General features: G+C 44.0%; 1 protein-coding gene across 2 annotated transcripts; it reads right to left on the minus strand.

The window, feature by feature from the left end:
* Nucleotides 1-15,663: 15,663 nt before the first annotated feature.
* Nucleotides 15,664-52,040, minus strand: LOC119661090 (COP9 signalosome complex subunit 7). 2 transcript variants are annotated; one of them, XM_038070281.1, is made up of 5 exons: nt 51,756-52,039; nt 51,447-51,699; nt 16,467-16,687; nt 16,261-16,396; nt 15,664-15,974 (listed from the first exon to the last, which is right to left on the minus strand). In XM_038070281.1, exons 1-5 carry the CDS (start codon nt 51,945-51,947, stop codon nt 15,949-15,951), a joined length of 828 nt encoding a protein of 275 aa, XP_037926209.1. In that variant the 5' UTR covers nt 51,948-52,039; the 3' UTR covers nt 15,664-15,948. The 2 variants fall into 2 exon arrangements, with proteins under 2 accessions (XP_037926209.1, XP_037926207.1); XM_038070279.1 differs by lacking the exon at nt 15,664-15,974 and having other exon boundaries at nt 16,056-16,396; nt 51,756-52,040.
* Between the last annotated feature and the right edge of the window lie 3,833 nt (nt 52,041-55,873).

Consider the following 55,873-nt stretch of genomic DNA (forward strand, 5'->3'; position numbering starts at 1 on the left):
GACAGTATTATATTATAAGCCTCATCCTTTTGATCCTTGATATCGCTGTTCCCTTAAAACAGTAGGATTTCTGACGTCCAGTTGAATCCTTACTAAACTCCTAAAATGCCATCAGAAGAAGGAATATAGGTGCCGTTCGTAAGGTTTCATTCCCGGAATTAAGATATGCATACAATGCTCTATGTAAATGAGGTCCTTTTTCTAGCATTTCATAACAAACGCAATTTCAAGTAACTTGTCCAAATGTTGAATAATTGCCTGATGCGACCACGGTGTCCTGGTAAATTTGATGGCCGAACTGCTGATTGAGATGACTTCCATCCCTCCGACAGTTGCTGTCAAGTAGGTGATGGTAATTCGGTGAGGTGGTTTCTTCCCATGTACTTCTTTCTCTCTCAGAAAATTGATTTAATTTGAACCCATTTATCAATGCTTTTTCCAGGATGTAATCTAGTTCCTTATCACATTGTTGCTTTGTGGTAGAGGAAGTATTCTGCTTATTATAGAGTCGTAAGCTGCCACTTTGTGGGGGAAGCTGTGGTCCGGGTCCCTTGGGATGATTTTCCTAAAGTATGCGGGTTCTCTATACATATATGTATGTTGAACTACAAAAACCTATTGTTATTGATGAAGTTAGTGTCCAAGAAGGGGAGTTTTTCCATTCTGCCCCCATGGTGAACATTATCTTTTTATGCACTAAGTTTGATTTTGCCGCCATTTCCTCCTTCTCTAATCCTTCTCACTATTTCAGCAACGAGCTAGGCAAGGAATTCAGCAGCCCCTTTCATTTATTGTAATATAACCTTTTTTTTGGGAATATTGAAAATTGTGATCCGCTCTGAGCAAAATTGTGGACAGTAGAATATGAAACTCTCCATATTTCATCAGAATTGAAAGCGAGTCATCTTTCTCCTCTTGCATAAGCTTCTCACCCCCTACGAGACTGGGGTTGAATATTGAACCTTTACCAATTTTAATAGCGATCGGTTAAATGATTTCGGAGACCATCGATCACGAACGGATACCACTTTCATTTTCAAGGTTTTGCGTAAAACAAAACCTTATTAAAATCGATCCATTGCCTGTCTGTCTGTCCCACGTACTTTTGTCTGGTGGACAAATGGGAACTATGAAGTCCCACGCATACGGTGAGTGACATAAATTCATGTGTAAAGGGAAGATGTAAAATTTTTTTCTAAAAAATAGAGGGCAATGGAACTACTAACTATGTAACACGGAGCTGTCATACACTCGTCACTCCCCGCATCTTCTTCTTTTTCTTCAGCCTTTGTCCCGTTCACAAGCGGGGTAGGCTCGTAGTGATCGGTTTCGCCATTTTATTTTATCAAATGCCTGATCTGGATGTAATCGCGACGCCTTTAAATCTCCATCCGGCATATTAAGCATTGACCCGAGATATTGAAATTGTTCAGTTCTGGGCAGGTTACTACCACTGACAGAACTGGGCGATTTAAATATCTCGAATCAATTCTATCAGCCAATGGAGAACTGCGTTATGCTTCTCACATAGGGAAACACAAAACCTTTTATACCTGAAGCGTCAAGATTCCGGTTTCCCGACTTGTAGAAATTATTCATGGTACACGAACGAAGTGATCCTGGACGACAGCTGAAAGATGGGCAGTCAATAAGTTTGACGAGGATATTTTCAAGGAAGCTCTGCAGCAAAATACATCGCTTAAAGGAAACGCAGAAGATAAAGTTTTAGAGATCGACGAAAAGTTGCGCCATCATGTGACACCTCCATGCCAAGGTGTGTTGTATCTCGAAAGCGAGTTTCGAACTTTTGGTGGCACTCTGAAATCGGAGAATGCCGCAATGACTACCTCAAGGTCAGATATCACAACCGAACACTCGGAAGAGTTACATGTGACCATCATAAAAAGTAAGAGTGACTATTTTAAGCGATTACGTAAGGAAGCTGACACGGACCTCTAGGGTGGCGCCTATAAGACAATAACACACCCTCAATCTCCCCTCCCTACAGCAACGCCGTATCTTCCTTGATATGTGTACTCTTTTCAAACTCTGTAATTGTCTGATGGGCTGCACCGCCAACTCGGATATTTTTTATGTACCCTTCGCGGAGCTCGAGATTTACTTTCCCTCTCTGATCCCGAGGCGTTTTCGGTCCTACCATGCCCTACAGCTTGGGTCCTTTGACTCTATTTTCCTCTCAAGCTACTTTAAGCGTAAAATAAGCCATTCACTTGCTCCTCCCTCTGAAGACAATATGTAATAAGGAATTCGCTTTCTGTGTATTCATCATCATCATCATCATCAACGGCGCAACAACCGGTATCCGGTCTAGGCCTGTCTTAATAAGGAACTCCAGACGTCCCGGTTTTGCACGAAGTACACAAATTCGATGTCCCTAAAAGCTCTCTGGCGTCCTGACCTACGCCATCGCTCCATTTTAGGCAGGGTCTGCCTCGTCTTCTTTTTCTACCATAGATATTGCCCTTATAGACTTTCTGGGTGGGATCATCGTCATCCATACGGATTAAGTGAAACGCCCACCGTAACCTATTGAGCCGGATTTTATCCACAACCGGACGGTCATAGTATCGCTCATAGATTTCGTCGTTATGTAAGCTACAGAATCGTCCATTCTCATGTAGGGGGCCAAAAATTCTTCGGAGGATTCTTCTCTCGAACGCGGCCAAGAGTTCGCAATTCTTCTTGCTAAGAACCCAAGTCTCCGAGGAATACATGTGGACTGGCAAGATCATAGTCTTGTACAGTAAGAGCTTTGACCCTATGGTGAGACGTTTCGAGCGGAACAGTTTTTGTAAGCTGAAATAGGCTCTGTTGGCTGACAACAACCGTGCGCGGATTTCATCATCGTAGTTGTTATCGGTTGTGATTTTCGACCCTAGATAGGGGAAATTATCAACGGTCTCAAAGTTGTATTCTCCTATCCTTTCTTCTTCCCGTTTGACCAGTGCGGTTCGATGTTGTTGATTGGTTGCTTTTCGTTGCTGACGTTGCCACCATATACCTCATTAAATAAATAAATAAATGAATATCGAAAGTCAAAGACAAAGGCTCCCTGCCAATTTTTTGCCCTACTCTGCTTAATGAAATAGAAACGGATCTTTTCTCACAGAATGTGCCTTAAAGAAAGAGCATTTCCTACACAATGGAAGAAGCAGAAACTGACACTAGTCCCCAAGCCAAACAAACCTTTAGATAACGTTTCATCCCACAGGCCGATACGCCTTCCAAATAATACTGGCAAACTATTCGAACGAATAATCTATAATAGATTACTTCCCATTGCCGAAAACAATGGCAGTTTCTCTGAGAATCAGTTCGATTTTCGAAAGGGAAGGTCTACAATCGATGCAGTTGTTCTGGTGGCTAACACTACTAAAACCGCAGTGATCACATTCAATGTGAAGAACGCTTTCAATTCCGCTAGAAGATCAAGACACTTGTGTCCCTAATCAACTTAGGCGTGCCGAAGTACTTGGTGCGTATGGTTGCCGACTTCCTAATCGATAGGGTTCTGCGCTGCGAATCAGATGAAGGAATGAAATTTTACGAAACGACATGCGGAGTTCCAGAAGGGCCCGTCATAGGGCCACCCTTGTGGGTATAACGGAGAACTGACGCTAGATCTTTCTACTGGTGTGGCCTCCATTGGTTTCGCGGACGGCATTGGTCCGACAATTTTTGTGCGCCTCCTCGCAGAAGTCGAGCTTTATGCGAACGAAGCTTAGAGAGGTTAGAGAATGCTGGTCTATAACTCGCAGAACATAAATCGGAAGTAGTGCTTATTACTAAGCACAGAAGCGCACGTCCATGAAGATCAAAGTTGAAACACAAACAATTCATTCCAAGTTTGCGCTCAAGCACTTAGGCGTAATGATTGACTAGAGGCTAAACTTGAGAAGCAACCAAGGCATATAACATCGGAGCGCTGATTGCAAGAATGTTACTAAATATAGGTGGCCTAATGCCGAGCCGTCGACTCCTTATTTCAAGGGTGGTCAGTTCGATCCTACTGTATGCAGCCCCAGCATGGGCAGATGCACTGAAAAATACAACAAATAAGAGAAAGATTGGAGCTGCGTGTCGCATAAGTGTACTGAAACAGCTTGCGTGGTAGCAGGAATGATCCCGATTGAGATTCTGACGAAAGACAACGACTTTACGATCGAGCGTATCTCACCGGAGAATCTCCTGCCCGTCGGCGACAGTTCGCGAGAGCTGAAACTATCGCGGAATGGCAAGAGAAGTAGGATGAATTAGGAAAAGTCCGCTGGACTCATAGAATCATATGGGATATCCGGAAATGGATCGAGCGACCCCACGGCGAAGTTCCCCAACTCAATTCTAGAGCGAACACGGAGGTTACCGAGCATATCTGTATCGATTTGGGCATGATGATTCGCCATATTGCCCAAAGTCCCCGAATATTGCAGAGGACACAGAACACGTTTTTCAGGTTTTGTGTAATGTAGTGAGGGGGTCCCCATATATGCAAAAGGGGGGTATACATTTTTTTCATCAAATATAGTCATACGGGGTAGCACATTAAAGGTCTCGGTTAGTGCTTTTCGATGCCGGGCTTAGTTTTGACATTTGTTGGAAAGGTGGGGAGTACGGCGGGTTGAAAGTGATCATTTCTTTAGCGGACCCATTCTTAGAAACTACTTTACCGAAAAATCTGAAAAAAATCAAGAGGCTGCCACTACCGATACCTGTTCAAATAAAGTTAATAATAGTGCATTACTATAATGTTTAGTAATTGGCAGGAAAACCCCCCTTAGGATATATAGGCTACATCATTGAGCATGTTCTTACCAAATTTGGTGAAAATCGCACTATTACTAACAAAGTTATACTAGATCGAATCTGTCGCTCCTCTGCAAATTCAAGACTATGAATGTCAATATCACTTGAAAGTGGCTATTTTCCAATAATATATGCATATTTTACGTGCTACATGTTAATGGGATAAATGCACACCCAAATCTCTTTATAAAAGAAATACACAGAACCTATCATACCTGAAGCGTCCAGCTTCCGGTTTCCCGACTTGCTTTCATTGCCCGAGATTCGCAGCCCAGAGGGTTTTATTGGAAGATACAATCGAGGAGCACTTTACACCCGAAAATATAATGGAACATATGGTGAAAGCAAAAGAGATATTAACCGAAGCCGAAAAGGCGATTGTAGCCATCGCTAAGAAGCTTAGACAGAAAGAAGTTAGCCGGAAGAAGGAACGTTAATGCCAGCGCAGGATAAATTCTGATCCAGTCCCGACGTAACACCATATGGGAGTCCCGCGGGGAGAGAACGAGGAGATGGTTTTCGTGTATAATGGTCCCACATAACCGAATAGTTTCGAATAATCAGCGCGTTATCAGAATCGGAAGAGACGAAAGCTATTTCGCGACGTAACTTTACTTCTTTCTCAATTATGTGTTGGAGAAGCGCCAGACGAAGTTGTGTTTTTTTCGAGCGCCTATCTGACACGGTGCGTAATATTCTCTCCATTTCTGAGACGCCCAATCTAAGAAAACTTTGCCTCTCAGGCCAACAAGATAATTGAATATCGCGTATGTTTGTCCAATAGCTACTGAAAAATTCCCGATTGCGTGACACAAGTTTCGAATAAAGTGAATTATGCGAAGCGAAAGGTTGCATCGCGAATCTTCAAATAGAAATTAACCGCTTAACAAATGGTCATGTCATAACACATCGTTCAATAAGTCCCGGGACTAGCGTAGAAATGGCGCTAATAATGCCATTTATATACCAAGGTTCAGAAGTACCAACCTTCAGATAAGATATGTCAAAATTTGATGTAATTCGAAACATAACCAAGAAAGCTATAGTGGTTAAACTGACGCTACCTTTGCAATCGTGAAAAAATGGACCAAAACGAGTTTCGTGTGTTGATATAACATTGTTTTCTAATGGGGAAGAAATACTGTTCAAGCTCAGCAATGGCTTGAAAAACGTTATCCGGACTCTACTCCGTCGAAAACAACCACTTGTCGGTGGTTTTCGACGTGAAGCGCGGTCGTGCTGATACAAATGATGCGGAACGTTCGGATCGGCCAAATGAGGAGTAACTCCCGAAAACACCAAGCAAGTATTGAAAATCGTGATGGGTGACCGCAAAATGAAAGTGCGCGAGATAGCTACGATGGTGAACATATCAAGTGATAGTGCATTTACTATTTTGCACCAAAAATTGGCTATGAAAAAGGTTTTTTCCAAATGCCTGCCGCGTTTGCTCACAATGAAACAAAAGCAACAACGTATCAATGATTCGGAGAGCTGTTTGGCACTGTTTACTCGCAATAAACAGGATTTTTTGTGTCGATATGTGACAGTGGACGAAACATGGATTCACCATTTCACTCCGAAGTCAAGTCGGCAGTCAGCTGAATGGCGTACGATCGGTAAAAGCCGCCCGAAGCGTCCAAAAACACAACAGTCGGCCGGCAAATTTATGGCGTCCGTATTCTGGGATGCGAATGGTATAATTTTCATTGACTACCTCGAAAAAGGAAAAACCATCAATAGCGACTACTACATGGTGTTATTGGATCGTTTGAAGGCCGAAATATAGAAAAAACGCCCACACATGAAGAAGAAGAAAGTCATCTTTCATCAAGACAACGCACCGTGCCACAAGTCAATCAAAACGATGACCAAATTCAACGAATTAGGCTTCCAACTGCTTCCTCATCCTCCGTACTCGCCGGATCTGGCCCCCAGCGACTGCTGGCTCTTTGCGGATCTCAAAAAGATGCTCCAGGGAAAAAGATTTGGCTCAAATGAGGAGGTGATCGCTGCTACTGAGGCTCATTTTGAGTCAAAAGACAAATCGTTCTACAAACATGGCATTGAAAAGTTAGAGAAGCGTTGGAATGATTGTATAACCCTTGAAGGAGATTATGTTGATGAAGAATGAAGAATTTGGCCGATAAAATGTTGTTTTCATAGTTAGACCCGGGACTTATTGAACGATGTGTTACTTGGGTCAGGCTTCGGGGGTCCCCTCTACTGCCTTGTAGAAGTTATCCTCTGCAATCTCTTCTGTAGGGGCGTCAACGTTAATGAGGTTTATATTTCCAAATTTGCTTCGCAAGCGCAGAGTGCATAGCGTTCGCTTATGTTTTTAAAGCCGATAACAGCAGGTTTCATGTTTTGGCTAACCTGCTCTGAGCACATGGTTTACTGTATGGCCGCTATAACATATGGTGTAGTGGCTCTTCTACAGGAGACCGGTTCCTGTCCAGTACATCTCTTGCAAAGCTGTTACATCAGCCTTATATTGGGACAGGGCGACTAGCTGCTGGTCGGCGTCCCATCTGAACAGGGAGCCCACGTTTCATGAGAAAATGCGTAAATCGTTATTCCGTTTTCGTTGTTTGGAAAACAAAACCTTATTAAAATCGGTTCAATGTATGTCTGTCTGTCTGTCACAGGCACTTTTCTCAGAAACGGCTGCACCGATTGACATGAAGTTTGGTGGGAAGGTGGGACCTGTCTGGATATCCTCCTACGTTGAGATTTAGGAGGGGTCCCCATACATGTAAAGGGCGGGTGTACAATTTTTTTTTCACCGAATATAGTCATGTGGGGTATCAAATGAAAGGTCTGAATTAGTACCGCAGCCGGTTTTAGTTTTGAGATTTGTTAAAAAGGCGGGAAGTGGGAGGGGTGGAAAGTGATATTTTCTTTAACGGACCCATTCTCAGAAACTACCCAACCGAAAAATCTGAAAAAAATCATGAAGCTGCCTCTATATGGTGCCCAGGTTTCAAAATACTCTCCATATCGATATCTGTTTAAATTAAGTTAATAATAGTAGATTGCCATATTTTTGGGAAAATTGAGTAAAACCCCCCTTAATAATATTGCAAGCTAGGTTTTTTTTTTTTTTTTAAATTTTCCTAGGGAATTTTGAGAATTGAAACGATTGCACTTATTAAGATTGTTTATACTGCACAACTTACCATAGTTGAAAAGACTTAGTCTGTATCACTTAAATATTGATTGTATCTGAACATGAATTGATTTACACTAATAAAGCTATCTATCTATCTATCAATCCCCCTTAATAATAATAATAATAATCGTTGGCGCAACAATCCATGTTGGATTAGGGCCTTGAAGTGTGTTAGAACACTTCATTCAAGACCGTAACGGTACACTAGGAGGCAATGTGGTCAGCATTGCGCTCGCCCGAGATTATTACCCTGATTTGACTCAGGTACTCATTCACAGCTGAGTCGACTGGTATCCGACGTCAAATCACGATACAAATTCCACTGCCACCAGTGAGATTTGAACCGCGAGCTTCCGTACGACAGCCTTGCGCTCTAACCACTCAGCTATCCGGACACAATGTTGATGATAACCAAAATTACCATCCGGGTTGATATGAGTCAAACTTGAGGGCAGGGGATAAGCCAAAGCAACAGTCCGGAGATCGTCCTCCCTGCACTGCAGAAGGTGTTAATAGGACCCCAGGCCAAGGTGCACCAGTATACACCAAGGGCTGCGTGGCCAACGGGAGCTTGGTCTTTAGTATGCGAACTCTGAATACCTTGCGCACCTTCAGTTTCAAATAAGACTCTTTCCCTAGTGGCCGAGCTGTCCAGGTTGGACATTCTTCTCGGCCAAGACATGAACTCAATTATTAAAAAAAAATAAACAAACGACGATAGAAGAAGAGGTGATGATGCCAGGCATATCATTGGCCCTCGTGAGCAACGCACTCGGTGCTAACCGTAGCACCGTCGTGCTGAAACTAATCGAAGAGACCTCCCGGAGCGAGGAGACAGGCGGACTAGTAGTTTCCAGCCTGGAATCCTTAGATGGCGAAGGCACCTGTGCCAAGTTAAGGCGTATTTGGCCGGCTTACAGCAAAGCCCGATCACGAGAGCTCCTGTGCCAAACGCGTGCAACGCGTACAAGATTACGGCAGTTTGCCCGGAGCACTGGCCCATAGGGGACCATACCACCAGGCTCGGCATACAGTACAATCCGGATTGCCGAAGCTGCGAAAAAGAGGGGGAAACCCTCAGTCACTTCCTCTGCGATTGCCCAGCTCCATTCAGTACTTTCAATTTTTCCTCCCAACCGTCTCGCTCTCTATTCACTTTCATGAACACCTGTGCTGCTCTTCAGTTCAACGGTATCACAAATTACCTAAATCACACTCTCAATCTAGTCCTCTCCAACATGCCAGAACGACTCCATTCTCAAACTTCTCTTGCTCTTCCCTATGTTGCTCCTGATGCCTATCATCCTTGTCTTGAGTTTGAGGTACAGGGGAAAAGTTTTTATCCACCTGAAGCCGTGCAGACTTTGACCATTTCAGCGCTCTGCGAAAGTTGGTAGTAGTATAAAATATAATAAGAAGCATATTATCTTCAAGTTTGATAAAAATTATACTATTAGTAGCAAAGTTACAGTAGCTCAAATTTGTCTTTACCGTGTAAATTTACAACCCGAAGTACTAAATCTGACATGCTAAATGCATATACATAACGGACTACGTACAAATGGGATAGTTCTACACTCAAATATACTCACACAAGAAGCAAACAAAACCTTTCATACCTGAAATGCCCAGCTTCCGGTTTCCCGACTTGTTGATCTTCGTACTGCGCGTAGTTATTATTTTTCATACTAGGTTTCATAAATCGTTTTTAAGGTTTTCTTTGCAAAACATCGAATATAGTCATGTGGGATATCATATGAAAAGTATCGATTAGCACTTTTCCAAGCCCGTCTTAGTTTTAACATTTGTTAGAAAGGCGTGGGGTGGGAGGGGTGGAAATAATAATTTCTTTAACGGACCCATTCTCAGAAACTACCCAACCGAAAAATCTGGAAAAAATTCATGAAGCTGCCTCTAGATGGTACCCAGGCCTCAAAATACTCTCCATATAGATATCTACTCAAATTAAGTTAATAATAGTATATTACCATATTTTTGGGACAATTAAGTAAAACCCCCCTTAAGTTTCTCCCAGAGTTATAAAAAATATAATATGAAACATATTATCCCGAAGTTTGATCAAAATCATACTATCACTAACAAAGTTACAGTAGCTCAAAATTGACTCTCCCCTCCAAATTTACTGCAAATAAATATCAACATCACATTGAAGTGGGTAGTCAGACATCATCATCATCAACGGCGCAACAACCGGTATCCGGTCTAGGCCTGCCTTAATAAGGAACTCCAGACATCTCGGTTTTGCGCCGAGGTCCACCAATTCGATATCCCTAACAGCTGTCTGGCGTCCTGACCTACGCCATCGCTCCATCTTAGGCAGGGTCTGCCTCGTCTTCTTTTTCTACCATAGATATTGCCCTTATAGACTTTCCGGGTGGGATCATCCTCATCCATACGGATTAAGTGACCCGCCCACCGTAACCTATTGAGCCGGATTTTATCTACAACCGGACGGTCATGGTATCGCTCATAGATTTCGTCAGTGTGTAGGCTACGGAATCTTCCATCCTCATGTAGGGGGCAAAAAATTCTTCGGAGGATTCTTCTCTCGAACGCGGCCAAGAGTTTGCAATTTTTCTTGCTAAGAACCCAAGTTTCTGAGGAATACATGAGGACTGGGAAGATCATAGTCTTGTACAGTAAGAGCTTTGACCCTATGGTGAGACGTTTCGAGCGGAAGTCTTTGAAAGCTGAAATAGGCTCTGTTGGTTGACAACAACCTTGCGCGGATTTTATCATCGTAGTTGTTATCAGTTGTGATTTTCGACCCTAGATAGGAGAAATTGTCAACGGTCTCAAAGTTCTATTCGCCTATCCTTATTCTTCTTCGTGTTTGACCATACATTTTGTCTTGCCTTCATTGATGTGCAGCCCAAGATCTCGCGCCGCCTGCTCGATCTGGATGAAGGCAGTTTGTACGTCTCGGGTGATTCTTCCCATGATGTCAATATCGTCAGCATAGGCCGGTAGTTGGGCGGACTTGAAGAGGATTGTACCTCTTGCATTTACCTCGGCATCACGGATCACTTTCTCGAGGGTCAGGTTAAAGAGGACGCATGATAGCGCATCCCCTTGTCGTAGACCGTTGTTGATGTCGAATGGTCTTGAGAGTGATCCTGGTGCTTTTATCTGGCCTCGCACATTGGTCAGGATCAGCCTAGTCAGTCTGATCAATTTCCTCGGGATACCAAATTCTCTCATGGCCGTGTACAGTTTTACTCTGGCTATGCTATCATAGGCGGTTTTAAAGTCGATGAACGATGCACCATGTTGTCCATATTCCAACCGTTTTTCCATCGCTTGCCGCACCGAGAAAATCTGATCTGTTGCTGATTTGCCTGGAGTGAAGCCTCTTTGCTATGGGCCAATGATGTTCTGGGCGTATGAGGCTATCCCGCCCAGTAAGATAGCGGAGAATATCTTATAGATGGTACTCAGCAACGTGATACCTCTATAATTGCTGCACTGTGTGATATCTCCCTTTTTATGTATGATACAGATAATGCCTCGTGCCAATCGTCAGGCATTGATTCGCTGTCCCATACCTTGAGCACAAGTTGATGAACCACTTGGTGTAACTGGTCGCCTCCATATTTAACCAATTCGGCTGTAATTCCATCGGCTCCTGGCGACTTGTGATTTTTTAGCCGATGAATTGCACGGACTGTTTCTCCTAAACTTGGTGGTGGCAGTATTTATCCGTCGTCTTCAGTTGGCGGGACCTCCAACTCGCCGATGTTCTGGTTGTTCAGTAGCTCATCAAAGTACTCAACCCATCGCTCTAATATGCCCATTCTGTCGGAAATCAGATTTCCCTCTTTGTCTCGGCAGGATGAGCATCGAGGTGTATAAGGCTTCATCCTGCTGACTTGTTGGTAAAACTTGCGCGGCTGGTGCGGTTGCTCCCTGTACTTTTCTAGTTCACGGACTTGTTGGTTCTCCCAGGCTTCCTTTTTCCGTCTGTGAAGTCGCTTCTCCACTCGTCGGAGTTCGTGATAAGTCTCTGCACGTGCCCGCGTTCTTTGAGAATGCAACATTACTCGGTATGCGGCATCCTTCCGTTCCGTTGCTAGCTTACATTCATCGTCAAACCAGCCGTTCCGACTCCTTTTGCGGCTGGGGCCAAGTATGTTTGTGGCCGTATCCATGATAACGTTCTTCAGGTGATTGTGAAGATCATTTGTTGATGCTTCATCTCCAGGTCCTCTGTTGACTGCGGTTATTGCGGCATCCATTTCACTCTTATAGGGCCTACAAATAAGTTCTGTCGGTTTTTTTGTTAAATTTGAAGCTTTATTGTGAAAAATTGCTTATACATTCATTGTCCAAAGTATTGCCCATCGCTAGCCATAACTTTCTTCCATCTTTCAGGCAATTCATAGATGCCATCGCGCCAAAAATTGGCCGGCTTGGCCGCTATCCACTCATCGAACCATTTTTTGAGTTCGTCGTAATTGGAGAAGTACTGGTCAGCCAGGCCATGCTGCATCGACCGGAACAAATAGTAATCAGAAAGAGCAATGTCTGGAGAGTACAGCGGGTGGGATAGGACTTCCCATTTCAACGTTTCTAGATATGTTTTAACAGGCTGTGCAACATGTGGACGAGCATTGTCATGTTGCAAAATAACTTTATCATGCCTTTGCTGGTATTGCGGCCGTTTTCTCTTGAGTTCGCGGCTCAAACGCATCATTTGACGTCGGTAGAGTTTGCCCGTTACCGTTTCGTTGGGTTTTAGCAGCTCATAGTATACCGCACCCAGCTGGTCCCACCATATACACAGCATGATCTTCTCACCATCAATATTCGCTTTGGCCGTCGATGATGAGGCATGGGCGGGGTATCCCCACGTCGCCCGACGCTTGGGATTATCGTAATGGATCCACTTTTCATCGCCAGTAACTATTGGATGCGGAAAACCCTTCCTTTCTTGTCGTTGGAGCAGTTGTTCGCACGTGAAAAAATGGCGTTCGACGTCTCTTGGCTTCAGTTCATACGGAACCCAATTTCCGACCTTTCGGATCATTCCCTTTGCTTTTAAACGATGGGAAATGGCTTGCTGAGTGACTCCAAGTGTTTTTCCAAGTTCTTGCGTTTGCGATGGATCTTGGGCGAGCAATGCCTCTAATTCTTCATCTTCAAAAATGGTTGGCCGTCCGGCGCGTTCTTCGTCTTCCAAGTCAAAATTGCCACTTTTAAACCGTCCAAACCACCTCTGACACGTTCGCTCAGATAGAGCATGGTCACCATAAACTTCCATCAAAATGCGATGACTTTCAGTTGTTTTTTTCTTCATATTGAAATAATGAAGTAGAACTCCCCGCAAAAACACATTATTTGGTACAGAACTGGCCATTTTCGTTGATGAAAAAAGTATTGTTGTTTACACTTCAATCAGATAATTTATACTGACGTTTGTGCCTATTAACTGTAGCTTTCCGATGAATTTTTGGAAATGTGGATCAATGGAATAAAAAACAAGCTACGCCATCTATTGTGAAAACCGACAGAACTTATTTGTAGAGCCTATATATTTCTAAACTTGCCTCGCAAGCGCTGAGTGCATAGCTGTTCGCTTATGTTTTCAAAGCCGATAACAGCAGGTTTCATTTTTGGGCTGACTAAGAAACCTACTCCGAGCACAGTGTTTACTGGATGACCGCTATAATATATGGTGTAGTGGCTCTTTTCCAGGAAACCGGTCCCTGTTCATCGCATCTCTTGTAACGCTGTTATATCGCATCTCTTGTAACGCTGTTATATCAACCCTATATTGGGACAGGGTATCGGCTAGCTGGTCATCAGCTTCATCTCTATACAGGGAGCGCACGTTCCATGAGAAAATGCGCAAATCGTTGATCCGTTGTCGTTGCCGGGTTCGTCGTTGTATAATCCGTCCAGTCCGAGGCTCCTGTTGTGGCTTCGTAACAAGTTGTTTTCCGTGTAGGGTTGTCAGCCCTACCCAACCCCCAACCTGGAGGACCAGTTGGTACAATTTGTCCCGTTTTTAGGCGCGAGAGACTCGCCTCATCCTTCCCCGTCTGCAGCTTTTCGTTAAGAAAGAGCTCCCAGCGGTCACCACGTGGAGGTGGAGATAGGGTTTGGTAGTAGAGGTGTTGGTGTTGGTTCAGCAGGTATTTCCCAGGTTTTATGCTCCATCGTGGGTACCAATCCACGTTTGGCCCTGGGACCTATACTACCCTTTGACCACCAGTCAGACATGCTAAGTGCAAATACATAACGGGCTACGTACAAATGGAATAGTTCTACACTTAAATATACTCACAGAAGAAGCAAACAAAACCTTTCATACCTGAGGCGCCCAGCTTCCGGTTTCCCGACTTGTTTTCTCTATTGCGAATCTCGATCTTATCAAGTACCACCCGCCCCAGGTTCCCATCCGTCGAGCCATGATCTCACCCCCAAAATAAATATAACAGTTCTTGTTTTTACAGCCCATATTCATCGACATAATGCAAATTTAATGGATAAGCATGTAGTTGAATTGCGGAGTCCTGTAGTGTAAATTAAACAATCAATATAAATATTAAATAGGCCCAGAAAAAGTTGTAAACTTAAAGAAACTGACACATCTGCCCACTAAGTGAAGACCTCGCAGGATGCTGACGAGAAAACTGATACTTACCCATTGAATGAATTTATTTTATTCTTTTACTGGTAATTAAATATGTTCCAAAATTAAACAGGGATTTTCTACCGGAAATTGTCTCTATTCATTGCTTCTTTTCATTATCGTTTATGTTAATCAAAAACTTTATTCTCCTTTTAAATGAATTGGAAGTGAATACAATAAGTGGCTAATGGAAGTAGTATCATTCATCATTAAATTCGCCTTCATTTGCTACTGTAGATTACGGCTGGAATTATACCACTCCCAAAAAATCTGGTCCTATTGTTATTATCTACAAAGTTCCCACCGAAACGAGAGCCGACCTTCCATTCTCCTAATGCTATCAAATGCGAATAATCCAAAGCTATCTAAATCTCTTCAAGTGCTAATAATTTCTTATCCCGAAGCAATCTACTGATCTCCTTTGTCTGCTCATCGTCCTAAGAATATCGATTCAATCTTATCGAAATTTTCTTTTCTGCTTCTTTTTTTTCTTCTTGGCAATAACTAGATTAGCCTGAAACACAATTGACTTTCGTACAAACTTAATGTAGTAATATAATAACGTCCAGCCGTTATTATAATGGAATGGGGTAAAATATACTATTGTTGTCCCCATTGTCAACTTCTGATGATTGCTCGCCGCACGTATCTTTCATCTAATTGAAGAGTTTATAAGGTCGCATTACATAAGAAAATCTTATAGAAATCTTTCCATAAGCAGGTTTTCCGCTACAGCCTTAATCTTTTGTGTAGTCCTGGAATTAGTCTTGAGGGGGAATAGCGTAGCAGGAAAGTGAATGTTTTTCAGTTGGTCTGAATCTAACAAGGAAATTGAGTTAATATGTTTGCATGAGACTGTGTCCTTCGGCCCACGAGGGATCTGACTTTCTTAATTAGAAAGTTGTTAACTTTTCACGAAGTGTATCTTGGAAAAGCAAATGCTGTTTGGAGCCAGATGACCATTGTGTGTGTTGAGAATGAAAAACAAAAATAAAATCAAACTCAAAGGTAAAAAGATAAATGTTTTATTGTGTTTGATATTCAATAAGCTGATTACATGCGAAACAACCGCCACATCTTTTGCATTGATGAAATGCTTATAATTAACGAAACGAAAACTTCAAAACCAAATTACAAAATTAGAATGGCAAATTCATCGAAAAAAATAAACTTGAGGCCAAAATTACATTGAATTTAATGAAAAATGTAAGTTCGGAGATGAAAGAAATAAAGCTCTTCGGTATGATTTGTTTCTATGTTTGTAAGCGAGTTCAGTTAGGGAGGAAGTATGAAATTAGCGTTGGAACTTTACGCTGGATCCTAAAATCATAAAGAAAGAAATAATGAATATGTAAAGAAGTACTTATCTGCACGCATTTGCACAGAAAACAAAAATACACATTTCTTCAAGGACTTTACAATTATCATTTATTGTTGACTGCATTTTGCGTCCAACTTATTCCCGCAACAATTTTTAATACAATAAATACTTTCATAAGCAATGGCTGCCAAAATTTATGATCATTTTCGTTTTCATATTTTCATCTCCTCTTTGAAGTTGTGCCACAAGAGCGTCCTTAAGTAAATGACTTGAACCATGACTTACCGGACGGTCGTGCAGTTTTCGACTTGCTTGCTTTTTTTCGGACATCTTGACCCGATGTGGATTCACGAGGTTCTGATGTCATAGCTTCATCTGTGTCAGTGAGTTGAGTTTTAAGGGTTTTCTTCAAATTGATGATCTGAAAGTTAAAGTTTTCAAAATTTGGTTACGAATTCGACTGAAAACTGAATCAAACGACCCCCACTTACCTCTTGTTCTATCTGTTCTTTGTGTTTGATTCGACGCGCCTTTTCCGTATTTGCCCTATTAATCTGCTCCTCGATGCAAGCCAGAACTGTTTCACAGGACTGACACCATTCCTGAAGGGTGGCTGCTATTTTATGGACGTCGTCTGGTCGAATATCCCGTCCGAGAGCAAAATCAATTTCCAATTGACTATTCTTTTGATCTAATTTACCATGAATAATATCTGTAAGATGAAAATTGTGCTACGTGAAGCTGACTTAAGGGAAGGGATGAAATTGGAAATTGCTTGTTTCACTTTTCCTTGCTTGCGATATCTTGGGATGGTTCGTTTGATAAATTTCGGTTATTCGAGCGTTTTCTCTCCTTTTTCAGTTCATCCAATTTGTTACATAATCTTATTTTGTTTGTTTTCAAGCACCCTTTTTCAACTTCAATTTTTTCTAGCTTTTTTCCCTCAAAATTTGCAAAAATTTTTCGAATTTTTGCCGGCATTCCATCTTTTTAATAATGCAAGGAATCTGGCAACGCTAATTTTTCTCCCAAGTGCGACTTGAGAAATTTCACTCATCTGAATGCAGTCATGCAAAATGCTGTTGTGAGGAGGAAAACTTGGGATTTTTGCCTTGGCACGTAGTATTTTGTCGCTGGAAGCGATGGAAAAAGGAAATTCTATCATCGAGGTGTCATGGCCAGAGATAATAACAAATGATGAATTTCGACAGCATACTGCAAGACACACGTAGACGTGTTGATCAGAAAACGAAAGTAGCAGTGAATAGGTCATACTTTAAGAAATGGCGATAACTTCATTGCGGGTTATGCCATGCAATAGAATCCACTATTTCAAAAGGGCCGTCAAGTGTGTCGCTCTAGAATTACGTAGCGTAAAGGAGTGTCAAGAACTGACAGTAAAAGCTCGTAGGTTTAGCCCTATATGCCATGTATACCGATTTATAGTAACCAAAAATACAAAATTTGCAAACTGAAATTAGATTGTGCATAACCTAGAAATGCTTCGAAGGATCATAATCAGGGCTTGCAATGCAACGGTGTCGACACATTTTATTCAAATCAATGAAAACATCGGTAACATATTGGCGAAATCATATCCCTACTTGTGGATTTTCCGGTAATTCAAGTCATTCAATAAATGTTCTACTTCCACCTAGTGATCGCTGGGAGCTCTTTGTTAACAAAAACTGCAGACGCAGAAGAATGAAGGGGTCTCCCGCGCTTAAACACGATACAAATTGTACTAACTGACTCTGCAGGTTCGGGGTTCAGTGGGGCTGACGAATTTACCCGGAAAACTATTTGTTACGAAGACACAAAAGGAGCCTTGAACTTTATGAATCTCACTACGATGAACCTGGTAATAAAAACGGACGAACGATTTCCACACTTTCTCATGCAACGTGCGCTGCCTATACAAAAAATTCCTCCAATGATGTTACCGGGCAAACCTGATGCGGACGCTTTTTTGAAGCTTGCCCAAAAAAGATTTCAGTCTCGACAAAGAGACCCAAGTAAGCGTGCCCCGGACGCCGAACTAGAAAGAATGCAGCAGGAGACTCCGAGGAGCGTCCATCCTGACGAGGACCCGCGAGAATGTTTCGAGGTCCCTGGGGGTGCCGGCCTCCGGCGTCGTATGTCGGCAAGATGGAGTCGGCCGCAATTTCGAAACCGCGTCCCTGGACAGATCCAACACAGGGTCGGCGGGGCGGCGCAGATTCTCCCTGTACACCATCTTCTTGGTGGGTTGTGCTAAGGCCGAGGAGGACGAAAGGCAAGGACTATGACCATCATGGATCGTCAGCGTCCGATGCCAGGGTTGCAGCATCTCATTGGACTGCAGACGGTATGCATTGGTCCTGTGGCATTTGAAACCCAGGTGCTTGCCTAACTCCGAGTTGTTAATGATGCACTGTCTTGCCCAAGAGTTTATGTCCTTGTTCATATACGGCCAGAAATATTTTCCGGTAACTAACTGGTTCATCGTTCGGATGCCTGGGTGTGCAAGATCGTGTATTGCGTGGAATATTTCAGTGTGAAAATCGGCCGGAATAAATGGCTTAGGTCCCTTGTCTGAGGTCTTGCAGAGTAAGTAGGTGTTTGAACCGAAGATAGGAAACTCATGAAACTTATATTTGAAGTTTGTCGTCAGGCTATGAATCTCTGCGTCATCCTTCTGCGCGCCAGCGCTGTAACCTTCGAAATTCGTTATAAAGCGTCCGCAGCAACGTTTTTCAGACGTGTTGTGTTGGATGTCGGAAGTAAACGTGATGATGAAGCTCAACTGCCGAAGTTGGCGAGGAGACGCTTTATCGGGCTTCTGTTTAAGCGCGAACGTAAGGGGCTTGTGGTCCGTGAACAGCCTGCCCCTAAGGGATAAACGGAAATATATAATGGAAAGGAACGCGGCGAGTAGCTCATGATGGCAGGCGCTGTAGTTACGTTGAGCTGGATTGAAGTGTTTAGAAGAGTGGCGCCTACCGCATCAACGAGAAGCATCTGACCGAGGAAATGCCAGAAGTGTAGTATCAACCAGCTGTTGTTTGACAGTTTTAAACGCCTGGACGGCCCCACTAGACCACGCAACCTCGCGTGAGTCTTTTGTTTTGGGCCCAGACAAGTAAGCATTGAGGATCGCTTGGTGATACGCGGCCTTGGTTGTGAAACGACGATCGAAATTTAACATGCCCAAGAACCTTCGCGGATTCTTCACCGTGGTTGGCAGAGGAAAGTTTTAGATTGCTTCAAGCTTGTCTGAGTCTGATTGAATTCTGCCAGGGATGATCACGTGTCCGAGAAATTTCACCTGCTTTTGTAAGAATTTGCACTTTTCAACGTTCAGAGGCCCAGGCTCAAGAAGACGTTGAAAAATGCAATCGAGATGGGCCAAATGCTCAGATTCGAAAGAAGAGGCGACTAATACATTATCGATGTAGACGAAACAGAAGTATAAGTTCCGTAGGACAGAGTGAATGAATCTTTGAAATGTCTGCTCAGCGTTGTACAAGCCAAATGTCATCCTGGTGAACTCGAAGAGTCCAAAAGGTGTGCAAATAGCTGTTTTCGGCTTTTTTTCGGGAACTACAGGGATTTGATGATACGTCTTAGCCAGATCCAAGGTCGTGAAAACACGGCGATTTATCAATTAATGCGCGAAGTCATGAATGAGTAGATTAGGTGTGGCCCAAACATTGTCTGAGCATTCAGACGCCTGTAATCTCGGCAAGGCTTTCATTCGCCGTTTGACTTAGGGACTTAGAAGATCTACATATACCCTGTTTCATAAAATCATCGAACTCTTTCTTTAGAGCAGCTAGCTTCTGGAGTGATAGAGGACGCACCTTTGAGAAAAATCGAGGAGCCGATATTGTTAATGTGGTGCTACACCCGACTGGGAGAAATAAGTTTCAGTAGTGATTTTGCATGCAGTGTCCTCGAAAATCATCTAAAGAATGTGGTTTGCACAGATAGAAATTTTTCCTGATGACTTTAAAGAGGTTGCGGCGTCTATCAAGGCTCTATTCTGCAGGTCCACCAGCAGTCAATAGCGAAACAGGAAATCTGCGTCTAAAATGAGGGTGCTAATATCCGCCAAAACGAATTGACACGAAAGCTTCCGACGCAATCCGAGACTCATATCCACCTACCTGCAGCCATAAGTGTGGATAGAGGAGGAGTTCACGGCAACAAGTCGCAAGTTTTGCAATATTAAAGTGTTCGAACAGGATACAGGGATAACCGACATTTCCGCGCCCGTGTCGATCAGAAAACAACGTCCGTTCGGAAGGTCGAAAATTGTAAGAAGACGTAGTACTGCGCTTCCGGTAGCCACTACTGGAGCACCCAGCGAACTTAGTTTTTTTACATTGAAATTGCATCCAGTGGTACATTTAGTCGCTTGAGTTCCGAATTTACGGTGGTACCGGCAAATTGTCGAGGCCACTGAGGGACCCTGGTTGCGACTACCGAAGGCCCATTTTGAGAAACAGATCTGGACCATGACTGCGATCGAAATCTCCCGAACGCAAAATACCTACAGTCGTTGTCGGCTTGGAAACTGCATCCGCAAGTGAAGCCACCGTTTGTCTTAGGTCCTTAACTTCTTAACGCGTGTCTCTTGACACACACGCGGAACGCGCACACCTCGTGAACTTTATCGACAGTGACGAACAACACCTTTAGCAACCCCAAGTCCGCGATGGCCAGAATAGCGCGCGTGCTCCCTTGGAGTTGTTGCCACCACAGCTCAGGGCCGACTTTATCACCACCTAGCTACCTCATTTCTCGAAGCGACTTGCTGGAGGTACGGTGCTTCTTCCACTACGGGTTTTCCTTTCAAGATGAAGAACCTGCACACTTAGTAAGATTGCAACGATCCTATAAGCACTGCACGCGACTTTCCGGTGTGGTCTCACGCGCATACCATATATATATCGAAACAATATTGATAAGGCTTGTGAAATTCCCTCTATTTTTTATCTCACTTTATAACACATCGTTCAATAAGTCCCGGGACTAGTGTAGAGATGGCGCTAATAATGCCATTTATATACCAAGATTCCGAAGTGCCAACCTTCAGATAAGATGTGTCAAAATTTGATGTAATTCGAAACATAACCAAGAAAGCTATAGTGGTTAAAGTGCCGCGTTTGCTCACAATGGAACAAAAGCAACAACGTATCAATGATTCGAAGAGCTGTTTGGCACTGTTTACTCGCAATAAACAGGATTTTTTGTGTCGATATGTGACAGTGGACGAAACATGGATTCACCATTTCACTCCGGAGTCAAGTTAGCTGAATGGGGTACGACCGGTGAAAGCCGCCCGAAGCGTGCAAAAACACAACAGTCGGCCACCAAAGTGATGGCGTCCGTAGTCTGGGATGCGAATGGTATAATTTTCATTCACTACCTCGAAAAAGGAAAAACCATCAATAGCGATTACTACATAGTGTTATTGGATCGTTTGAAGGCCGAAATATAGAAAAAACGCCCACACATGAAGAAGAAGAAAGTCATCTTTCATCAAGACAACGCACAGTGCCACAAGTCAATCAAAACGATGACCAAATTTAACGAATTAGGCTTCCAACTGCTTCCTCATCCTCCGTACTCGCCCGATCTGGCCCCCAGTGACTACTGGATCTTTGCGGATCCCAAAAAGACGCTCCAGGGAAAAAGATTTGGCTCAAATGAGGAGGTGATCGCTGCTACTGAGGCTCATTTTGAGTCAAAAGACAAATCGTTCTACAAACATGGCATTGAAAAGTTAGAGAAGCGTTGGAATGATTGTATTACCCTTGTTGGAGATTATGTTGATGAATAATAAAGAATTTTTCCGATAAAATGTTGTTTTCATAGTTAGTCCCGGGACTTATTGAACGATGTGTTATAAATTCTGTTTTCTGTACCATTTATTCATTCAGTTACCTAAGGGGAGCTATTTTCCATATGTAAACGATGACAACCTTTGTAAATATTTATTAGTAGTTAATTCAGCGTGGGATCAGTATATTCTCTAGCCCATATATTTCTACTCTGTTCTCTTTAACCAACCTGAGCCTGCTAAGTAACCTTGGCCGTAAATGGCACAGACATTGGCAAATAAAACCTATTTTTTGCGTTTCATACAAGTAACGAACTCACCTTTGGAACCCCCTGCAGATATTTCCCTTGAAATCTCTTTAGTCAGTAAATTAAAACTCATGCACCAACGTTATTAATTAATATTAAAGTAACGTGTTAATGAAAGGCTTAATTGTATATGCTTTGTAGATGCAAAGGACGGATTGTTGGAAAGGAGCAGCGTGGCGGACTCAAAGAAAAATCTGCGGCTGAAGAGTGGAGAGAGTAAAACACAAAATTGATTTCTCAACTCGATTTCTCATTAATGTCCGATAATTATGTGAACGCTTTGACAAAATGGGCTATAGCTGACGGAGTCTCAGATCGAATAGTCTTTAATTCCGTTGCTTTAAATAACCTATATAATTCCCAGAGCTATTCAAATATTTTATTTGGGAAAAAAACCAACCCCCCTCCCCCATTCATTGGCTCATTACAATTCACTGAAATAGAGAAGGTACATATAAGCATGGTATCATTCTGCCTCACTGATACCTGGTCTCCCTGGCGAGTAAGCTTGACCTTACCATACTACGGGAGGCTATGACACGGTGGACCTCCTAACTCCATACCGAGTATATGTACAAACTAAAAAAAATAAAAATGACAAGAAATAAGTGGGTGGTGGGGGCACATCTCCACAAAATTGAGAACCAGGTAACGATACCTAAGAAGTGAAGCCAAGCTCAAAATTGACTTACTCCGAAAACGGCAACCAACTAAGGTCGAAGGAAGGCGTAGAACCGAAAGATGTATTTGGAAGGCTCAGAGTAAGTGGAAAGTAGCGAAAATTAAAATACAAGCGAGGAACTCTTCCACGAAATCCTTCCAGATGTGCGAGGGATGAGCGCAGAGCTCGTGTTCACGCTTCAACCAGTTCTTATGCTGATAAACTGCCGCACGGAGGACACCACGGAATAGCTTAGGACCACGGCCCCTAAATTACCAGACTGGAAGGGGGCAGAACCGGACACATACGCTGCAGCGATGAAAACAGAAGATCTTCTCTTCATTAAAAACAAGATGGGCAAAGGCAAACTATACGATCGACGATCACTAGAACCAATTAAACGTCCTAAATGACTCTTCGACTCACAACATCTAGCAGAAGAAACCGAGGAAAAATATTACAAAGAATACATCGGTCGGAAAGTTTACCGAGATACCCGAAGAAATCGCGGAGGTCATAAAGACCGAAAGGGCAGGATCGAGCAAGGAAGTTGACTTGCTGTTCACTAAGGGGGAGAAGCTGAACGACCTGAATCTACCCGGATTCGAGGCGGCCAGCAAGAGGAGGAAGATGATCCTCTGACATTGGAGAACTCCAAACGTTACTGAAGCCAATAACTACCACGAGGATAGCTTTGGTAAACCTCCGCCATGCAAAACCTGCATCTGATGTGATTCCAAGGACAAACTACAAGGACAACATTGGAATAGTGCTGACTCAAGAGCCCTGGGCGAATCGAGGTCGGATTTGTGACCAATACCATTTGAAATATACTATATATATCTTTCATAGTTCCTCACTGGGGACCTCGTGGCTGGCCAATTTTCAATCCGAATCCGGGTGGAAAAATTGAGAGGCAGTCGTGGTATCGGGCTATTTCCCAGGAATTGACAAACGGACGTCACTGTTAGTTAGTTGCTAGATTGGTGAAGGAACTTTTTCTCGGTTGTGGAAATACCAATTATGATATCTGAGAAAGCATAATCTAAGCTTTTCATTTGGTACTCCACGTGCCTGTATTCGGTGTATGTTACTCAATGTCCTGTCAATAGGTATAACCGATTCTGAAAAAAAATTCGTGTGAAAGACAAACAGACAGCCTTGTGAGAAGCTACTAGATTTCTCATCAGGAGCGAGGCCAGATAGCGGATAATGTGTAAATATCTTCGTATGCCATGTGTTCGTTCATCTCTGATGCGTAGAACAAAATGGTTATGGGAAGGATAGCCTGAATATAAAACCAAAATCGAAGAAGTAATGAGTAAACTTGCGGTGTAAGCGTTGGAAATGAGCATGCGGGCTCCCGGCCATCGAAATCCCCCCACGGCAGTGCCACCGTGGCATCTAATGGTGCAAGTGATTTAGATTTGAAAGTGTACAAGGGAAACAAGAATTTACCAAAAACACTAATAACGAAGGCGAAAAATGTTGAACTGAAAAAAGATCACTGGCCGACAAAGGCGATTTTGACATACACCGTATTTATCCAAGGAGGGCGAAAACATGGGATACTCCAAGACCAAAAAATTGCACAATTCAGGAGAAGTTCCTCAATTCTCCACTCTCCACTTATGCCAATAACGAAAAAAATAAAACCTAGGAAACCACATTAAATGATAAAGGTGAAAGGGTGTTTAAAAGGAATCCGGGCAAGACTCATAGAGAACAGAGACCTGACATGGAAGGACTACCTTTCATGCAGCTTGGAGCAAAAATATTTTACCTGTCCGAGTTTATCAAGGAGCAGCACAACGTAAACCAAGCTATCAAGAACATGATGAGATTCATTAGGGTCCTGTCTAATAGGCTGCAAGATGAAAAGAGAAGTTCCAAAGAATATCCGAAACCTGTCGTTCCACTAAGCGGCCCAAGTGACACCCAACCGCAGTGACCTTCCGCCAAACGAAAGAGTGCGAGGGAAAGACGGGGTTTTTATAGGGAATTAACATGCGCTTAGGAGGAAGAAAGGCACACTAGTAGTTCCAAGGAGTAGATTTAAAAGCACGGGAGGGAGAAAGGGGTTGTTATCAAAAAAGCGAGGGAGACACGAAAATGCGAATTCGCCCAGAGGAATTTGTTATTTCCAGCAAGAACTATCTGTCTTATCTGAAGATAAGAGACTAAAAACGGTCAAAGCCGACCCCGACCATAAAGATCTACCCGGAAATGTCAGCAAGGCTTCCTTTTCCAACTTGAGAATCACTTGAGAAGAATGTCGCAGGACGAGCCCAATCTATGTATATACAGTGCAAAGACCTCGACGAAATGACATCCAAACGATAAATCTACACTGAGTTCAAAGAACTGAGAAAAACATTTATTGTGAGTTTGACAAACAGTTAGGGTAGTAGACCGTTTGACCAAAATGCGACTCCCAGTGGAAACGTGGAATGGGTAGTCTGCCTCATATTAAATTATTATCGCACCTAGTCTCAGATTTTCCAAGTTTGAAAGTTACGACCCAAGGGAACGAAGTCCAAAGATAACTGCCGACGATGGGGAGGCACAGAGAATAACGTAATAAGCCGAAGTCTATTTGGGGTTTCTGCTCATTTGGATATAGTTCTGGTCAACGAAAGCAATGTAAAAACTTTGGAAAAGGGGGATCTGGCTTAATTGTAAACCCTACCTTTGTCCGTCCTGCACTGCTGCGGACTCTGTCCTCAGCAATCCCCAGGCAATTATCTTCGTATTTTTGAGAGCCCACACTACAGAGAAATAGCATACCCAAACCCGAGAACGACATCAGACAGATCTATAAAGATATTGGATGAGCAAATTTTCATGGAAATCACGTCCATGCCTAGGAGGTACATACTTCTTAGTAGAAGACCCAACTAGCCAACCTTCGATCAGCCTGCCAACAAGCCAGACGAACGGCTTAGAGGGCGCTAGTTAGCACCGATCAGGTACAAGAAAAGCATGAATATAAAGAAAAACCGCAAGCTGGTCATGTAACGCGAGGACGGACCTATAAAATTGTGCTGGGACGTCTTAGAAGGCAGTTATCTCTACGAATCACGAGTCCCATCGACTTATTGAAAACCATAGAGTGGTTATTTCCACAGAAAGAGAGGGGCGCTTACACCTTTCAGAGATCTCTAAATGTTACGGAATTCCGCCAGCCACTATAGACGAACTTTTGAAGATCTGCAGCACAATAGGCGACAACAAAGCTCCGGGCCTGGATGGAATACCGAATAGGGCAATTAAGCTCGCCGTGAAATCTAAACCGAACATAGTTTCTAAGTTGTTTGAAGCGTGTATGTCCAAAGGGATATTTCATGCAGCATGAAAGCAACAGAAGTTGGTACTGCTGCCTAAGGCTGGCAGTTCCATGTAAGCCATCCTCCTATAGACCCATATGGTTCCTCGGCGCCATGGGCAAAATGTTAGAGCGAGTAATCTACAATAAGTGGCCCCGAGTGTTAAGCGACAATTAGGCCTTTCAGATCGGTAGTATGGGTTCCGTAAAGCCAGATTAATCGTTGATATCATCAAATTGGTTACTGGCTTGACCAAGAATCCAATTCATGGAAACGATAGTACGAGCAAATATTACGTGGTGATGATCCTAGACGTGGAAAATACACTCAATTTGGCTAATTGGAGGCTTATACAGAAGTCCCTGGCGACGACTGGCGTTTCTACCTATCTAGTTGCTATTGTCGATAGCAGCTTACAAGAACGGAAGCTCTGGTATGCCATCGATGATGGATCCCAGGAGTACATTGTCTCCCCGAGCACCACAATGATGTACTTGATTGTCCACGGTAATACAGACGACGTAGCCTTCATTGGGCTAGTACTTGCGAAAAAAAAGAGGAAAGCGGTCCTTATCACCAAGGGCCCTTAAATATTTGGAATTGATGATAGATGCAAAGCTCAATTTCAAGCAGCACGTAGAGTAGAGCAGGCTGCTTATTCGCAGGGTGGTGAGTCCTACCTTGCTAAAAACAATCCCAGTTTTGAGGAACAGCACTGCACATTTTATGGAATGCACATAAACTGAGCTCATGGAGCATACCGTCAATACCTTTACCGATTTTAATTGGACACCTTGCGTAATCACACAAAATGGCGATTCTTCCAATGTTCGAGGTTCGAGAAAAGGAGAAACTTATAGGAAACTCTAGGTGGAATTGAGGGTGGTTTTAGTGGGTAAAAATCGTACACAGCTGGCGTATCCAGGCCAGTTCCTTTTGAAAATCTGCACTTTCTTTAAAAGAAAGGATAGCATAACAATGAGATTTCAATTCAACAACAAATTGGAGTAATATTGGGAGAACGTGGTAGTGATATGGCCTAAACCAGCAACTGATTGCCTGGTACACTGACGGGTCCCTTACAACAGAAGATGCCGGTGCTGAAGTTATCAGTCCAAGAAAAATATATTAGGTTGGGGAAAAAGTAATGTCGTATTTTGTCAATAGATGGCGACACTTAAACATATCTTGTGTTGTACTTATCACATCGGGTCATACTATACGGCGATTTGAAGACGACAATCTGGGCTACAGGGGTCTCTTTGACAGTTTAATGATCGTACGTTTCAGTCTCAAGTTATAGCGCGTCAAAGATGGAATCCACCAAGCAAGAAGAAATTCATATTCATATTCAGATCATATTTTACATTTTTACTACCTGAGAGGTAAAAATGTAACGAAGGCGACCAAAAAAATTTATGTGAAATTTATGGGTCCGATACTGTAACGATTCGCATAGTACAGCATTGGTTCGATCAATTTCGTTCTGGTGTAGTGGATGTCGAAGATACACCCCGTACTGGTAGGCCAATCGTCGTAAAACCGATAAACTCGTCGAAATCATCCAAGTAGACCGGCATGTGAGCATTCGCTGGATTGGCCAGAAACTGGATGAGGACCATAAAACCGTTTGGGACCATTTGCAGAAGATTCGATTCCAAAAAAAGCTATATGTTTGGGTGCCACACTAGTTGACGGAAAAAAATCTCTTGGACCGAATCAACGCCTGCGATGCACTGCTGAAACGGAACGAATTCGATCCATTTTTGAAGGGGATGGTGACTGGTGATGAAAAGTGGATCACGTACGAAAATCTCAAGCGAAAAAGATCGTGGTCGAAGTGCGACGAGCCGGCCCAAACCATCGCCAAGCCCGAGTTGACGCCAGGAAGATTTTGCTGTGTGTTTGGTGGGATTGGAAGGGAGTCATCCACTATGAGCTGCTCAACTATGGCCAGACTCTCAACTCAGTCCTCTACTGTGAGCAACTCGATCGTTTGAAGTAGACGATTAACCAGAAGCGGCCAGGATTGGTCAATAGGAATGGTGTTCTGTTCCACCAGAACAACGATCGGCCTCACACATCTTTGATGACCCGCCAGAAGCTACGGGAGCTCTGATGGGATATCCTATCGCACCTACCATATAGTCCGGACTTAGTACCAAGTGATTACCATCTCTTCCGATTTATGCAAAACGCTCTTGGTACTACTAAGTACGCCTCAAAAGAGGTTTGCAAAAACTGGCTGTCTGATCTTTTTGCAAATAAGGAGGGGGATAATGGAGTTGCCTTCTAAATGGCAACAAGTTTGGCACATTTGACTTCTTCTTCTTTTTCTTCAGCCTTTGTCCCGTTCACAAGCGGGGTCGGCTCGTCGTGATCGGCTTCGCCATTTGGCTCTATCGAATGCCTGATCTGGGTGCAGTCTCGAGGCTTTCAAATCCCCATCCAGCGTATCAAGCCACCGTTGCTTAGGTCTGCCTTTTGGTCGTTTTCCATCGAATTCGATGTTCAGACCAAGCTTGGCAAGTGAATTCTCGTTTGCACAAATTGAGTGACCATACCATCGAAGACGCCTCTCTCGCAACTTTTCCACGATCGGTGCAACCCCGTAACGATCGCGGATATCCTCATTTCGGATGTGATCTAAACGTGTGACGCCACTAGTCCAACGTAGCATCTTCGTCTCCATTACCGCAAGACGCCGTTCATTGTCTTTTATGGTCGGCCAACACTCAGAACCATAGAGAGCGACTGGACGGACGACATTGCGGTAAATTTTAGATTTGAGACGTTCGTTGATACGTCGATCACAAAGGACACCAGTTGTGGAACGCCACTTCATCCAGATTGCGTTAATGCGTGAAGCAATTTCATAACGCAGTTCTCCATTGGCTGATAGCGTTGATCCGAGGTATTTAAATCGCTCAGTTCTGGGCAGATCACTGCCGCTGACAGTGATTGTGCCTGTTTCATGGGGATCGGTCGTCAAAAATTCAGTTTTATTCAGATTCAATCTGAGACCGTGTTGCATGAGGCGATCATTCCATATTTGGACAAGTTGCTCGAGATCATTTTTGCCATCAGATGCTAGGAAAACATCATCTGCATAAAGCAGTGTGTAGGGCGCTGGACATTAGATATCCCGTATGACGATTTCCATAACAAGGACAAAGAGGAGTGGTGGGAGGGCACTTCCTTGATGAACACCAACACAGACACGAAGCGGTTTTGATACACCCGCCATACTTCGAACTTTACTTTTCGAATCGTGGTAGAGCAATTGAACCCAGCGCTCGAGTTCTTCTGGCACGAAGTGTTGTCGTAAAGCATTAAGGAAACTATGCTAAGTGAACTTACCAGAAATGGAACAGTCTAGGGTCCTCATGGAGAATATGACCCAAGCACTCGCAGAATTATTTAAGCCCCACCAACAAGAGTCTTGGAATTTGGGACTTCATTAATTTTTGTCCTGTTTTTGAAATTCCTTATTGTCGTAATGGCAATTATACTGACAACTTCTTGGTCGAGAAAGCAAGGCCAAAAAATAAAATGCAGTTTTTTCCCGTCTCACAAACCATTTTGCAATATTCAATTTGCTCCAAACTAGAATATTATTCGCTGCATTTATGAAAATCCTTAGAGAATAGATTTATTCTGCTGCCTGCCATATTATTTTCATAAAACTGCTGCAAGTTCTCCTTAAGTCACTGCATAAATTATGCAAACTTGAAAAAGAAACTGCTCAATACTTGTCTATCTATAGATATTATATCTTCCAGATAATATCTGAATTTCAATTACTGCGGAATACAAGAATTTTTCTTGAAATTGGAAAAAAAAACTTTTGTCGTTTCCTTTTTACAATAATAGATCTTTAGAGTATGAGATGTCTGCTAACAAAGTCGCCATTTATCATGGCCATTCCATGCGCTGAAAGCTGTCTCTAGGCAACCTTAATATCTCCACAGGGATATTCCTCCAATATTTTGCGGAATAAAAGTTGGCAAATGGTAAATTTTTTTACAGACGTAAATTTTAATTTTGGAAAATTTTCTGGATGCATTTCAAATATTATTTAAATAAGCAATTATGCATGAGTCGGAAAATGATTCTTTAGGAACGCAAGCAGAAGGTTAAGATAGCAGATGCATCTTTTATTTTTTTTCATGACAACGAGCTACCCATCGTCCTTTATTTCATTCAACGGAAGCTCGAAAGAGTCAACCTTTCATGCTCGAAATAAACGATATGTCACAAGCCAGGGATTTGGGAAGGTAATACCTTAAATTTTAAACTAAGCCAGAGTTTTCAGCACTCTCATTTCATTCATAAACGACCCAATTAGATTTTATAATAACCTAAAAATAACTCATTTCCACAAGAATGTGCCACTTCAAGTTACTTTAAATTTATTTCAGATCTTTTCGTTTAATTTACGCACAATAAATGAGCAAACGAGAATCACAACGGAAAGTTGTGAAATTTCCTTTTCACATTACAAACATACAAAACTCTGTTTAAAACTGCTGAAAGAAGTCCTTAAGAAAGCCTATTGTTGTAACAAGATGCTTCTCTGTATATTTTCCTCGTTTTCAACTTTATTTTTCTTCAATAGAAATCTTAAATCCTAGATTGTCATTTCTTGCCTTCAGGGAATACGATGGTGGCGAGGAACAAATTCACATAAAAAGACTCAATCATTTTTCAGACACCACGTGAAAATGTTATTTGCATTTCACAACGGAAAATAAAACTTTGTCAAGCAATTACAGGGAAGCCTTCTTGTTGTCAAAATGCTATGAAACCTATGTAGTTTCCTTACGTTTTTATGTTGGCAATTAAATTGTATTTTTAATTAAAATACAACCAAGGCCGACTTTAAACAGAAAGCACCAATTCATCGCCAGGATTTAATGATTTCAGGATATATTAAAATAAAAAAATACGCCGATAAACCACGAACACATCCTCCCCACATAACCAAAAAATCTGAAAGAAAAATCATATCTAAAAATAGATAAGGCAATATTAGGGTGAGAGATAGGAAGACATAAAGGAGGCACGTCAGGTAATCTTTGGGGCTTCGGTAGCAGAACTAACTTTTCCATCTTTCCACTCTGCATGATTCAAATATGTTTGTGAATAACTGGGTCCTGACCGTAATAGCCAACCCGAAAGTTGTGTTCCGAATCTCGTCTAATCCTAGACCTTTTATCTTCGATACGTCGGCAAATGCCAAACAGTCTCTCCCCAGTAGCCTCAGGGTTGGGAAAAATATCCAGTTGGACCACTGAGTGATTTCCACTCTCCTCCTGCTGGGGAAAAAAAGAGTTCCCTTGCCTTGATTTTTGCCGACATATCTTGTTCAAAACAATTCTGTAACCAGAGTTCCACGGGCTCGTATCAATACCAAGGCAGAGCTGCTTGTAGCAACCCCGTTCGATTTTCCATATAGCATTTTTAAGGTTACTTTGGAGATCCCGTTATACGCTGGCAGATTCGACCCACTATTTTCACAGCTGCTTCTTCCAGGCAAGGACCTCCCTCTAACGCCAGAAGAAATGGCTCGGGAAGTACTGGTAGATCGGCCAAAAATCTTCGCTTTACTTCCAGTGTGTCTTCAGTTGTCGCTTTCACTATTGTGAATGTCACCCCCCCCCCTCAGAGGTCGTCAAGGATCCTTAACGGGTCGCTTACGATACGGAGAGTGGCGTCTCCGAGGTGCCCGAGCAAGTAGTTCTGACCCCCTAGCTGGCATAATACCTGCGTCCTAGGTAGTAGCATCGAGAAAGTTTCTCGGTGAAGAGCGAACTGCTAATGACACACTGGGAGTCCCCGGAGGCGTCAACAACCCCTTGTCGACATCGATAGGGTGATGTGAATCTAGCTATACCAAGGTGGCAGTTGTAGCGTGTAGCAGGAGCCAGTCACTTCGAGGCCCTGGTCCGGTAACAAATCAAACGAGGAGATAGTGGAAATGGAGAGTGAGCTGGCTCCGTCTATACGCAGCACAAACATGCGCCGCTCGCCAGAGCGCCCAGCGAAGGACGCAACAAGGACTAAAATACCCAACGAGACATCGGGACGTGCAGACGGAGAGGAGGACTCGCAAAGTGATGAGGCACCTGTAACGGAAACAGGAACCCAGATCTTACCACTCACATTAGTGCTAGAATTGAGGAATAAGACACAGTGGAAACTGCCGGAACTAATCAAATGGTTTCGAATATAAGCCGAGTAGGAGGGCTGTCGACTACTCTGGCGCAAGCTGAAGAGGAAAGGCGCATGCGATCTGCGACGTTCCGCCAGAAAAACTTCAACAAAGGGGTGAAAAACGGGGTAATGGAACTGAAGGAGCTCCTGGACAGGATTTCACATTATAGGCGGACATGGAAAGTAGGAGAAAATCGCCTCCCGACGAGAACACTACGAATACCAAACGGATCGCAGACAGCCCATCGCAGAGCGAACTGAAGAAAAAACGAAAGGAGGGCATCTGAAGGAGACTTCACTCAGATACTCTTCAAGGCTCAAAAGAAAAAGGCGAAGAGGAACAGGAGACGACAACACGTCGCGTCATCAGAAAAATCTTTGAATTAGACTTCACGCAAGTACTCTCTGGGGCTAAAAACAAAAAGACGAAGAGAGACAAGGGACAACAACATGTTGGCAGAAAAACCTCCTCCTAAAATTAAGGCGGACATGAAGGACGGAGCACCAAAAGAAAAGGTGGGGAGACGAGGAAGGACTAGACCGCCAGCTCTGCTTATTAAGCCGACGGAAGGCAAGACTTTTGCGGAAGTCCTCAGTGCAGTGAAGGGTGGTGGAGTCCTAGTCGAACTAGGCCCGAAGACAATAAATAAAGTTACGTTCCGTAACGCAGTCAATGGGCTTCTGGGAGAAAAAGCCTTGGTTTCCAAGTCTGGAACCCACGTGTTCTCTGGAAATCCGAGACCTTGACTGCCTCACAGGAAAGGACGAGATAGAAGAAGCCATCAAACGCGAATGTCCGAATGTAACCAATGTCCGGATTGGTATCACTTCTGCGAACTCCCGAGGCCAAAAACTCGCTGTGGTGGAAGTTGCCGAGCAATAAGCAAGGAAGCTTCTAAACAGCGGGAAAATAAGAATCGGTTGGTTAGTGTGTAGGATACGAATCCGGGCCGCCCCAACCAAATGTTACAGATGTTTGGATTGTGTGCACACATCTGCAACCTGTCGGGGACCTGACAGAAGGATAACATGCCGTAAATGCGATTAGGCAGACCATAAAGCGAACACCTGCAATGAAAAGGAAAGCTGCGTCCTATGCATTGACCGTGGCGTGACTGATGAGAAGGTTGCGCACACTGCGGGCTCGGTGCGGTGTCTAGTTTTCAGAGGAGAATTGGAAAGAGCTAGGACGCGGCCAACATGATTGGCATCCTGCAAATCAATATACACCGGAGTACAACCGCTCACGAGTTGCTAGCGCGATTCGCTGCGGAGACCAAAGCTGATTTAGTACTCATCAGTGAGCAGTAGCAAAACAAGGACCCAGTTTCATGGCACCTTGACATATCAGGTACCGCTGCCATCTAGGTTCGGGACGGCACCCTCCTTAGGGTTCTTACTCTTCTTCTTGTTGAGATATTTCGGCATCTCTTAAATTGAAAGCTCAAACTTGTAGGTTATTAAATCATGCATCTCACTTTTCACATGTTCCAGCAGCTCTTGAAGTAGAGGCTCTGGTTCGTTCTGTTTCCAGGCACGAGTCTTGTACCCGAGTCTAGATTTTTCAGCAGCTCTACTGGCTTACAGTTGGTATAGAAGTTTGGTTGTTATTCCAGTGTTCGATATTTTCGATGACATTTTCAATAATGTTTTCGTTCAGCTTCGTTCAGGGGGAGGGGTGGGTCAAAACCTTATGGTGAGGGAGAGGAGGTCCCTACTTTTCAAATCGCACCGGTCACCCCGCCTTACAAAATTTAAACGCTGTAAATGGGGAATATTTTGATATAAATATGGTATAGTTTGATTTACCAACTCCGCCACTTGAAAAGGTAAAGAAACCACCGCTAAAAGCCAATAGCTATCACTTCCCCTTAACATATAGTGCCTGAAGAGGGGATATTTTCGTAACATTATTAGGCTTATTGGAAGGGCAATCCTCGCTACGATGTGCAAGGGGATTACAAGGAGGGCCGACCCTTACCTCTCGACCCTCTTTCACATCCACGTAAGTGCAGGGGATGGAGAGGCACGGATCGGCTCCCCTCTGTAGCCTTGTTTACACATCGCAACGATGATTGACCAACCCCAAGCTTATTAATATGATGAAAATACTTCCTTTTCGGGGTGCCATGACCTTTCAACGGGGATAACCGCCACAATTCTTCGACGATGTTATAATAGAAAGGAGAGATCTGCCCTCTTTATCCCCTCGCGATACTTACAAATCAAACTTTACCATCCAAATACCCCCATTTGAAGCGCCATTCCCTTTTAAAGGGAAGAAACCGTTGCAATTTATCAACGGGCCTTGAGAGAGATCTCCCGCTTCTTTATTTGAACTATCCTTTCTACTTGGGGGGATGGGGTTCAAAGTTAAACCTTATCGTTTTGGCATGAAAATAGCGCCATAGCTTTTAAGCGGAATTGACCGTCGCATTTTTTATAGGTGGTGGTCAAAGGGTAGTATAGGTCCCAGGGCGAAACGTGGATTGGTACCCACGATGGAACATAAAACCTGGGAAATGCCTGCTGAACCAACACCAACAGCTCTACTACCAAACCCTATCTCCACCTCCACGTGGTGACCGCTGGTAGTTCTTTCTTAACGAAAAGCTGCAGACGGAGAAGAATGAAGGCGAGTCTCCCGTGCCTAAAAACGGGACAAATTGTACCAACTGGTCCTTCAGGTTGGGGGTTGGGTAGGGCTGACAACCCTACACCGAAAACAACTTGTTACGAAGCCACAACAGGAGCCTCGGACAGGACGGGTTTTAAAACGACGGACCCGGCAACGACAACAGAATAACGATTTGCGCATTTTCTCATGGAACGTGCGCTCCCTGTACAGAGATGAAGCTGATGAGCAGCTAGCCGATACCCTGTCCCAATATAGGGCTGATATAACAGCGTTACAGGAGATTCGATGGACAGGGACCGGTTTCCTGGAGAAGAGCCACTACACCATATATTATAGCGGTCATCCAGTAAACCATGTGCTCGGAGTAGGTTTCTTACTCAGCCAAAAAATGAAACCTGCTGTTATCGGTTTTGAAAACATAAGCGAACAGCTATGCACTCAGCGCTTGCGAGGCAAGTTTAGAAATATAAGCCTCATAAACGTTCACGCCGCTACAGAGGAGACTGCAGAGTCGGAGAAGAATACCTTCTACGAGGCAGTAGAACGAACCCTCCAAGCCTGTCCCAGATATATCAAAATCATACTTGGGGATTTTAACAGCCAAGTAGGGAAGGAGCCCGTATTCAGGCGATACGTTGGCTCCCATAGCTTACACGAAAAAAACAAATGATAACGGACTGCAGACTATTCAATTAGCAGGGTCACACGAAATGGTTGTTGGAAGTACCTGGTTTGCGCGGAAAGCGGTCCACAAACATACGTGGGCCTCTCCAGACGGGACCACTTTCAACCAAATTGACCACGTGTTGATCGAACGCCGCCACCTCTCAGCCTTGATGAATGTCAGAACATATAGGGGGGCCAATATAGACTCGGATCACTATCTCGTTGGCATGGTGCTCCGAGCCCGAATAACAATACCACCTCGAATCCCCTCTGACAATCAGGTGAGAGTGAACACTGAAGCCATCCACAACACAACCCTCCGCGACACCTATAAGAGGGAAATGGATGCCGCAATAACCGCAGTCAACAGAGGACCTGGAGATGAAGCATCAACAAATGATCTTCACAATCACCTGAAGAAAGTTATCATGGATACGGCCACAAACATACTTGGCCCCAGCCACAAAAGGAGTCGGAACGGCTGGTTTGACGATGAATGTAAGTTAGCAACGGAACGGAAGAATGCCGCATACCGAGTAATGTTGCATTCTCAAAGGACGCGGACACGGGCAGAGACTTATCACGAGCTCCGCCGAGCGGAAAAGCGACTTCACAGACGGAAAAAGGGAGCCTGGGAGAACCAACAAGTCTGTGAACTAGAAAAATACAGGGAGCAACCGCACCAGGCGCGGAAATTTTACCAACAAGTCAGCAGGAGGAAGCCTTATACACCTCGATGCTCATCCTGCCGAGACAAAGAGGGAAATCTGGAGGTCCCGCCAACTGAAGACGACGGACAAATACTGCCACCACCAAGTCTAGGAGAAACAGTCCGTGCAATTCATCGGCTAAAAAATCATAAGTCGCCAGGAGCCGATGGAATTACAGCCGAATTGGTTAAATATGGAGGCGACCAGTTACACCAAGTGGTTCATCAACTTGTGCTCAAGGTATGGGACAGCGAATCAATGCCTGACGATTGGCAACGAGGCATTATCTGTCTCATACATAAAAAGGGAGATATCACACAGTGCAGCAATTATAGAGGTATCACGTTGCTGAGTACCATCTATAAGATATTCTCCACTATCTTGCTAGGCCGGATAGCCCCATACGCCCAAAACATCATTGGCCCATACCAAAGAGGCTTCACTCCAGGCAAATCAGCAACAGATCAGATTTTCTCTCTACGACAAGCGATGGAAAAACTGTTGGAATATGGACAACAGTTGCACCATCTGTTCATCGACTTTAAAGCCGCCTATGATAGCATAGCCAGGGTAAAACTGTACACGGCCATGAGAATTCGGTATCCCGACGAAATTAATAAGACTGACTAGGCTGACCCTGACCAATGTGCGAGCCCAGATAAAAGCAGCAGGATCACTATCAAGACCATTCAACATCAACAACGGTCTACGACAAGGGGATGCGCTATCATGCGTCCTCTTTAACTTGGCCCTCGAGAAAGTGATCCGTGATGCTGAGGTAAATGCAAGAAGTACGATCCTCTTCAAGTCCACCCAACTACTGGCCTATGCTGACGATATCGATATCATGGGAAGAACCACCCGAGACGTACAAACTGCCTTCATCCAGATCGAGTAGGCGGCGCGAGATCTTGGACTGCACATCAATGAAGGTAAGACAAAATATATGGTGGCAACGTCAGCACCGAAGACGAATCAACCAACAACATCAAACCGCACTGGCCAAACACAAATACGAAGAAGAATAAGGATAGGAGAATACAACTTTGAGACCGTTGACAATTTCTCCTGTCTAGAGCCGAAAATCACAACCGATAACAGCTACGATGATGAAATCCGCGCATGGTTGTTGTCAGCCAACAGAGCCTATTTCAGCTTACAAAGACTGTTCCGCTCGAAACGTCTCACCATAGGGTCAAAGCTCTTACTGTACAAGACTATGATCTTGCCAGTCCTCATGTATTCCTCGGAAACTTGGGTTCTTAGCAAGAAGAATTGCGAACTCTTGGCCGCGTTCGAGAGAAGAATCCTCCGAAGAATTTTTGGCCCCCTACATGAGGATGGACGATTCCGTAGCCTACACAATGACGAAATCTATGAGCGATACCATGACCGTCCGGTTGTGGATAAAATCCGGCTCAATAGGTTACGGTGGGCGGGTCACTTAATCCGTATGGATGAGGATGATCCCACCCGGAAAGTCTATAAGGGCAATATCTATGGTAGAAAAAGAAGACGAGGCAGACCCTGCCTAAGATGGAGCGATGGTGTGGGTCAGGACGCCAGACAGCTTTTAGGGATATCGAATTGGTGGACCTCGGCGCAAAACCGGGATGTTTGGAGTTCCTTATTAAGGCAGGCCTAGACCGGATACCGGTTGTTGCGCCGTTGATGATGATTTTTTATAGAGGTTCGAGAGGGGAATCTTCCCATTTCTTTTGCATACCCCTTTCCATACCCATCCTTTCTCCTTAACGTGGTATAGTTAAAAATTAAAACATTACTATAACGTCCCCCCTTGAAGGACAATAGTTTTTTAGGGGGTGAATGCTACGAGCTTTCATCAGGAGGGGGGCGCCCTCTCCCGCAATTTTTACGATAGTGCGGTGAATGATGAAGAATTTCATCTATTGCAGCGTACGCCTTATATAATAGATTGTTGTTGCGCTAGCGAGAGCATAGCGACTCTATATGTGAATTTTCACCCTGACAAAACCTGCCTAAAAACAGGACAAATTGTACCAATTGGTCCTCCAGGTTGGGGGTTGAATAGGGCTGATCTACACGGAATAACTTGTTATGAAGCCACAAAGGAGCCTCGGACTGGATTGACTACACAACGACGAACCCGGCAACGAAAACGGAATAACGATTTGCGCATTTTCTTATAGAGCGTGCGTTCCCTATACCACCTATGCCACGCAGCTAGCCTATACCCTGTCCCAATATACCCAATAACCTGAACAAGAGAACGTCATTGCTACTGCGGCATTTGTATCAATGCGAACATGTAAGCTAGAGTAGTGATATTAATGCTGCTGCATACTACGCTCGTATGGGCAGAGACGCTGACATACACATGGCGAAATGTATCTGTTGCATTACAGGTAAAGAGGAACTCATCGGCAACGAGCATAGAATAAAGGCGTGTGACTAAAATCGGATATTATACAGTTCCTTGCAGAAAACAGAGGTTATTAATTTACATCGCTTTGGATTAAGTGATTCTCTGAATTGTCTTAAATATGGAAGTAAGTTGAAAAATTCAGAAGACGTCTATTCTATGGCCTCAGAGGCTGAGAGAAAGAGACTAAAGGGTGCAAGGTAAAGGTTTTCCCTGAGAAATTAGCTGGAAAAGTGAGGGGATGTCAAGGGACAAACTGACTTGTAGTTATCCCAGTAATAATTATAAAATATAGGACGAGCTACTGGGGACAAAGGGGGAAAGAGCCCGGATCATTAACCATGAATGGCAAACCAACAGTAAGGCAGGTGTCCGGAAGTGAAGGTCGCTGTTCAAATCTCACTGGTGACAGAGGGGTTTGTCATAGTGACTGGATGTCGGATGCCGGTCTACTCATTATTATTATTCTGTTAAGGGAAAGTCGCACCGCGTCCTTGAAGAACTATTGTGCCCCTTTTACTGGTTATAGTGTACCTGTTGATCATAGTATCTCAAGCAGGCCAGTAACCGTTAGGAACTTTAGTATGTTCCCCACTTCCAGAAGTTTCAGCTTTGCATCTGATATTAAGTGTTCTCCCAGATGTATCGACCTACTTTGCACAAGTGCTGGACACTGTCCCAGGACGTGCATAGAGGTTTCGTCCTCCTCCTCACAGAACCTGCAGGCAGTGTCCGTAGACATCCCTAGCTTCCCTAGGTGGTAGTTCAGCCGACAATGACCAGTGAGAATTCCCACTATGATTCAGAGGTTCTTTTTGGTGAGGTTTAAGCAATCCTTTGTGCGCATGGGTTCGTATCCCCCAATAAGCACCCTGGACTGCTCCATCCCTGGTAGGCCCGCCCAATATAGTTCCCTCAACCGTTTTTCTTCGTTCCTTAGATTCATAGCCATGAAACCGTTTCCGATTCCACAGAAGGGTTCTGGCCCGTATAAAGGCATCCCTGCTCCCTTCTTGGCTAGTTCATCCGCTGCCTCATTGCCTTCCAGCCCAGCATGGCCTGGAACCCAAAGTATCCAGACCTTGTTGGACGAGCCGAGTGTATTCAGTCTCTCAAGGCATTCCCATACCAGTTTAGAGTTCACCTGGTTGGACCTAAGTGCCTTGATCGCTGCTTGGCTATCGGTGAGAATAGCTATGTTCTGCCCCCTGTAGTTCCTTTGCAGATTAAAGGAGGCACATTTGTCTATGGCGTAAATTTCCGCCTGGAATATGCTAGTGTACCTGCCCATTGGCTCAAAGTACATTTTCCTTGGACCAATGACACCGGCACCCGCTCCCTCTGCTGTGAGGGATCCGTCAGTGTACCAAGTAATCAGTTGCTGGTTTAAGCCGTATGTCGTAGCCACGCTTTCCCAGTTTGTCTTGTTACTCCAACGTGTTTCAAACTTCTTATCGAAGTGAAACCTCGTTGTCATGTTGTCCCTCGGTATCAGTAATTCGGGATACCGCCTAGACTCAACAGTGCATAGTAATAATCTACACCACATTCTGATTATGGAGATAACTGAACTTTTCAGTAAGATAATGCCGCCATTCCTAAAGCGAAGGCCTCAATCGACTCTTTCCTTCTTCTTTTTCTTCAACCTTAGTCCCGTTCATAAGCGGATCGATTTCGGTCCAGATAGCTGCGTGGTTAGAGCACAAGGCTATCGACTCAGTCGACTCAGTTGTGAATGAGTACTTGAGTCAAATCAAGGTAATAATCTCAGGCGAACGCAATACTGACCACATTGCCTCCTAGTGTACCGTTACGGTCTTGAATGAAGTGCTCTAACACACTTCAAGGCCCTGATCCAATATGGGTTGTTGCGGCAAAGTTTATTATATAACAGAAGGACAAGGTTGGAAAAAGAATACACATAGACTTTCATATGTATTCTCTTCACTATCCAGATATGGGTTATAGCGATATAAAATAGCGAAGAAACCACCAAGCTTTTGAACACTATTTTCAGGAAAGTTAAGTTGTCAGCAAATGTTTAAAAGTTTAACCAGAAATTACCACTCATTAATAGCTTCAAATAAATCTTAGATAATTATTATATATCTCATTTCTCTCTAATTTTACTTAGTAGACAATTTAGAAGTAGCGCACGTAGTTTCTCTGAAATAAATCCCAAACATTCTTGCAACCCCAAATACAACAACATTTCTTCTAACTTAGAAGTAAATGCTCCGCTTCGACATTTCAATCCCCCATTCTTAGACTAAACTTTCAAATTTAAATACATTTTGCTACATATTCTGGCTGGCCCTGATGTTCTCTATCCTCCATCGTTTATCCTACAAAGCCACCACTTTTTAGTAACGAAACACATTACTACCAGAGTCACATAAATGGCTATGGACATACTGAATAAATCATTCTAGTGGGTCTTATATCCGCTTTACTCTCTGCAAATATCTATAGAGGACACAATAGAACCAGTAAAATGGGAAAAGCTGGAACGGTAGAAAGTATGCATGCGGGATAGAATTGAAAACCGAATAGACCAAGCATGTTAGCCGTAGGTAGGATTTCCTCTCTGAAGGGCAATAAGTTTAAATACTGTAAATCTTAGTTGTTTGCGTTTAGTGTGCTGCATTGTTTGAACTTCATACAGTGAATGCTTCCTTTTTATAATCCAGAGATTGTGGGGATTTGTTTCAAATAATTGGAGAAGCTTCAACTTCATGAAAAATATGACATTGTGGTTACTCGGAAATCTTTTTAAAAAGGGTATCGAAATTTCATATCGGAAGTACCTGAGGTTTCCCATAACCTCCATTCCGTGAGCCGGAATGTAGGAAGATATCTGATTCCCTGTATTAACGCCCCCAGTGTCGTTATTGACTACGACCACAAGAAATATTTTGAACTCAAACACCGAATGAGTTTCCAGCAAAAGTCACGTTGGAAAACAATGAGAAATTCATGAGGCGCGATCCTTCTCATTACGTTAAGCAAGATACACAACAAAACCAACTTGCCCCTACAACACTCTGTCTAACTACATGAATGTGAACCTTTATCTTGAAATGGACTGATTTATCAGTGAAGTGTGTCCCATTGTAAATGTAGAACTTTGGAAAGGAATGTAAGCAGAGACAGTAAGCTTATCTAAAGTCGACTACAATCCCTCCAACAACAATGATAAAGTGAAATGATTATTCGAAATTATAATTATAATAGGGAACAAAAAATAACCCAGCTTTCAAATACATCCAAACTTCCACTCTCCTACTCTCTGAAGGGTCAAATGACTAGAGATATTTAAATGGCTCAGTTCAATTGACGACAGTGACCTGCCCAGAACTAAGCGATTTACACACCTCGGATCAATGCAATCAGCCAATGAAGAACTGCGTAATGAAATTGTTTCACCCATTAACGCAACCTAGATGAAGTGGCGTTCCGTAACTAGGATTCTTTGTGATCGACGTATCAGCAAACGTCTCAAATCTAAAATTTACCGCAATGTCGTCCGTCTTGTCGCTCTCTATGGTTCTGAGGGTTGACCATACATAAAAACAATGAACGATGCTTTGCGGTAATGGAGACGAAGATGGTACGTTGGACTAGTGGCGTGGTACGTTTTGATGAAATCCGCGATCGATATGGAGTTGCACCGATCGTGGAAAAACTGCGAAAAGGGCGTTTCGATGATATGGCCACGTAATTCGCGTTAACGAGAATTCAATTGCCAAGATTGGTCTGAAAATCGAAGTCGATGGTAAGCGACCAAAAGGTCGGCGAAAACAATGGGTTGATACACTGGATAAGGATTTAAAAGCCCTGCGATTGCATCCAGATCGGGCATTTGATAAAACGAAATGGCGAAACCGATCTCGCTTATTAAACGGGACAAAGGCTGAAGAAGACTCGATGGAGGCCTTCGCTTTATGAATGGCGGCATTATCTTACTGAAAAGTTCAGTTATCTCCATAAATCTTCAGTATATGATACAAGCACATTGTCAAACAGTTGTACGTATATGCCGTCGTCCATATTGCATGGCTTCTCTGGAACGCCGGAAAGCACACCAACACTATCGGTTACCATCGCCGCCATCCAAATGGAATGTTTTTTTTATCAATAAATATAATTTGATGGAATTCTTGCCTCCAACGACTTTGTCTTTTGACAAATCTCATTCGAGATCTTATATATAGGTACCAGCTAACGGTACATATAGTGGCTATTGCTCGAATGATTTTTTTAAGGAACAAACAAGTGAAAATCGTGCACAAAAAACAACTGCAACAAATAGAAAAATAATATAAAAATAAATACGGGAAAAAAACGACAGAAATAGGTTTCGCACATATATTTATTTAACACGGTGTACCACATAGGTGCCCTTTTTTGGAATCTTAACGATCATCCCTTCCGCCTATTCTGTGGAAAAGGCCGCCCATTCCCAACATTTTCTGCAGTTACTGCAGGTGCAGCGATAAATAACTGCGAGGTGACCCTCAAGCCAAGCGGCTTTGCTCCGTTTGAATGCATTGACGGTCGAGATAATTTCTATACTGTTTAGATGAGCTGTCCGTCTCCGTGTTCAGTGACGAGTCATTTCATCCACAAGAGGAGGAACTTTACGGGATGTCATACGTTTAACAGCCGTGATAAAATGTAGCTTCTCCTCTTCAGCCGTTAACATCCTCCGTAGTACCAACCATAGGAAGATTTGAGACGACATGATACTTCTTTCGTGATACTTTATACACTTCTGAAATCATTGCGTTCTACAGCATTTTCAGCTTCCCGGTCTAGCGTAACAATAAATTGTCTTTTGTCACGGCATGCGGGATTCCGCATCAGTATCGGAATTCGAGCGCATCACTTGCAGCGATTAATTGCGTCTTCAATACTTTCCGTTCAGTGATCCGCTTCCATGATTTGATAGGCAGCCCCTTCGATGGCACTCCAGTGCTCATCAGTATTCTCAGGCGGGTTATTTACTATATCTGCCATCCGATCAGCAAAATAGGTCTCCCACTGTCGAGCGACAACAGGATCATACAAGCGGTCGATGTTGAACTTTGAGGGTCCCAACTCTCCAATTCTGATGCAACACGCAAGCCAACATAAGCAACCATCAGATGGTGATCCCTTTTGAAGCCGATGTCAGCGCCTCTCTCTCGTTACGCATATCCAACAGACAACTTCTAAATCTACTGCTGATCGCGAAGTGGTTGACCTGATTGCTCGTACGGCGTCGGTTAGTTGAAACCCAACTGAGCTTATGGCGAGCTGTGTGTTCGAAGAATACGTCATCAATGACAAGGTAGAGGAGCTGCAGAGATTCACAAACCCCCAACATTATCGATAAGGTCACCAAGACCGTGCATCCCAACCACAAGTGCCAGAAAGTTGTTGTCGTAGCCTTAGAAATCACATCACCCATCACGATTGCAATGTTACTTTTAGCAAGCCTCCCCTAAACTGCGTGTAATTGCTGGTAAATAGCATTTGTCTCCGCTATAACAGAAGTATCCGTTGGTGCGTAGCATTGGACTGGAATCTTGCAGTTAGAAGTCTGTCAGAAACCAGTTCCGAGGTGAAGAGAGCGCGCTTGCAGTAGAAGACAGAAGCAACCCGACACTGGGTTCACGTCTGCTATCACGGGGAGTTCACTTGTGTCCACCTAAGTATATGGCTCATTCTGCCAATTGCTCTCGCCTGTGTTCGGATCGGGTTTTGTGCTGTTGCCAAGTTTACGAACAACGTTATTCAGTTTTTTAGCCGTGTTTTATTTAACGGAAAAACAGCGCCAGTTAGAGTTTTGATACACGTGACTTCTCGATAACATAGTGAAACCGGTAGAAGCCTCGCGCCACGAGTGCGGAACTCATCCTTACTCGAGGGACACGAAACCATAGCGTGTAAAGGACGCGGAACCAGCTTACACTATCGTCGCCCATGGACTGGACAATTCCAACATCACCACACAACTCCTGCATTCGGCCAACAAGACCGTTACGGCCGAAGAAATGGATAGTGATGACTGCCCTGCCATAATTATCGACGACGACCAAAGCTTCCCGCCTGGGGACCAGCCCAACGCTCAGATCGGTGAAGCAAATTCCTGTGTCAATTACATCCAAGGATTTCAAGACGAATTCAAACTTGCTTCAGGTAAGTATGTCTTCAAGCGAAAACAAACAGATTAGGGCATCTCAGACAACGAGGCCCCAGCGAACAAAAACCGCTTTTATGTTCTCTCTGACGACTCACACACATCCCGGAACCTCGAAATCTGCCGACAGGGCCAACCCACCGTTAATTAAAGATAAGAATAGAATTAGCTTTCTCCCTTCGATTTTCCTGTATAGATTGATTGCCAGGGTACTAGGCCTTGTCATCAAGAACATAGACAAAAATGCGAAATTTGAAATCACTAGCCTACCGGCCGACAGGCTCAAAGTTCGGCCCATTTGCCCCAATATCCATAAGAAACTACTCCACCTAATCAAGATCACCAAACTGGAAGGCCATTCCTTCACGCTGAAAGAGGAGAGGAAGCCAACCCTCCCCCTCATGAATTCACTCCCGGAGACGTGGCTTCGGAAATTAAGGAGCTAACGCAGATTACGCTTCTCCGCGTAACTAGGCTTTCCACCCCGTGGTCACGAGCCAATGACACCAATCTAAGCCTCTTCCATGTGACCATCAACTCTGAGGCAGATGCCAACTTACATACTAAACACAATACCCTACATTATCAGCGTATTAGCTGGGAGAAACGCCGAAAAGGGGACGTCACCCAATGTTTCAATTGCCAACAATTTGGCAACTGCGGATACGACCTCAGATGCATGAAGTGCGCGGGCCCACACGCCTCCAGGGACCGCTCCCGTTTGAATGTCGAAGACAATGCCGGAAAGGAGTCGGCGGCGCCCCTCAAATGTGCAAACTGTGGGGTCACCCTGCCAATTCTCTGAGTGCCCCCGTACGCTGGAATCAACCCAGCGCAAAGAGAGAGCCAAAAGCAACCTTGACAGACCCTCGTTTTTTTCGTGTCTGTCAGCCTAGCCCTCTGCCTCATGCCAACTGGACCGTCCCTGCCTCACTGACCCCGTCTTTCGCCGCAGTGGCCAGGGTTCGAACAAGGCCCAGCCCCGTAGCTCTTTATCCCCCCCACATTCTTCCATTCCCAAGGGCTTCTTCATGGAAGCCAGGTCCCTATTCAATATGTCATTCTCCTCTCTATGGAACACAATCTCTAACTTCTACCGCAACTATCTCAGTCGCCCCCCTGGAGACAAACCCGAAGCGGACTTACAATTCCTCTTTAAGGGGGTCATCCCGTGTGTCGGGTTGGAGAAATCGATTTTTTTTTTTGCATGAATTGTATCTATATATAGTGGAGAATATGTGGGCAAAGGGATTTTCCGATATTCCGAGTCCTTCAGAAATTACAGGGTTAAACAGATAAGGAGTTTGCAGCCGCGGCTAGAGTACTCGACGAGAAAGAGCATCGAATCTTTTTTTACCTGTTAGTTTTTTACCTGAGCCTTATCAATTTGAACACAGGTATAAATATAAAAAGATAAAAAACCAATCAATTGTCTAAACTTATTTGCTGTTTTGAATAAAAAGGATAATCCAGTCTAGAGTGAGCACTGAAAGGCGTTCAAACCATACTCAGTTATATTTTGTTGTAAGTATTGTCCTGTTTGTGTGTTCAGTGATTTTTTTAAATGGATCGTACGAAGGGAGATCGTTTTAACGTTCAACGTCATGCTCGCACTAAAAAACGAGTATTTCATGGGAATCGATAGTTATCAGAGAAGAAAAAGGACTTCGCATTAACATCAGCAAACAAAAACTTTTAGCAAGCATGAACATGGATGTTCCAATTGCGACAAGTTTTGTATATTGTATATTGGATTTTGCTGGAGTTTTCTCCGGTATTTCTGCAAATAATAAAATATATGTAGTAGTAAAAAAGGAATACGTAGGACATGTCGAGAAAAGAATGGGAACGCGGCTTAGAAATGCAAAGAAGAATCACAAAGGCATTGGTCGAAAAGGGGCTGGAAAACTTACTGATAAGGACCTCACTACAATTTCTGGGCTAGCTATTCGTCGACACGCGAACTCGATAGAAGGAATGAAGCAAGAAATTTGGGAAACTTTCTTCCATAAATGTTCTACAGACAAAAATCCTCAGCATCAAAATTGTCCAGCAGGCGAGGACAGTTGGTGCAAACGGCGCAAAGCGGAAGCTAAAGGAGAGCTGGATAGTTTTCACCACGAGAAGGCACCTTTGACTGAAGAAGTTCAAACAGCCATCAAAACCAATCTACGAAGATTTGTCACGAGATGGTCTCTTGAACAGATGTTTAGGAGCAGAGACCCAGAATAACAATGAGTCGTTAAATGCATTGATCTGAACTTTCGCTCCTAAACACCTTCATTCCGGGGCCAATGTCGTAGAAATAGCCACTTTTCTGGCTGTAATTATTTTCAATGAAGGATTCAATGGCTTTCTCAAAATCCTAGTAACAATGGGATGTCAAGTTGGTCACATATGTCAGGTTTATGTCGACCGCCGTAATGAAGCGCGAATTTGGCGGTCCGAACGACGATCGACTGACCTCGCTAAAAGAGCCACAATTAACACCAGAGAGCAACAATCGGCCTTGCAAGACTTTTTTGAAGAAACGGAGGGTGCCCTCTATGGACCAGGTATAGCAGATTAATGGTGAGTGAAAATTTTACTGTTGATAATCACAGTTAAATTTTCAAACGCGTTTTTCTCAAAACCGCATCTTGAAAATCGGCTGCCACCATAGCTCAAAATCTGTCAAACCAAATTCTTTGAAATTTTCACGGCTTCTTTAGTACATATTTCTACGGTCCGCAAACTAGGATAATTGCAATCGGGCTGGTAGTTTTTTTTTTATTCATAAAAAAAGCCGTAAAAAAACACCAAAATTCAAAAAATTAAGTTTAAAAGCCCGCCAAAAATTTACCTTTTAACATTTTCTAATTATTCTAGTTTGCGGACCGTGGAATATTGTCCACATTAAAATGCCGTTTAGTTCTTTTCCCTCAGATGAACACAGCGCCCTCCAGCGTGGCAGCAGAAAAACACCTTTTTTTGGAGATGGGTGCATAAATTAACTCCTATTCCGAAAATTAGCTACGAAATCAAGCTGAAAAATTTGTCACATATACTAGAGATATCAATAAACATATGCTGAAAAAATCACGTTTCTATCTTTATCCAGTCCTTCAAAATAATTTTTCAAAAAAGGGCAAAAAAAAACGGCCTTCACACGGGATGACCCCCTTAAATCGCTGGACAATCAAAATGAAGGCGCTCACAGTCGCTCATTCTAACGACAAACGTTTTGCTCTCCACAAGCACCTCGAGAATTCCGATCCTAACCTCGCTTTCCTTAACGAAACCAGATTGGGGGAAGCCCCCAACGTAAAACTGCATACTCCCGGTTACAGTACTTTCCGCAACGAGGCGGGCAGAGACACAGCCATACTAGTCAAAGCGCAACTTAGGGCAAATAGCATCCCATCGGCTGCACTGGCATCAACCTGCCTGTTAGCTGTAGTCTGGCTTCCTGTTAGGGTGGAGGCGTCCTCCGAGTCCTAATCGCCTCTCTCTACTTCCCGGGCGGCACAGGTCGTCACCTCACTCCCATTCTGGCCGAACTCTGGGAAATTGCGACCAGTTTCGATGCATTCATCCTCATCGGTGACCTCAATGCGAGGCACGTATCTTGGGGCAACTCAGTTACCAACGAAAACGGCAAAGTACTCTTCGATTGCTTTCAGTCAGGCCCATTCCTTAGCGCGAATATCATTAACGCGGGAGTGCCGTCTTTTCCTCGCGGGTTTTCTTTCCTAGGCGGCTTTATAATCTCGTCCAATATCTCAGCATGTGTCACTAACTGCTCCTCTTTGGTAGCACACTCCGACCATCATGTCCTCAGCCTCTCTCTACATCTACAGCTAATTCTCCCTTCATTCCACCATCCCCATAAATGCAGATCCTTCAATCTGACAGACTGGGCCGATTTCCAACGCGACTTAGCCAGTGTACTTGGCCCTCCCCTGGACAAATCGCGCATCCACTATAATGTTGAGCTAGATACATACAGCAGGAACGTCAACTCTGCTTTCGAAACTACAATTGACAAACACGCTCCAATTAAAGAACAAATACGGGTGCCTTTCTCCCTCAACTCTCTTGTTAGTCTTCGATAGAAACAGACTACTGCAGCGCAGGAAACGTTTATTTCACCGGTTACGGAACAGATGCAAAGCTGACTACCGTCTCCTCTCCGAGATCGTTAAACACTTGTCCTGCAAAATCAATGGAGCTATTCGGTCCGAACTGAATGCATCTTACAAAAAAATCCTCAAATCCCTGAGGAAAAAAATATCTGCTGCGTAGACTATTTCAGCCACTTATTCAGAGCCAAATCGCCAGTGGACCCCCTCTGAAACTCGGTGGTTGCCACTACTTTCAGCGATAAAAGGTTGAGCTTCGAAGAATCTTACCTTTGCCACTTTTGCCCCAGCTGCCCGACTCATATAGTCAGAATACGCCCGTTCGCCTCCTTCTTTACCTCTCTAGAAAAACTCGAACTTGCAATCACCCGGTCAAACAATAAAAAATCTTTGGTCCCCGACGGCATCTCTAACTTTGTCCTGCGAAAGTGTTCGCCTACCATTAGTGAAGGTCTCGCCATCCTCTTCAACAACTCTCTGAACAATGGACACTTCCCGGTATCATGGAAATCAGCCCTCTTCATGCCTATCCCTAAGAAAGGGTGCTTGGGTGATTTCAAAGATATGAGGCCTATCTCTCTTCTTTCCAATATTGGAAAAATCTTCGAACGTATCCTACTAAGGCACCTCAATAGACACTACTCTCCTATCATTCCACTTTACCACAATTCGACTTGGGAAGCAAGACCATATCCTCAATCACCTGGAAAATAGGCATTGCACCGTAGCCTGCGCCTTAGACCTCGAAAAGGCATTTGACTCAGTTTGGAAAGGGGGCTTGCTCTACAAACTAATTCAGTCCAATCTTCCCCTCACCTTATTCAGAATTCTGGCAGACTTCATCTCCAACAGCCGCTTCGACTGACTTCGCTCCATCGACTTCCCTGAACACTCAGGAGTCCCTCAGGGATCTACTCTAACCACAAACTTTGTAACAGCTTCCTCCACGATATTCCCCTCCCTCCCGAAAACTTATCCCTCATGCCAACGGCAACTCAGGCAGCTCGTCACCTGTCCTTTTCCTCCTACGACAATGGTAATCCCACATTAGGAGGGATCCTCTTCGCTGATGACACCATTCTGTATGGGAGCAGCCTCAGGCCCTCACTAGCCTCTCTCAAACTCCTAACAAATAGGGTCACCGCTTATTTCAACCGGTAGGCCCTCACTGTTAATTCCCTTATGTCTGAGTTTATTTACTTCAGAAACCCCGGCGGGAAGTATCATTTGCGCGCAGTGCTAGAAGGCAAAAACCTGCATTTACGCATTGCCGACCACACGCTCAAGCCGAAACCAAACATTAAATACCTGGGAATCTCCCTCAACCACAAACTTAAATCCAACCCTCACGTCAGATCTGCTATTGCCAATGCTTCTAAGGCCACAGCTGCTTTAAAAAACCTCCTCTCATCCCGGGCCTCGTTCTCTGCCACCAAAACCCTTTCATACAAAACTCTTATTCGTCCAATCCTGACCTATGCAGCATCCAGCATGGGCTAACATATCACCGAACGTAGCAGAAGCCCTCCAACGCTTCGAAAGGACGATACTCAGTAAAGGCATGGCCAAATACAGAAAACCAAACCTAAAATTTCACAAAAATTCTCTCCTGTACGACCTTTTCGGGATTTGCCCCATAATTCCGCACATGATCAAGCTGTCGCGCGTCAGATTGGAAACGTGCCTGAACCATCCTAATCCGCTGATAAAAAACCTCGCTAAGCACAACGAATTGTTACGCGAGCAGAGGTACTACGTGTCAGGGCTAGCTCTCCTTTCGGCCAGTAATTCTCCTCTCAACCATCACGCCTCCCCTACCTCCTTCAACCCCTCCTTTTATCAAAGCTCCTCCCCGGACTTTCACAGGGATTGACCGCCCTACGCGGTTAGGGCCAATGTTCCGGCAGTCAATCCCCGCGCAGGTGTAGATCACCTTTCATTATTTTTCTTTATCTAGTCTAGATTAAGACAATCAACATTAATTCGCCTGTACAATGTGTGATATCTGTGATCATTAACTTCTCCCCTAAATAAAGGGCCCTTCTTCTGCAAAGGCCTCACAATGCATGCCCCGCAATCCCACAGTCCCTTCATCCCTCCCGCCTTTGGTCACTGTCCTTCCACAGGTCCCGATCGAGTAAACGGTAGCCCTTTCTTGGTCTGCTATCACCATCGATAAAGGACTCCAAATCCGGGTTGACTGAAAACTTATGGAATGTATTTGCGCACGAAATGCCGGGATTCCTCGAATTTTGTAACTGCGATGTATTGCCCCGAATTATGCACATTTTTTCGATTTCACAATTGAACGACACACACTCAGCTCTCCCCACACTTTCTGGTACTTCAAGAACTCAGCCTTCAACACTTATCCCGGATTCACTGAAGCAAATAACTTGCAAGTACTTACCGGCGTAGATGGCCTCGATGATGAGATCCTCGAGGTCGCGCACGTTCTTCATCCCCAGCTCTTCCAGGAGCTCACTGTAAGGAATACACTTGGCGCGGATAGCCATGCTAACGATGGTCAAATGCTGCAATTTCTTCTTCATAACCGGCGTGAGCTCGATGAACTGACTGGGATTCTGGGCGTACTGCTTGCAGGTGCCATAGGCGAACAGGTTCAACGTGTTGAAGTAAGTAGCGTGTGGCCCATTTTGGAGCTGCGAATAGAATGAATCAGTCAGCGATTCTCCTACAATTTAGACTCATTCCTTACCTCTAATATGTTTGGCATGACCAGCAACTCGCCGAAGACGTGAACACCGGGAGCCTCCAGGACTTGTTTGATTAGTTCGAGACATGCCGCGCCTTTTGCACTTTTCGCGAGTAATGTGAACTGTTCCAACGGGTTGTGAAGTTGGGTTGGAATCTCAACCTGGTCCGAACCCATCACAATATCCGTCGTCATCTTGCTTAAGTGAATTATTCAAACTGGGAAACAACAAAGACTGCGCGACCGGTGAAATGGACAATTTGACTTGTTATTGTCGACTCAAGTGACAGTCGAGTCTGCCAACCTGGTAAAATGAAATTGAATTTTCTTATAAGAACAGCTGATAAGTACGTTCAATGTAAGATGTTGTTTGCGGGCAAAACGATTTGAAACTGAGAGCGTTTTGCAATTTTGCCTGACTTTAAGAGAAAAAAGATTTGCGAGGATTGATTTGGAGTTGATTGCCAAAGTTTCTTATATAAATCGGCGAATTGCTAAGGGCGCAGGAAGGAGGTAAAAGGAGTTGTATGTGTTTTGTCTTTTTACAAAAAGTCAGTTGGACAAAATGCCAAAATAATCAAGGAAAAATCATAAAATAAAATCGTTACTGAGGGCGAAAAACAAAAAAAAAATATTTTCAATGCAAAATTGAAATCCAGACAGCGCCAAAAAATCATAACAATGACATTAAAAGCTCAAAAAATGACTAGCTAATACTTCGTATGGAGACTCTTAGCATCATAAACATCCCTCAATGAGCAGTTGTGTTTGAGTGCTCCGGCACCCACATCTGACCTGATGACAATTCTACACCAACTGGCTTGATATGTCGTTGCTGGTTAGTGCTGATAATGCCGCCCCACTGGCGGAACAGATCCAAAGGGAGCGACCGCTTGATTTTTGTCGTAGTCATTCTTCTGCTGTCAATGAAATGGCATATATCTCCGCTTGGAATATGGTCGTCATTTTTTCGAAGGGTCGGGCCAGTTCTATAATCGGATTCCCCGAGACCCGTCTATTTGTTGATTGTTCTTCGCTTTCGGTGATTACGACAGTGTATGTCTTTTCAAAGACGAATCGGTCAATATCAGAGCTACCGTATGTTTGTCAAGGAATTTCCAGATAGACGCATGACCGTGAGATTGACCGCCTTTCGAAGCTCCAAGAAGTCAAGTTTATATACGTCATTGGTTGCTTTCTGTGTCACCTCCAAGGGAATGGGCGGTAAACTTAGGATAGCTTCAAGTGCCATAGTCGGCGTAGTACTCATTGCTCCAGTAATACTTAGGCAACCGAGCCTCTGAATCTACGTTAGCAGTTTCCTGCTGTTAGCAAAGTTCAGTCTCGGCCACCAGACGATGCATGCATACATCAAAATGGATTTTATTATGGATATATACATCCAATGTATTCGTTTTGGTGGAAGTCCCCAGGTCTTACCTATCGCACTCCTACAGCGCCAGAGCAATCTGCAGGATTTCTGATATTGTTCCTAGATATGGTGCTTCCACGTTAAATTGGAGTCAAAATGTACTCCTAAATACTTGACTATTTGCTATATTTCCGCCCCTGCTAAGGAGGGTAGCATATAGCTGTCCCACCTGACGTTCCAAGTGAATATAACTAGTCCAATCTACTTAGCGTTCACCATGAGTCCATTGCGGAGGCACCAGCTGTGGATTTCATGCAGAGTTGCATTTAATTGGTTGTTGGTTGATTGTTCCCGAACCTTCTTGACACCGGGTTCAGGAACACCGATAGTGAGGAAAGTTCCCGGCCTATCGGCTCTCTCTCCTGTTTTGCTGCCTAGCAGCATCCAGGTGGAAGTGTTGAGGTTATTCTGGACACCAAGTTGTTTCAGAACCTTAGCACTATTACGCAAGTCATCAGAGCCCTTGGGGCTTTCCAACAAGTGTTCTCGATATGTGTCTTTCAGAGTAATTTTTGGTCTAGCGTAATTCCCAAATATTTGACCTGTGTTTCACACCTCCATGTCATGTAAACTTATGGCTCTCAGGTGATCAACCATACGTTTCCTAGTGGATGGTACTATGGTGGTTTTGGTTGGATTGATATGCAACCCCGCCTTCCTGCACCAAGCACTAGTAACCCATAATCCAGTTCATTTTCCCTTAGAGAGGTACATGATATCGCAGCGAATTTGTCACTCCTTGTTGAGTCAGTGGGCCTCGTGATACTGAGTGGCAAAAAAGGGTTATTGGTGGCTCTACTATAGACTATAGATGCCTCAATGATGATGGAGACCTAAGCTTGAGGAACTACGTAGGGTCCATGCTAGTCTATTCAATTTTAGTTCGCAGACCCGCATTAATCATGCCGTTCCCTGGATGATGCTAACCGGGAATCTGGTCGATGAGACATCGAAGCACATCCATGATAGACCTAGTTTCTCTGATGGGTATGCAAAGAAGTGGATAGGGAGGATTCGTTGAGCGGTTGGCAATAACGATTCAGAGAATGGTCGTTGGACCAATAGATTGGCTTTTTTCTATAGATTGAGGGATCCTAAATCTGGATTCATTTGATGTCGGAGCGGACAAACTAAAAAGTAATTTGCTACCATTTTTTTGGTCCTGAAGTATTTAAAAAAGACGAAGACGTCTTCTGGAAGTGAAGTTTAAATGCTACCTCACCTTTGGCAGCTAACTAACCAAGTGGCCCCCAGACATTAAGTTAGTTTAGTTTAGCGGAAGGAGGAACTCCAAGCATTCGGGCTTTTGTTTGGTTGATTGTACTATCCCCTAATATCGCTTATTCATCGGCCTCTAGGCTTCGTTTGCAACCGTTCGGCAATCTGACATCATCTTCAAGAAGCAGAGTGTGCACAGATTCCTCGTTGTATCTTCCACCTTACCGAGGTGTCTTCGTTTAAGGCACATGGAGGCTGGGCAGCTGCATATGAAGTGCAGGGCCGAGTCTTGATGTTTCTCACATCGGTTATATATATGCATACATGGTGGTTTAAGGAACAGTGTCACGTTAAAAGCCCTACTAGGATATTCACTTTTTCAATGGCTATAAAGATACACTTCTTGCGAGCCTGAATTCTTTCATCCGCCGGTGGTTATTTAAATTTCCCCATTTCACCATTCAGGGTAGATTTGACAGGGCTCGACCAGATGCCAAATGATGGCTCTGGTATCAGTAGCGAATCAGTTTGACAGCTTCCTCATTACTAGATGTGACTGAGTGCCCTGGTCTCCACATAATGAAAGCTTCGTTTCAGCAATAATAGGTGGCGACTTCGCACTAAATACTTTGATAAGCTGTTTACTTTTAGTACCGATAACGCTGCTCGATTTTCGAAACAGAGTTGAAAGGTGAGGTAGATTGCTAGACTAGAGTGGCCGCTTCGAGCAGCCCAATTAGCGCTGTGATGCGCCGTTTTGATGCCACAAGCTCTTAAGACCATGACTGCTGTTATGAGAGCAAGAAGGCGGAGTCCAACCGACCCAGATCTTCAGAGCCTACTCGTAACATTCACGAAGTAAAGCAGCTCTCTCACCCTGCAGCTGGAGACATCTGTCAGTTCCTGAAAGAATGGTTCACCTAGTGTCCGTAGTTTCGGTCTAGCTAGAGCTGCGCAGTCATAAAAAGTGTTTCTCCCCTTTCTCCGGAGTTTCGACAATGCGAATTGTAGGGTATGCCGAGTTTATAGGCCAGTGCTCCGTGCAGACAGTAATCTTGTATGCATTTACACGCGCTCTTGCGATCAGGTTTTTTTATACGTGACTTGGCACAGGTGGCGAGGCTTCGCTATCTGAAGTCCGCGGCTGCTAAGCCGCGCCTTTGACAGTCGCGAATGGTTCGCAGACTATACCTGCAGAAGGACTGCCAAGAGCAAAGCTCCGCCTGACCAGTCCATTAGCCCATTTTCCATTCCATTCTCTATGTTCCTATGGCCGGGAGCTCAGATAAGCGTGGATTTGAGTGTGTTGCCGAGGTTGTTCAGCGAGCTACTGCAATGCCCCAGTTTGGAGGATGTCGCCGCTGACTACAAGGACTTAATGGCTGCTTGTCTGTCGGTCAGGACAACAACAATACACTTGGGTCTCAGATAATGCCCCAGCCAGGCTTCCAGTATAGCCAGTACTTTCGCT

The sequence above is a fragment of the Hermetia illucens genome, unplaced genomic scaffold (assembly GCF_905115235.1).
Source record: "Hermetia illucens unplaced genomic scaffold, iHerIll2.2.curated.20191125, whole genome shotgun sequence".
In the NCBI taxonomy this organism is placed as follows: domain Eukaryota; kingdom Metazoa; phylum Arthropoda; class Insecta; order Diptera; family Stratiomyidae; genus Hermetia; species Hermetia illucens.

What these genes read in the sequence shown, in the direction of transcription:
- LOC119661090 (XM_038070279.1), bottom strand. Translation starts at nt 51,947, where the DNA reads ATGACGACGGATATTGTGATGGGTTCGGACCAGGTTGAGATTCCAACC. An exon ending in CATCGAGGCCATCTACGCCG is followed by an intron (nt 16,688 to 51,446) that starts GTAAGTACTTGC and finishes TTCATCTTACAG; the next exon opens with ATATTATTCATGGTAAATTA. An exon ending in AAGAACAGATAGAACAAGAG is followed by an intron (nt 16,397 to 16,466) that starts GTAAGTGGGGGT and finishes TTTAACTTTCAG; the next exon opens with ATCATCAATTTGAAGAAAAC.